The sequence below is a fragment of the Carlito syrichta genome, unplaced genomic scaffold (assembly GCF_000164805.1).
Source record: "Carlito syrichta isolate Samal-C Ts95f unplaced genomic scaffold, Tarsius_syrichta-2.0.1 Scaffold309019, whole genome shotgun sequence".
NCBI classification, from domain to species: domain Eukaryota; kingdom Metazoa; phylum Chordata; class Mammalia; order Primates; family Tarsiidae; genus Carlito; species Carlito syrichta.
In genome coordinates this window covers 237216-308350 of record NW_007253115.1, presented here as the reverse complement: position 1 = coordinate 308350, position 71135 = coordinate 237216, and the positions used below count along the sequence as shown (strand labels likewise).

Here is a 71135-nt window from a genome sequence, read left to right as displayed (position 1 = left end):
ACACAGCCAGGCAGAGGGGAGACTTCAGGATGTCCCGGGAACCGGGATGCTGAGGCTGAGACCCCAGCTCAGGAGGAGCTGGGCGGGCAAAGGAGAGAGGGTGACAGAGTCCCAAACTAGAGGTCTCGGAAGTACCTCTGGGGGTCCCAGCCGCAGGCTGAGGAGGGGAGGCTGCAGCGTGATGGCAAGTGAGGCCAAGTCAGCACAGGGCGAAGAGGCAGAGGGTGTCTGGCCTGCATGTGGGACTCAGACGTCCTCCTGTGGTACGGGATCACTGGAGCGTTTGCAAGGGCAGGTCCCTCGTAGGACATGCTTCCCCCAGCAGGTGAGTGTTCTAGGAACCCCTCGGCGTCCATGCACCTGCGAGTGTTGTTGTGAGGGGCTGTGCTCGGCTTCGGTGAATTTTTGCTGGGGATTCTTTCAAGGCGTTTGCCCATTTCAGGCCCCACCCTCCCTACTTGGCTTTTGTTTCCTCAGACGAAAAAAGTTCTCAAAGAAAAACACTTGGCTAATGTGGAGAAGGTGAAACAAAAACTGGCAAAAGCACTAAAACACATCAACATTGGTAAGTTCAAAAACTGTTTTGAGCAATGAGAAAAGCGTCTAGAGAGTGGTATTGCATCAAACAGAGAGGGCTTTGAAGATGACTGGAGTTCACACATGCAAGAACAAAGACACAACCGTTTATAAATGAATCCCAGGTCTCTGGGATCCCCCCCTTGTAAACCAAGAACGGGATAATCCCTCGTTCCTGCTTTGTTCGACAACAGGCAAGAGAGTGTTCACAACGCTTCCTCTTCCTGCTCCCCACCACTCCGATGCATGATCCAGAGGGACAGGGCTCCTGATGCCTGCGCTCTCCACTAGAGCCCGAGGCGGGAGGGGGTCTTGTCCAGCATGCAGCAGACACTTAATAGGTGTTTGCTGCAGGAAGAAGAGGCTGAGTACATGGGTGAGCCTCTGCAGACCCTCAGCACCCAACACTCCTGGCACTGTCACTCCTCACCAAGAGAGGCTGATGTGCTCAATTCACCTCGCAGCCCAGCTTACAGAGACGATGCGAGAATATAAAGCACCCTGCGCTCAAAAGCCCACAGACCTCACGCCACAGGAAAGTGCGGGGGCTCACGGACTCTCAATGGAGAGAGCAAAACGCATTCTTGTGCCAGGAATCACAAAGCACCGGAGAGCAAGCCAGGTTCCCAAGCCAGCAGCTTGGGTCCGGGTCAGTAGCTTCACGGCAGAACCGACACCCACCCAGGGAGGCAGCTCCAGCTGGTGTTCCCACGTGGCCCGCACCAGTTTCACACGTGGTTTAACCTAAAACACCGCATGCTTCCTTCAGCAGAAGGCCAAGTCCGTGGTGAGCGGCTGCCGTGAACATGCCCTGTCTTCACCCGAGCCCTGACGCCAGCCTCACCCGATTGTTCACAATGAATTGATGGTTAAAACCAAGGAGGTGCCATATGCATTGGGGACTTTGGCTTCTGGAAGCAGAAAACATGGAGGAAGACATTCTGCAGGAGAGAAGACATTCGCTATCCCTGAGTGCCTTCCTTGTTTCTTCCTGCTTCTTCCCAACCCCCTCCATCTCCCTCTCTCTCCATCTGCCCCGTTTGTCACTCTTTCCATCTCTGTGACTCTCTCTGTCTCTCCCTCTCTCTCTGTCACCCCATGTTTGTCTCTTCTTCTCCCTCTCTCCCTCTTCCTCTGTCTCCCTCGCCCAAAATAATATACCTATTTATGATCTTTCAAGGCGACCTGCTATAATCAAGTTACTTCTAGAGATAAATGAAGCTGTGCTGGATGCCTCGACTTCACAGGTCAAGGGTGCAGACAGCAGGCGTCTCAGGAGAGCTCACCTGCTCTGTGACTGATGGAATGTTTCGGTTACAACCCTGCGCTCCCACCACGGTCACAGACAGCCCCGAGGGTGCCCGGAACTGCAAAGGACAGGATGTGAATCTCATACAAGGAAATGTGTAAAACTGCCCACTAGAGTTGTGGTTATAAACATCATATCAAATATTCTCCCAGATATGGATTTGAAACAGGATTTGTTAGTCCTAAAATATCATGACGCTTCCATGGGTCTGATATCCCTATGTTTCAAGACAAAATAATAAGAGTGGATTGTGTCCTTTAAATAAATTGCACTGTGGTTGAAGATGGAAAATAGCCAACGAGCACACAGACACATAGTAAAAAAACTTTAAACAGCTTTTCATTGGGAAAAATCTTGAAAAGCTAAGACTCCAAGAGGCATTTTGAAAGTGCTTACAGAGGGAGGCACAGAACGGAAGCGCCAGGCCCGACATCCACCCAGCATGGGGGCAGGTCGCCCATACGCCGCAGCCACAGCGGGCAGGCCACGTCAGCAGCCACGAGTGACGGGGAGAGGGCTGGGAGGAGAGGAGGAAGCTGCCACCTGAGGTCACCCCATCGCCACGCGGGGAGCGGGACCCTCACGTGCCCACGCCTCCCAGTCAGACGGCCTGGCGAGCTCAGACAGCACTCGGGGCTGAGCAGTACAGGGGACACGGGAGCTGTCCAGCTCAAGCCTCAACTTGCCGCCACCCTCTAGTGTGCCCGTGTCCTTGTTGCTTGGCATGCATGAGCCTCCCTCTCCAGCACGAAGTCTTGAACGCAGGTTCTCCACGCAGCTCTTGGGACATTTCATCCCTCGGTGTCTCCCCTCCCTCCCTCTCCAAGGGACTCTCCCTAGTCTCCCCTCCCTCCCTCTCCCGGCACTTCTACCTTAGACTGATGTGAAGCCACTGTCATCACGAGGGAACCAGCTCCTCCCTCTCCTGACGTCATGGCCCTGTCTTTCTGTCACACCAAGGCTCTGGGACATCACCCCGACACTTGTCTCTGTATTGCCATGCCACCTGCTCGCCCTCAGTGCCTCCACTGCTCTGGGTTTCTCTGGCCTCTAACTGCTCTGGGTGAGATACTCTCCCTCCTCAGGGTCCCGTCTTGCTTCCAGTCTGCACCTGTATGCCTGCAACACCCTACTCCCATCCCCGGGTCATGCTGAAATCAAGTATGCGTGTGGCCCCTTGAGGGGTGCTTCCAGGACACACACCTGCGCACACGTGGCAGACCTCATGGCTCCCCACAGATACCCGCGTCCCCCTTGTCCTCCTCTGGAGCCACGGCGCCCAACACTGAGAAGGGGCTTCAAGATGTGACGCCTCAGCGGTCTAAGACAGGCGAGACCCTGCGGGGTCTGGGTGGACCTGGCACCATCTCTCCGGGCCTCAGGCGGGGGACCCAGGTGCCCAGCGGGAGGCTAGAGAGCAGAAGCCAGAGGTCGGGGTGGCCGGGGCAGGGCAGTCAGGGCAGGAGCCCGCGCTGTTGGCTGTCGCCTGGAAAGGGGAGACAGGAGGTGCCGGCAGGAGTGAGAGTCCGCGCAGGCAGGAAGGCTGGGACAGAGCTGCACTCTGTGTCCACTTCTGCTCTGGGGCGTGAGAAGAAGCGGGCTTCCGCTGTTCTCAGAGCCTGCTCTCGGCGGTGGAGAGGAGCAGGCCCCGGCCACGTGATGACAAGGGGGACGGAACTCGCCGACTCTGGTTTCTGTGATGGGAACGGACACTGTAGGGCAGCAGGTCACCCTCTCCTCAGAAGAAGGAGCAGACCAGGGAGGAAGGCCCTTCTAAGTCCTGCCCCAGAAGGCCCGCTCGGGGGTCGGGAGAAGAGCTTTTTTTGAGTTGGAGTCTCACTCCATTGCCCAGGCTGGAGTGCAGTGGCAGTCTCGGCCACCCCAGCGTCCACCCTCTGGGCTCCAGCGATCCTTCCACCTCAGCCTTCCGAGGAGCCGGAACTACAAACACACACCACCACGCCCGGCTAATTTTTGATTTATTGTAGAGACGAAGTTTCGCCAAGTTGCCCAGGTGGTCTCAAACCTGTGGGCTCAGGCAATCCGCTCGCCTCGGCCTCCCAAAGTGCTGGAATGACAGGCCGAGTCACTGAACCCGGCCAGAAAAGGCCTTTTTAAGTCCTGTCCAGAGAGACAAGCTCAGGGGTCAGGAGAGAAAGGCCTCCCCTAGGTCCTGCCCCAGGAAGTCCAGCTCAGAGGTTAGGGGAGAAAGTCCACCACAAAGTCCTGCCCCAGAGAGGCCAGTTCAGAGGTCAGGGGGGAGAGGCCACCCCTAAGTCCTGCACCACAGAGGCCAGCTGTGGGTCGGGGGTAAGACCCTTCTAAGTCCTGCTCCGGAGAAGCCAGCTCAGGGATCAGGGAAAAAGGTCCTTTTAAGTCCTGCCCCAGAGAGACAAGCTGAGGGGTCAAGGGGGAAAGGCCTTTCTAAGTTCTGTCATGGAGGGGCTGGCTCAGGGGTCAGGGGGAAGGCCTCTGTAAGTCCAGCTCCTGGAGCCCAGGACCCTGCGTGCAGGGGAGTATTGGGAGCCCCTCCATGTCCATTCCTCACTGCCGTACATTCAGTGGCAGGGATGGTACCAGCGTGTTGTCACACCCCCACGTGGCCCCTGCCGTAGGCAAAAGTCTGGTCTGGAGTCTGCAGGCATCCCAGGTCATGCAGGCATTCTGCACATTCTTCAGCAGGTCACACAACCTTCCATGCTGGGACGCGGGGCGTGGGCCAGCGTGCTTTTGTGACATGTTTTCGGTGGCCTTAATGTGTGGCTCAGCTGATGAACCGACTCACGTGGACGAGAGAACAGGTGAGCAGGCACACCTCAGCACCCGCTTGCTCATGACCACCCGGAACCTACGCACCACCCCACCCCACCCCCCACTGCGCTGGCACAGTGACCCGTGTCGGGTGGGAGTGCAGCCTTCGCAATATCTCCTGTCTCCTCGCTGGCAAGTGAGAGTCAGACACGAATTCAGTCCTTGGGCTCCAGAGGCCACAGGATGCATGACATTAGCAGGATTCTGGACCCAGATGCTTGGATTGTGACCCCAGTTCTGCCCCACGCTGGCTGTGTCACCCGGCAAGTCACCACGCCTCAGTCTCCTCACTGTAAAATGGAGATCATGACAGCGTCTACTTCGTGGCACTGGCATTTTATTTGTTGTTATTGCGAGGATTGAATTAGTTCACGTCAACACACTGCCTGGCTTACGCACGGTATCAGCATTGCCAAGCAGTCTTAGCACTGATTCCAGATGCATTGATGTCTTTATTTCAGCCTTCCTCCCTCCTGCGAGCATGTGTGTGTGCGCGCGTTGGCGTCTGAGTTGGAGGGGAAGGCGGGCCTGAGAGGAAGCCAGGACTGGAGAGGGCAGCAGAGAGCTTCCAACCAGCGCAGAGGCTCTGGCACGAGCTCTGGGCTCCAGGAAGTCAGGTGGCTCCGGAGGCAGGAGGGCCAGGAGGCTGAGCTCTGCCGTCCAGCTGTGGGGCTCAATCAGGGCAAGGTCCTCTCCCCACCAGGAAGGGATGAGACCCACCCAGGTGCTGAGGCAGCCGCTGCGGCCACTCAGGAGAGCCCACGTGAGCTCCCCGGAAGCTGGAAACCGCCTTGCCATCAGTCTCAGAGCCCAGTTGCCGACCCATGAGCTCCAGGTCCATGCCCTGGCTTGACCCCGACCCCTCCCCCGCCATATGTCATGTCAGTGATCATTTGGGATATATCCCTAACACAGAATTAAGTGAAAGACCTGCCATTCGGGCCTCGGCTGACACGTGCTGCCCAGAAAAGCGTGTCACTCCACACCGGGTCAGCTGCACTACCACTAAGAACCACGACTGAAAAAGAGACAGCATGGCCAGTGTCAGGGGCAAATGGCATCTGGTGACTGACCTTGTGTCTCTTTATTGCTACAGAGGTTCATTTCCTCATACCTGGAAGCCGTCTGTGGTACTTCTTTTCAACATATTTCTTATGTCTTTGGTCTTTTCCTTCTGTTCGGAGAGTCTGCGGTATTTAACAATTCGTGCAAGCTCTTTATATGGTAACTGCGTCACTCCTTGGGGAGCTTGGTGGCAAGCGCTTCCCAGTGCGCTGTTTTCTAGTCATGCATTTACGTTTAAAATACTTTTTAACAGGCACATTTGAGGCCTCCCCTTAAAAATTCAAATGTATTAATACCCTATATCACACTGAGGTATTCGTAGTTGGAAACACATCACTCTCACTTGTTCTCTTTTGGCCAAAAATACATATTTCTTAAGAGAATACCCAAGACGGTGAGTCCTGTCAGGAATCCAGCTCTCTGAGGAAAGAAATTGGCCTTGATCACTCTCCGAGTCCCTGTGTCTTCAACCGAGGGTCCCAGGCACCCAGCAGTGTTCTGTGGTTAGAAGGGTGAGTTCGCCATTCTTCTGCAATTTGTATGACAGCGGCATATCAGACTCCCACTGTTTTGGACGCTGTGTCAGCACTAACAAGCATTCTTAATACTGACCCCAGATGCACTGATGTCTTTATTTCTCTTTTCTTATTAGAAAATATAGTTTATTTAGAAAGGAAATTAGAGAGAGAAAGAGGTGATTCACCTCCCCAAGGTAGGGGAGGGGGCCAAAGTGATGTCTTCATTTCAAACTTCCTCCCTGCCACACACGCACACACACACGTGTGTGTGTGTGTGTGTGTGTGTGTGTGTGAACTCTGGAGTCTGGGATGGAGGCGGAAGGCAGGCCCGAGAGGGACAGCGGGCTGGAGAGTTAATGTACATAAAGATTCCATCACCCAGGCCAGAGTGCAGGCCATAGGTCACTGCAGCCTCCAAATGCGGAGCTCAAGCGATCCTCCTGCCTCAGACTCCCAAGGAGCTGGGACTAGAGGCTTGATGACTCTTGCCAGCCCTCTGCCCCGCCTCCATTCCTTTGCACACACATGGGCACATGTGCTTGCAGTCTTGCTCCTTACCAAACTGAACATGGCCATGAACGTGGGAATCTCCCTGTCAGATAATTACCCACGCCTGGCAAGAAGTGTCGCCCTATAGAAACTAGCTACACGATGGGATTTCGGCTCCGGTGAGCCAAGAGACACAGTGCACATCAAAATGACCATACAGGATGCCAGCTGGTTTCTGCAGTAGACTCAGCCAGCCCAGGAGGACCCTGACCAGGAAGGAAGGTGATGTCCATTCACAGGGGGTTCCCAGGCAGAGAGACAGCAGGGAAGAAGGTTGTTGGCTGAACAGAAAAGAGAGAGGAGCAAAGAGGACAGGAAAGCTGAGTTGGATGGAGAAACAGTGTGAGGAGTGTAAGGCCCTGAATCCCTCAGTGGCATGGGACACCTGGGCTGGGTCCGATGGACAGACAGGGTGGGAAGGGCAGGCCCCTAATCCCGTCCGTGGCTTGGGTCTCCCAGGAGTAAGTCCTGCCGGGCTCTGTCCCCCACAAGCGTGGCTCTGAGTGAAATGCAACCTCCCTGCTCTGCTTTCTCGGGCTCGTGTATCATGCAAGGCATGCCATGCTAGAGGAGAATCATAAGAAACACCCCAAAATAAAATAAAATAGTTAAAAGAGGAAAAGAACTCGGATGGTGACATGGGGAAGACATGTACAGCTGTCCACAGGGAGGCACCACACGGCAGCCGGTGTCAGTCCTTTGCCACGTCTCACCACGGGCCTGCCCAAACTTCCCAAAAGGAAAGCGGACTGGGGTACCTCCACCTTGATAACCACCCCAAAATCTAAACTTTAGATTGGTGGAGGCGTGGAAATCAAGTCGTGGGTGGGTGTCAAGGCCTGTTACAATCCTGCGGTCGGGCCTTGGGCAGCCAGAGCGGGTGGGGGCTTGGTGATTGTCTGACTCTGCCTGGGAGTCCCAGGCGGCTTTCCCGCTGCTCTTGGCCTGGCGTGAAGTCAGAGCTGTGCTTCTAGGTGACCATGCAGCTGCTGGGAGCCAATGGCCGTGCCCCTGGATCAGGCTTCCTTCCAACACCGCCTCCTCACATGACCCAAGTCCACCTTTAACTGGAACGAGTCCCATGATTGTCATGCTCTTCCTTGATAAACTAAAACTCCGGGTGGTAAAAATCTCACACCTAAACTGGGAAAAGGTGTGTGTTGTTAATTCCTGGATTGATGTTTTCATTAGCCATCAAGATTTAGAGAAGAAAAAGAAGTATGGATAAATCAAACCTCACAGCTCTAGAAATGCCAGGCGCGGGAGAGACGGAGGGACGGTGTGTGAGGGCAGGTGTCTGTGGCCCGTCCGCATCCTTTTCTTCGAACACTCAAGTCATTCAGGAGTTAAAAGCCGCAGCACACACTGACTAGTTTAACTATTCCTCCCCCACATCACTGTGAACAGCAACACTCATTTATGCGACACTCAGTTCGAAGCTTGCACTGTTGCCTGGGGCCTGATCCGAGCAGCCCTTGCAATTAGACACACAGTCTTCCCATCGCTCCTGCGACATCTTCTCTCCTCCTGCTCCTCCCACCAGGGAAGGAAACTTGCTGGGCAAGAGAAGGAGAAAGAAATGCCAGAGATCAAAGCCTAAATGTCTTCTTCACAGACGAGTTTAAAGGGCTAAGAGATTTTGCCTGCCCACGGGTGTCACGACCTCATCGTGTCTCGACAAAGTGGAAAGCGGAGTAGTGAGAACACTAGCTGGCACGCTGTCGTTTGTCAATCAGATTCTCTGGAGCAGAACCTTGTCCTTCCACTCAGGAGGTTCCTGTCACTGCTACGCGTTCTTGAACGAAAGCAGGATCTGCGTATCCACAACACACTGTGGCTTCGACACGGTGTACATGCACACGAGTGAGAAAAATACACACAGTTCCAGGGCCATCTGAGCGTCCATCTCACCATCAGTGGTTGCAAGATTCTTTCTGCTTAACACCTGGTCCTGAACCCAGATTTTAAGTTTCAGAGTTCGTGCTTTAAACCAGTAGGCTATTCTGCCCCCTGGTCGCAGGATTCTGTGACGCACTGCACTCGTCTGCTTGGCTGCCATCACAAAACACCATGCGGTGGGTGGCTTCAACCACAGCAATGCATTTCCCTGAGGTCTGCAGGCTGGGAAGTCCAAAGGCAAGACACCACAGGGTGGGTTGCATCCTAGCCCTCTGGCCTGGGCCTGCAGGTGGCTGCCAGCTTGCTGTGCTCTGTGTGTGTGGGGATTGATGTCAAGCTCTCTGGTCCCCTCAGTCCAGGACCCCACCCTTGAGGTCGCATCTGACCCTGATCGCCTCCCTAAAGCACCATCTCCAGGTCAGCCATGCTGGAGGGCTCCCACATTTGTGTCTGGGGGACACATTTAGTCCCTAACGTGTAGGCACATGTGTCTCTGGGCCCCTCCCGTCACCACACAATACACAGTCTAAGAAGGCAGACCGCAAGCCCAAATAATGTAGACAGTCAGCATCAGGAGACTACAGGAGTGTCTACTCCAGCTCCTTTGCACGATAATACACACTGAGCAGGGATGACACTATGTATTCATTTTGCAGGGGTCATACCCACGAGCCACAGAAACACTGTCTTGCTCCAGGCCTAGCTGGCTGGTAACAAGGCACCACCCACCAATTACAGCCCAGGGCTCTCTCCTGCAAGCCACAGCAGACCCAGCTGTCACAACTGCGTTTCTACGGTCAGCCGATAGGCCTGGGTCGAGTCAGAGCCTGAGGGCTGAGTCCCAGGCGCCACCCCCCAGAGCTCTGGGGACCCGGGCCCTGTCCAGGACCCTGCACACCTGGCCTGCCGCCCTAGCAGTCATCCCTGTGCAGCTGAGGGCAGCCTTCAGCAAGCTCCTTGAAGCTACGTGTGAACTCACAGCTGCAGCTGGAAGGGCCAGGAACGGACTCCCTTGGAGCAGAACACGAAACATGGTTGTCCAAGCTCTGAAGACCCAGCAGACGCCAGAGAGCCCATGGAGGCTGGTGCCAGGGGAGGCTTCTCGCCACCTCGGCACTGATGACGGGGCACAGGGGCACATGAGACAGGGCACCTTGGAGACTGACTCACCTCGAGGCTGCTGCCCAAGGTACGGCCGGGCCCAAGGAGGGATGGCCACAGCACCAGGTGGGCTGGTCACAGGGCGCACGTCCCGGCTCTTTCCTTCAGAGCACACATCTCCCTCGTGAGAGCCGACGGTGTCTGTCTTCCTGGCCGGAGCAACATCCCTGGGGACCGGAGCGTCATCCCTGGGACCCAGAAAGCTTTAACTCGTGGCAGAAGGGGAAGGGGTGCAGGTGTGTCACATGGCGAGAGGGAGCAAGAGAGAGCAGGCGCCAGGTTCTTCTAAACTCCCGCATGACTCACAGAGCGAGAACTCGCTCGTGGCCGTGAACGGCACCCAGGCATTCATGAGGACCCGCCCCCGTGGCCCAAGCACCTCCCGCCAGGCCCCACCTCGGACACTGGGGACCACATTTCAACACGGGATCTGGAGGAGGCGACGTCCAAACCAGACCACCCCCCAACACCTGGAACAGAGCAGCCCGTGAAGCTGCTCGGTGAGCTGAGGTTCCGCAGAGGAGAATGTCAGCCACACACACACGGAGGTTAGAGAGAGGAACAGGGAGTGCAAGCCATCCAGTTCATTCTTTCCTCAGCAATTTGTCTCAAAGGATGATGAGACTGGAAGCTCTGAAGTGAGGGGAAACTTGCGTGATAATAACAACACAAAACTCTAATTTTCATCTCTATAGCACTTTATTCTTAGACAATATCATATACTCATTTTCAAGTAATAATCATGATATGAGGCCCAACAATTCGGTTCACAAACCATCCTAGAAAAAGTGCTCCACGCCGCATGGCTGAATCTCACTACAGCCACTGTCGAAGTCCTCCCCTTGGGAAACTGTGCAATGACACCAGCGGCTGTCTACCCATCAGAGCAGTTTTGGAACTGTTTTTCTGGAATGACCATCAGAGCCAACGTCGTATTACACTTGATGTCCTGAATGCCATCAAAATGTCTTCCTTTCAATGTTTCCTCTTTCTTCGAGTAGACGAGGCCAGACCAGACGAGGAAGGAGAGTGTCCTGATGCAGTTATCTGTGCAGTGCTGCCAGCGCAAGTGCACAGTGGCGAGTTCACCGACTTAATGGTCAGACCACAACAGATAACGATGGGGGCTCCTGACGCCTCCACCAGGAACAGATTCCATCTCAAGAACCACCTTTCTTTGTTCATTCACAGGAACAGCTCCTCGTCAGGTCCAGGGTGGTCATGTGGCATGGCAATTCCACCCCATCTTCAAACCCTGCTTCTAGTTCTCTTGCGATTCCCACCCCTTCTGCAGTGACCCTCTCTGTGGAAGCTGAGCCCATCAAAGTCACTCATGAGGGCTGGAATCAACTTCTTCCAAGCTCCTGTTAATGTTGCTATTATAACCTTCTCCCATGGATCGCAAGTGTTCCTTTTTTAAAATTCCAATAGCTTCGGGGGAAACAAATGGTTTTTGGTCTGGGCATTAAGGGCACTCCCCACCACCTCCACTTGCACACACTGTCCCCAACGGGGGATTTCGGTCCCTCCACCCTTCCCTACTCCCCCTTCCAAGTCTCCATGTTCTTAATGGCATCTAGAATGGTGAATCCTTTCCAGGATTTCAACTGACTTTGTCCAGATCTATCCATGGAATCACTGTCTATGGCAGCTGTGGCCTTATGAAATGTGTTTCTTGAATCACAAGACTTGAAAGTTGAAAGGACACTTTGAGCCCTAGGCTGCAGAATGGATGGCGTGTCACCAGGCATGAAAACAACACTACACGCATCTCCGCCAGAGCTCTTGGGTAACCGGGTACACTGTCAACGAACAACAATATCTTTTTTTTGAAAGCAGGATTTATTGAGAGGACAGAAAAGCTCCCACAGTGGGAGGGGACCCGAAAGGGTTGCCCAAGCAGGAACATTTTGAAAGAAACGTTTTTCCTGAGCAGAAGGTCTCAACAGCGGGCTTAGACTATTCAGCGAATCATGCTGTCAGCCGATGGTATAGGCTTTGCTTTTCCATTGGCAGGCGCAGGCAGGGCATTTAGCATAGCCCTCAAGGGTCTGGGATCTTCAGAATGCTCGGTGAGCACTGGCTTCAACTTGGAGTCACCAGTTGCACTAGCCCTGACAAGAGAGTGAGGCTGTCCTATGGGGATTCAAAGCCAGGCGTGACCGCTCCTCTTAAAGCCCGGGGTGCATCTTCTTCCAATAGAAGGCTGCTTTGTCTACACTGGAAATCTATTGGCTGATGTCGCCACCTCCATCAGTGATCCCGGCTGGATCTTCTGGAGAGCTGGCTGCAGCCTCTCCATCGGCACTCGCGGCCTCACCTGCACTCGCAAGGATGTCGTGGAGACGGCGTCTTCCCTTTAATCTCATGAACCGACCACTGCTGGTTTCAAGCTTGTCTACCCTAACGTACTTGCCTCTCGCAGCTGTCACAGGACTGAGAAGAGTTGGGGTCTTGCTCTCGCTAAAGGGAGTGTCGCGGTTGGTTCGATCTTCCATCCAGACCAGGCCAACCTTCTCCACATCAGCAGTACGGCTGTTTCATCACTTTCCCATCCTTTGGGGGGTTTGCAGAAGTAACACTTCTTACTTCCTCCAAAAACCTTCCCTTGGCATCCACACATCGGCTGTCTGGGGTGGGAGGCCTAGCAGCCTGCCTTGCTTCTGGACACACTTCCCCACGAAGCTTCTGACTGGAAGCAAGGAAAGCAGACTGCAACTCTTCCTTTCGCTGGAACGCTCGGAGGCCACTGCAGGGTGATTGATGGTCCTGATTTCAACATTGTGGTGTCTCAGGGGATAGAGAGGCCTGAGAAGAGGGAAGGAGACAGGGAACAGCATGTCAGTGAAGCCCTCGGAGCACACCAGAATCAAGGGATTCAGGTTGCCGTCTCATACGGGTGCGGTTCGTGGCGCCCCCAAACAACGGCAATCCAAGATCACGGATCTCAGGCCACCATAAAGCATCTGACAATGATGACGTTTCACGTATTGCAAGAACTATCAAAATGGGGCGGGAGACACAACGTGAGCAGATGCTGTCAGCAAAGCAGAACCCACAGGCCTGGAAGACACAGGGTTGCCAAAAAAACAAAATCTTCTTCCAAGTGCAGTCAAGAGAAGCTTAGTAAAACAAGGCACGCCGGGATTTGCACGTGGGTCTCGGTGCCTGATGAGAAGGGGGCAGGGCCTGCCCGTAGTCCAGACAGGCAAGTGCAGGAAGACAGAGGCCCAGGCCTGAGGTCGGGGGTGTGAGCGTGGTCTCTGAGAGACAGCCAGTGTGGTCAGAGCTGCTGAGCCCTGAGGGTTGTGGCGGCACGGAGGACGACAGAGAGACCTGAGGCTGGGGGTGACTGAGATCAGACCCCGAGAGCTCTCAGAGTACTCAGAGAACAGTTGAGGCAAGGTTGCTGATTGCTGCACTTGGACCAAAAGGTGGGGAGGCAGTGCCCAGTGTCATCATTTCAACAGTTACCAAGCAAATAAATAAATGGATAAATATATACATCGACAGAGCAATAGATGTCTCTGTTTTGAGGTGACACGGAGGAGGCTTGAGGCCAGGGGCAAAGCCCCCTGTCCCTAATGGCCCTGCCCCTTGGACAGCACCCATGGAAAAGAGATTCCAAGAACCCAGGGACAGGGTCTAGGAAAGACTTCACAGAGGATCACATGTGGGTCTGAGATACAGAGTGATGTACTGGGGATTCACTTGCCTGTGCCCCTCTCTTCTTTCTGGCCACGGGGAGTTCCCGTGGGCCCAGGGCTTTCCATGAGGCTTTGCCTCAGGAATCCCCAGCATCTCCAGAAGCCGACCTGGACACCTGCGGGTCCCTCGCAGAGCCGCCCCTCCTGCCAGGGGAAAAAGCATCTGATGGGTCCTTGAGCCGAGACCCACCGCCAGAAAGAATTAGGAAGACATGTATTCATCACATGTTAAAAGATTATTTTTACTCTTATTATATCAAAATTCAGTGCTGACTTCCAGATTAAATGGACAAATTTTTATCTTCCATCACATATATATGCATGTACATACACAATCCAGGAAAGGATGTGGAAACTTTACTGAACTCAAAGCACAGCTGGATTATGTCATTTACTTGGCACCAAAACCCCAGGGGCATTTAATGGACTGACAACATAGACTTGAGTCCAGCCTGGCTTTCTACATACTGGACCACGGACACCCAGATCTTCAAGCAGGTCACCACCCCAAGCCTCAGCTGCCCCAGGGCTAGATGGTCACACTCACAGGTAAAGCAGCAGTCTCAGAGAGCCCGTGAGAACTGAATCATTAAACGCATGGAAACTCCTAGAAACACGCCTGGCATGTGGTGAGTGGGCCCACTCACATTTCAACATTTCTAAAATATTGCTGGATCCAGGCGCTCACTGTTGTGGAAAAAACAGAGAGACCGTGACACCAGGGTTATCTTACGAATTAGTGGTTTATTAGCAGTGGCATGACTCAGTGGACTAATGCTCCAAGGCTGAGCAACCTGGAAAAAGAGGAGAGGGGTTTTATACCTTAGTTTAGGTAAGGGAGGGGGTCGGGTTGTGTGACTATACGTTTTTCTTTGGTATTTGCAATGTTGTATTTAGCAAAACCAGATTTTCAAAGAACAAATTGTTTCCAGGGTACACAGGACAAGCAGGGGTTGTAAACCAATAACTTCACAAAGAGAGGATGTGGGGGTAAAGTTGTGAATGGATTACTCTCTTGCATTTTCAGGAAAACGACCATTGGCTATTTGATTTTCTCACATCTCATTGTCTAGCAAGTCTGGAGCTTGCAGGTAGACTTTTTAAAAAAATACTTTTAATTGTTACCAGCCAGTCGGGCTCGGTGGCTCAGCCTGTGGCTCAGCCTGTAATCCCGCGCCTTGGAAGGCTGAAGTGAGTGGATTGCCTGAGCCCGCGGGTTCAAGACCTGCCCGGGCAACTTGGCAAGACCTCATCTCTACCATAAAAATCAAAAAATTAACCCGGCGTGGTAGCGCATGCCTGTAGTTCCAGTGACTTGGAAGGCTGAGGCAGAAGGATCGCCGGAGCCCAGCAGGTCGAGGCTGTGGTGGCCGGGAGCAGCCACTGCACTCTAGTCTGGGTGACAAAGTGAGACTCCAACTCAAAAAAAAAAAAATTGTTATCAGCCCCTCTCTGCCACTCTCACAAGGGGGGCATCCCGAGAGCCAGGTTTGAGGCGGAGTTTGCTGGAGTCTGAGCTGGGCAGCCACCGTGTTTTGACTCCGCCAGCCACCACTTCCACGTGTGGCCGTGTGGGCAGCATACTGGAACGCCACCCACAGCACCCGCCCACGCCCGCAGTGCTTCCCACCAGCTGCTCTTAAATGAGTCAGCACCCCAGCCTCCCAGTCGCCGTCAGGGTGCAAGGCTGCAGGCCCCCAGAAGGCCTGGGCTGCCCTCCCAGTGAGCACGTTCTGCAGCTGTGGAGGGAGGCGGGTCCGCAGACATGCCTCTTCTGAGGTCTGGGCTCAGATTCTAGCTTGAACAGAGAGGGGGCAGGGGGTTTGGCCCCTGTGTCTGTGAGAACGCCAGCCACACAGCCAGGGTGTTGCACCAGCGGCTTGCCAAGCTGCCTAGAGGAAGCGTCTTCTTCCCACACCACGCCTTGCTGTGAGCGGGGAGAGTCCACAGCCTCAAGGCTGCCACCTCACAGCCAGCTGAGCTCCATTAACACTGCTTCCGTCTGCCCTATCTTGATTTTTAGCCTCCAGACATAACCCTCTTGTTTGCAAATCGTGGATGAAGACACAGCGCTGGGAAGGTCATGGCCAAAGTCGGGGGTGAGAAATCAGGTCTGAATACATTATTTGGGCCCCTTGCAACGGGGCTTCTCACAACACAATGCACATAGACCGTCTCTGCCACAGGGGTCAGGACTTCATGGTTCTTCGCAAAAAAAAAAATTTTTTTAAGTGCAAATCTCCATTGATGAAATACTCAGGCAAGAAAATGTCCCGGTTTTCAAATTTAAGCTTTTCTAGCTTGTTGTCAAAAAACTTCCTCCAAGTACACCCGCCCATTCAGTCAGTTCATTCTCATGACAGCTTTAGTTCTGCAAATTTGGAAACTTGAAACCAACCATGGATATTACGTTTCACATGCCTTCTGGCCTGTGATCACTGACCATTTCCAAATGTAATTCTTGAACAATCACTGGTCAGTTGAGCTCCATTCGGAGATGATATTTTAGCTACAGAAGTTGTTGTTGTTTCCTGGGAATGAAACTGAGCTCCATTCCTGTTTTCCACAGGGAGAGATTCTCGTAACAGGAACATGTCCATCCCCAGGTCCTGAGGGAGAGGACCAGGTGTGTAGTCCTAGGTAGGACCAGAAAGTGGACGGCAATGAGATCAGGCTTCAGAACAAGTTGGGAAAACTTGACTTAACCTCGTAAGGTGTTGTTTGGAAAGGATAGATGTCAAAGACCTGCATTAAGTTTTTTAAAAAATGCACATTCAGAATAGAAAGACCCCAGCCTGCCTAGAATTAGAAAAAGTCAGACAGAAGGTCTTAGCTGACCACAAGCTCAGGATAAGCCCCAGCATGGTAACACGCTGGCGGAAGCAGCACTTCTCGGCAGCTGCACTGCACGGCCACCACGGCCACGTCTCGAAGGACAAGACGGAGGAGCGGCACCTCCTCCTCCTCACTTCTCCACCCAGCCCACTGCTGTCAAGCCCTGCCTCCGCCACCCACTCCGTAACACCTCTGAAGCTGTGGTTGTCAAAGGGCACCAGCGACCACAGAAGGGCACACTGGTGGGCCAGTTTCTCATCTTGGCCCTCGCCGTCTTACGGCGCCTGACGTCACTGCCCACGCCCTCTTCCTCTGGCTTCTGTGATGCCACTTGCATTCTCCTGACACCTGGCCAGTGTGTCTCTGGCCTCTCTTATCTCCCCATCCCTCCACGTTGCTGCAACTGAAGAGTCAGTCCTTGCCCCGGTGGTCTCAGCGACCTCATGACGTCCGCGGCTCCCCGGGAGCACACCCAGGCTGCTCCGTTTGGCCCAGACCGTCCCCTCCAGCTGAGTGTGGACATTCCCCTCTGTTCCCCCTCTCCTCATCCCCTGCCCTTCTGCAATCCTTTGATCTTCCCAGACTGCTGTCCCTCCAGAATCTTCAGGGCTTCTTCAGACCCTCCTGCTGTGTGGACTCCAAACAAATGCTGCCGGCTCCTCTTCTTGCCACCTCTTCCTCCCAACACCTCCGCTTGTGCTGTGCATCTCTGATTCGTGTCCCTGTGGTCGAGAAAGTTCTTCTCTTGAGCTGCCTGCCTCAAACCACATCATCCGACGAATCTTTTCCTGGGAAAGTTCAACTTGCCATATGCTGCCCTAGAAAAACACTTCTTGATCAAAAACTCTTTTCAAAGAATGCGGAACTAACGTGAATAGGAAAATAAAACGATTCCCTTCCCTTGGTTTTAAGGTGTCTTGTAGGAAGCAACCAATATCGAGAACTTTTTCTCACGAGGCATCGTCTCACCCAGTCACAGAATAGCTATTATTAAAAAGACAACTACTTGAAAGGCTGAGGCGGAAGGATCGCCAGAGCCCAGCAGGCAAGGCTGCGGTGGCCGGGAGCGGCCACTGCACTCCAGTCTGGGCGACAGAGTGAGATTCCAACCCCAAAAAAAAAAAAAAAGAAAAGACAAAACAAAACAACAAAACAGATGTGGGCGAGGATGCAGAGAAAAGGGAACACTTAAATACTGCTGGTGGGAGTGTCGATTAGGACAACCTCTATGGAAAACAGTATGGTGGTTTCTCAAAGAACTAAAAACAGAACGACCCTATGACTTAGCAATCTCACCCTGGCCATATACCGGAAGGAAAAGAAATCATAGATAAAAAAGATGCCTGCACACGAATGTTTGTCGCAGTACTATTCACAAGGGCAAAGCCATGGAATCCCCCTAAAGGTCCATCGGCGAGTGAGTGGGTGAAAAACATGCGGTGCGTACACACAGTCGAATATGATCCAGCCATTAAAAAGGAGGAAATAATGTATTTTCCAGTAGTGAATAGAACTGGAGGCATTGCCTTAAGCTAAACAAGTCAGACACAGAAAGACGGATGTCACATGTCCTTACCCATGAGGGCTAAAACGTGAGGACACACCGGCGTAGCAAGCAGAAGGACAGAAAATGGAGACTCAAAGGCGTGAGGGGTGGGAGGCGGGTGGATGGTGAGAAAGTACTTACTGGATACAGTGTATCCATTCAGGCTACGAATACCCTAAAAGCCCTGACTTGACCACTACCCCATCGATGCAAGTGCACCCCAAAGATTTTCACAAATAAAAATAAATAATAAACCACAGAATAAAATGACAACAGATTCATTCAAACAAAAAAATTAATTAAAAAAATAAGAATGCCTATCATTGATTCTTTTTTCCCACAGAGATTCATGGACTCTCTGTTTTGGGCAAGGCGTCCCTCCACGTGCAGGCTGGCTAAGGTGAGGGAGGCAGGTGCTGGATGAGAAGCCACCAACAAGACGTGACCAGACGGTCATGAACATGCCGAGGAACTCGGAGGCCGCAGTGGACTGGGTAGGCACGCAAGGTCTTGCTACAAGAATGCCATGTCAACCAAGACCTGAACGGGAAACGTGAGGCGACCGGGGCGGACAGGAGGCAGAGCATCCCATGCCAGGAGCGCGGTATGTGGAGAGGCCCTGGGGTCCAGGATTTGCGACCTGCTGGAAGTTTCCTTTGTCATCACAGCCTCACACTGCCTCACTCAACGTCAGTTCTTCACTATAACCGTAACTCGTTTTGTAGTGGCCGAATGTTCAATCCCAGAGACCACCAAGAGCCAATTCCGATAAAAGTTCAAGAGGGTCTTTATTTACAAGCTCGAGCCTGGACCTCTGTCGACAACCGACATAGCGGAGTCCATTCAGAGGCTCTGATTTCCTTAAGCAGATGCCTTTTATGCTTTTACACAAAGGGAGGAGGAGTTTGGGGGGCTTTCCAGTTTTGTTACCATTTAATTGGGTTGTAACCTCTGGTGGTCAGCTTAATCGTGGAGGATTGGCTAGCCTGACTCGGGCTGACCTTGGTCCACTAGCTAGGGAAGTTGCAGAGACATCTGGAAACTTGGGTGATTACCCCCGGCACCTGAGGGTTGGTTGTTGCTAAGGGGAAAGTGAGATAAGGGAAGAATAACTGGAGCTTTGCAGTTTTTCCCATAACTGGAAATTTAAACAGTTACAGGTTATGTTTTAAGACAGAAAACTAAAAACTAAAAATGGCTGTGCTATTGTCCACAAGCCGATTACATATTTATTGGGTTATAGCATGCTCTCAGTTTCTCCCAGTCTCTTTACCCAAAAGGGGTTTTTATGAGCCCTCTCATGTTAAACGGTCCCCAAAACACGCGGAACTCAGGAAGCTCAATGGTTCTCCAGTTAGCCTGAGGTTGTACTTTTAAGAAAACATCTGTGCTTCCTGAGTGTAAAAATAATATATGGATATTTAAATTAAGACAGTAGACATATATACTGAAGAAAAACATTCTGTGGGTCTGTTTTTGAACTTGGCTTCTTCTTAAGGTTTGCAGTTTGGTTTTATTTTGTTTATTTGATGTGATGTGATTTTTGTGAAAAACATTAGATGATTTATTTTCACAAAATGGAAAGAAGTCTGCTAACGTGACCAAGAGCATGTACTAGGAAGCAGATGTGGCCAAAGTCTCATTAGAACAAAGGGAGGCGTGACGACAGTCACGTTGCCTTCGGAAAATGAGACTTTTTACTTAAAAATAAGGAAGCTGAGACCCTCCAATCAAACAGGTACGAATACTTATTTTAACCTTATTGGGACCAAAAACTGCTTAGGTAACGTCCGAGAGAGATCGTGGCCCCATAATCCTCGATCAATGAGAAACCAGGGGAGAGAGCTGCACAGTAGGGAATCGATTGCTTGCTGTAACTGCTCTGGGGGTGCCTGCCCACCAGACACCCGATCTCGCAAGACCGTCTTGAAAGTCTTGCTTCTGCTGCACTCCATGTCTCAGTGCCCTTCCTCTGATTTTGGGCGGGTGAGTTCATGTCTCACAATTTTGACAGACAGCCAAGGGTATGAAGGAGAATACCGTGTCTACGCCATCACCCGATCAGAAAATAGAACCCCGCCAAAACAGTGAAGCACTTTCCTAGTATGCCTCTGCTCACCATTCCTTCCACGCATTCAACATGGTGCTGGTTGCTCTACACACTCATTCCCGTTTTCCTGCGTTCCTACACACTCCTGAGCAACAGTAACACGTATTTTTCGTGTTTTTAAACTTTGTGTTCTTTCATACCGAATGGATTATTTCAAAAACGTTTATTTCTCAAACAGAAGAATTGAGGTGGAATATGTGGCACATTGGCCAAGGTGAATGTCGGCGCCAGCTTTCTATCGCCCCAAACTAGAAATGGCCCAGAGGTTCTTCACGGACGAGCAGACACACAGACGGCAGCACGTGCACTCAATGGAACAACATCTCGCAATAAAAAGAAGGGAACTGTTGTCTCACAAAACACAGACACATCTTAAACGCATGCTGACAAGCAAAAGAAGCTAGGATGAAAAAGCCATGTATATGTGATTCCATTCTTGCCGTGCTCTGGCATCACAGGGTTGGGCAATAGATGAGAGGTCTCCAGGCATTGTGGGGTGAAGAAAGGGGTTCACTTAGAGGGACACCCCAGGGAATTTGAGGGCTGATGACCTAGAGTGGAAATGTGGGTGAGATACACAACTTAATGCGTTTGGCAAAACCGTAGAACCGAGCGTCACTGAGTAAAATTTTCCCTCCGTTAATTAAAAGAAAAATCAACCAGGATGTGGAGAAAGAAGGCATGCAGACTGTGTGCATTACAATGAGTCACATGACCACACGCGGGGAAGGCTGGGGAGCCCACTAAGTAACTCTGGAAAACTGTTCTGAGGAGACCTGGCAAGACCCCAGACAAAAAGAGCTTGCACCTTCTCCTCCAGGCGGTAAATACGCTTTCATGGGGGTCTGGGTGTGCAATTCTAAAACCACTGTCGTTGTATACTGCGTTTGAACACACATATAAGCGCTTGGCCGATAATGAAAGGAAGATTTCTCATTACTCAAGAAAGAACTTAGAAATAAGGAAAGTGTCAAGGCTACAATGTGACTCGTGGTTTTATTTTTAATATGTATTCTGATAGACAGATTCAGACACAAACGTGTGCGTGTGCGTGAGCGCACGGATGTGTGTTTCCCAGTTCTGCTCGTGGAGAGTCACTAGAGCCATGACACCCCAGTGGCATAGGCACAGCCAGCAACCGAGTGTGGATGCCAAACACCGTTCTCCAAGAGGAAGCACGGGGCCTTGGCTGATTCCAGTGCTGGCACAGAGAAAAATGCCGATGATTACTGGAGCATTTTGCTGTGCCAGAAAGGAAAGAAAAAAACTTAAAAAAGAAGATACATGCCAGGCTCGGTGGTTCAACCTGTAATCCCAGCAATTTGGAAGGCTGAGGTGAGTGGATTGCCTGAGCCCGTGGGTTCAAGACCCGTCTGGACAACTTGGCGAGACCTCATCTTCACAATAAAATCAAAAATTAGCCGGGTGTGGTAGTGCATACCTGTAGTTCCAGCTACTTGGAAGGCTGAGGAGGAAGGATCGCCGGAGCCCAGCAGGTTGAGGCTGCGGTGACCGGGAGCGTGCCACTGCACTCCAGTCTGGGAGACGGAGTGAGACTCCAACTCAAAAAAAAAAGAAGATATGGGAAGAGCACAGCAGTTTCTTTCACCCGTGCCAGCTCTGACTTATCTCCCTTTTTTTCTGCCTTCTTTCTCTAATAAACCTTGTTTGACAACTTAAAAAAAGAGAGAACACAGCAGAAAATAATTTGAGAGAATCTCCAAGAGCCAAAGCCAAAACAATTATGACCAGCAACAAAACAAACGATGCTGCAATGAGGTTGAAACCCCAAATACACAAGAGGTATGGACTTATTATACAGTAATGACAAAAAAATGCAAACAGAAAAGAAAAAACAAAACATCCTGTATTCTCAGAGTTAATAGTTATTAACATTTTAAATTTACACTATTCCCAAAGCTTTTATGCATATGTGCATGCAAATTAATATAGTGTACTTAACTGATAGAAAAATACACGTATAAAATATTTTAATGACTATGTGTGATATTCAATATATGGTTATATCATACTTTGCATAAAAGATACCCATTATTAAACACTTTAAATTATTTTTTAAAACCCAAATAAGTATCCACAAGTCTATGGCTATGATGTGGACATATAGCTACGGTAAAAAACGAATGGGGAAGAAGAGACGCACTCCCATACACAGTCGCTTCAATCAATAAACATGGGAGGAATGAGGAAAACAAAAAAGCACTCTTAGAACACCACAGAGTGACCATCACAGGTCGTGTCCACTGACAGAAGCTAAAGGAGCAGGTCATGAAAGTCCGGCACAATCAGCAGCTTTCGCATGCAGAGAAACCAAGGCTGACCACTTGGAAAGTAAGAGAGAATGCCCCTCACGGCAGTATTCCTTAGACGCTTAGACGATTCTTCATAATGTGAAACTTTCCTCAAGCCGCACCAGTCACTCTGCTAAGCTCTTTACATGGATCAACCCATTGACTCTTCCTAGAAACCCCACAGGTTATGTCCCATTGTTATCCCATTAGACAAATGATAGAACTTCAGCACAATGAGGTTAACTAACTTTCCGAAACTCACACGATTCGTAAATGATACATCTGGAATTTAAACCCAGAACTTTGCTCATAGATAGATAGACAGAAAGGTAGACAGATGATACATAGAGAGATGATAGATGGAGGGTAGCTAGAGATAGATCATAGATAGATAGATAGATAGATAGATAGATAGATAGATAGATACATAGATACATAGATACATAGATACATAGAGAGATGATAGCTACATAATTATACATATATTTGAGAGGGGTGATGTATAGATAGGTAGATGTACTATATTTGCTTCCACTGAACTGCAGTTCAAGCAAAATAAAACCAGACACACAGAGAAAACGTCAGGGTGTTGAACAGGTGAGGAGGAGAAGAGGACATGCTGGCACACCGCGTCTGGCTAGTGCTTTCCCTTGGTTTTCTTCGGCTAGAAAAAATGCTAAGACAAATAAATGATGCAAAGAAAAATGTTTATGTGGAAGCTCTACCTAAGTTCCTGACAAAGGCGAAAACAGCAAGCAGGATGCTCCACTGTGTTCTCAGAGGCGGCCATCCTTTTGGAAGGCTGCGAGTGTCCCAGCAGTCTCGAGTGGCAAAGCTGCTGAGAAGCCAACTGGAAGCCGCTGGTCAGGAGCTTGTGGAGAGATGTCCATGCTCCCCTGAGTCTTCTGGGAAGCCTGGCAGTTACCACCACAGCCACCTTGGCCGTAGCAGCCTCCGAGCTACCACACTGTATCACCCACTGCTCTCCACCTCTGTGTGCCTGGCTTCTTGCACTTAACGTAATGTCCTCCAGCCTCATCCATGTTGTCACAGGTGGCAGAATTGCCTTCTTTCTTTAAAGGCTGGAGAGTATTCACGTATATAAACATTTTCTTGGCCCACTCATCTACTGGTGGACACATAAGCTGGTTCCACCTCTTGGCCGTGGCGAACAGTGCTGCCGTGGACAAGGGAATGCAGATACCTCTGTGGCATTCCGGCTTCATATTCTCTGGATGTGTGCCCCATGGTGATATTACTGGGTCATGGGTACCTCTATTTTGAATTTTTTGAGGAAACTCCACTCTTTTCCATAATGGCTGTACTATGTTGCACTCCCACAAACAGTGCCCAAGGGCTTGTTTTTCCATTCTGCCACAAACATGTGTTATCTGTTGTCTTTTTAATAATAGCCATTCTAACTGGAATGAGATGACATCTTATAGTGGTTTTAATTTGCATTTCCTTGACGATTAGTGTCGTTGAACGTTTCTTCATGTACCTGTTGGCCATTTGTAAGTCTTCTTTTGAGAAATGTCTATTCAGATCCTTTGCCCATTTTTAAAAAATTAGTTGCTTTCTTACTATTTAGTTGCTTGAGTTCCTTATAAACGTTTGATTGTAACCCCTTATCACGCGTGTGCTTCCAGCTCATAGGTTATCTCTCACTCTGTTGATGGCTCCCTTTTCTGGGGGGGATGGGTGAGTTTGGTGCAATTGTATTTGTTTATGTTTTCCTTTGTTGCCTGCCTGTGCTTTGGGCATCATATCCAAAAAATCGTTGCCCAGAATCTTTCTCCTATGTTTTCTTCTAGTACTGCAGTCTTATAGTTTCACATCTTACTTGAAAGTCCTTAATCCATTTTGAGTGGATGTTTGTATATGCTAAGAGGTGAGTTGATATCCAGTTTTTCAGCTCCATTTATTGAAGAGACTGTCTTTTCCCCTATTGTGTGTCTTGGCATCTTTGTTGGAAATCAATTGTCCACAAATAGGTGGATTTATTTCCGGGCTCTCTGTTCTGCTCCATTGGTCTATGTATCTGTGTTTATGCCAGTTCTATACTGTTTCAATTACGATAGGTTTGTAGCAGGTTTTCAAGTCAAGTAGTCCAATCCCGTTAGCTTTGTTCTTTTAACTCAAGATTGCTTTGGATATTCTGGATCTTTAGTGATTCCATACAAATTTTTGAAAAAAATTTTTCTATTTCTGTGAAAGATGTCATTGAAGTTTTGACATCATTGATCGAGATAGGATGGATAGTGTAACAACATTATTTCTTCCAATTCATGAATGCAGGATATCATTCTTTTTATTTGTGTCTTCAGTTTTATGGTTATCAGCACAGAGGTTTTTCACCTCCTAGGTTAAATTTATTCCTAAGTATTTTTTTGTGGCTATTGTAGATGGAATTGTTTTTTTGTTTGTTTGTTTGTTTGTTTTTGTTTTTTGAGTCGGAGTTTCACTCCGTCACCCAGACTGGAGTGCAGTGGCCTCCCGGTCACCGCAGCCTCGCCTGCTGGGCTCCAGCGATCCTTCTGCCTCAGCCTTCCGAGTAGCCGGAATTACAGGCGTGCACTACCACGCCCGGCTGATTTTTTGATTTATTGTAGAGATGAGGTCTTGCTGCCCAGGCGGGTCTCGAACCGTGGACTCAGGCAACCCACTCACCTCAGCCTCCCAAAGGCGCGGGATTACAGGCTGAGCCACCGAGCCCGGCGGAATTGTTTTCTTGATTTCTTTTCCAGATAGTTCATTGTTAGTGTATAGAAATCCTACAGATTTTTGTATGTTGATTTTGTACCTGCTGATTTCTGGTACTAGTTAGAATGGTTTTTTGGTGGCGTCTTTAAAGTTCTCTATATGTAAGATCATGTCATCTGCAAACAGAGACAATTTAACTTTTTCCCTTCTCGTTGGTAGGCATTTTATTTCTTTCTCTTGTCTAATTTATCTGCTTGGAACATCTGGTACTGTGTTGAACAGAACTAGTGGGAGTGGATATTCTTGCCTTGCTTCTGATTTTAGAGGAAAAGCTTTCAACTTACTTTTGAGTATAACGTTAGCTATGAGTTTGTGGAATATGGCCTTTATGGTGCTGATGAACATTCTTATACTCCTAATTTGTTAAGTCTTTTATCATGAAAAAATGCTGAATTTTGTCAAACTTTTTTCTGCATCTAGTAGGTAAACATATGGCTTTTGTCCTTCAGTCTTTTAATGCAGTGTATCATATTTTTCTATGCGTGTATGTTGGACCACTTTTGCATCCCAGGGAATCCTACTTGATGGTGGTGACTGATTCTTTTAACCTGCTGTTGAACATGTTTTAGTAGTATTTTGCTGAGGATTTTTGCAACTATGTTCATAAGGGATATCGGCCTGTAATTTTCTTGTGGTATCTTTATCTGACTTTAGTATCAAGGTAATACAGGCCTCATAAAATGAGTTTGGGTGCATCCCCTTCTCTATGATTTTTTGGAAGAACTGGAGAAGGATTGGAATTGATTAGTTCTTTTTAAAATGTGTGGTAGAATTCAGCGGTGAAGCCATCAGGTCCTGGGCTTTTCTTTGATGGGAGACTTTTCATTACTAATTCAACCTGCTTGCTCATTATTTATCTGTTCATATTTTCAATTTCCTCATGATTTAGTTTGGCAGGCTATATATGTCTAGGAATTTGTCTGTTTCTTCTAGGTTATCCCACTTATTGGCGTGTGATTATGTATAGTCTTTGACGGTGACCCTTTGCACTTTTGTGGTATCAACTGCAATGTCTGCTCTTCTATTTCCGAATTTGTTTACCCGGGTCTTCTCCCTCTTTCCTCAGTCCAACTGAAGGCTTGCTGGCTTTGTTTAGCTTTTTAAAAAAAGGTTGTTTGTCGATCGTTTCTGTCATTTTTAGAGTCTCTATTGGGCTTATTTCTTCTCTGTTGCCATTTTCTTTCTTCTACTAACTGCGGTCTTAATTTATTCTTTTATTTCTGGTTCTTCAAGGTGTAATAGTACGTTGTGTATTTAGGGTCTCTCTTCTTTTTCGATGCAGATGGCTACTACTATAAGTTCCCCTTTGGAACCACTTTTGTTACATCCCATAAGTTTTGGTATGTTGCATTTCCATTTCTGTGTGTCCCAATATATTTTTTAAATTTCTCTTTTTTTTTTTTTTTTTTTTTGAGTTGGAGTCTCACTCTGTCGCCCAGACTGGAGTGCAGTGGCCACTTCCGGCCACCGCAGCCTCAACCTGCTGGGCTCCAGCGATCCTTCTGCCTCAGCCTTCCAAGTAGCCGGAATTACAGGCATGCGCTACCACACCCGGCTGATTTTTTTATTTATTGTAGAGATGAAGTCTTGCTGCCCAGGCGGGTCTTGAACCCGCGGGCTCAGGCAATCCACTCACCTCAGCCTCCCAAAGGCGTGGGATTACAGGCTGAGCCACCGAGCCCGGCTTAAATTTCTCTTTTAATTAATTTTTCAACCCATTGGTTACTTGGAAGCATGTTGCTTTGATTTTCACATATTTGCAAATATTCCAAAAGCCCCCATTATTGATTTCTAGTTTCATGCCGTTGTTTTCAAAAAGATACTTAATATGACCAGTCTTTTTAAATTTGTTAAGACTTGTTTCGTGGTCTAACATATTATCTGTTTTGGAGAATGTTCCATGTGCGCTTGAGAAGAATGTATACTCTGCTGTTGTTGTTCTGTATACTCTTATGTCTGTTAGGTCCCTGTGATCTAAAACACAGATCATGTCCAATGTTTCCTTACTGATTTTCTGTCTGGATGATCAGTGTCTCTATGAAAGTGAACTACTGAAATCCCCTTCTCTCATTGTATTGCAGTCCATCTCTCGTTTCAGCTCTATTAATATTTGCTTTACGTATCTAGGTGCTCTGATATTAAGTGGATATAGAATTATAATTGCCAAATCTTCTTGATGAATTAATGCCCTTATCATTATATAATGGCATTCTTTGTCCCATTTTATACTTTTTTGCTTAAAATCTATTTTATGTGACATAAATAAGAGGGTAGTACTCTAAAAAAACCAGAATTAATTTTTTGGAGGCTGGGCCCCTTGTAAAACAGGCTTCCTCGGATAGGCAAATGTTCTAGGAACCCATTGGCATCTGGGTACCAGCTAGCATTGTTGTGAGAGGCTGCATTTGACTTCAGTGAATTTTGGTGGAGATGCTTTCAGTGCACTTATCCCATTTCATGACGGGCGATTTATGAGCGCGCCTGCCCACACTGCACTGAGTGTTCAGCAGTTTTTCACCAAAAGCGGCATGACCCCCATGCCCTACCCTACCTACTCACCTGATCTCACCGCAAACGACCTTTATCCTTTGTTTTCCCCATGAAAAAAGTCCTCAAAGGGAAATGTTTTGAAAAGTGAAAGAGGTAAGAAAAAAAAAACAGCAGAAACACTAAAAGTATCAAAACTGACGAGTTCAAAACTGTTTTGAGCAGTGGAAAAAGTGTCTCCATGCGTGCATTGCATCCAGCAGAGAGGACTTTGAAGGCGACTTAAGTTTAAGTATATAAGAATAAATACATAATCTTTTATAAATCAGTTTTGGGTTTTTTGGGTCCCCTTTTATATAACTCCCTGCTCTCTTTTGGTTTCCATTCTCATGGAATACTTTTGTTCATTCTTTCACTTTCAACCTATGTGTGTCTTTCAAGGTGAAGTGAGTCTCTTGTAGGCAGCATGTAGTTGACCTCATCTTGATTGGAAATTTTAATCCATTTACATTCAAGGTAATTAGTGGTGGTTAAGGACTCACTCCTGTTATTGTGTTCATTGTTTTCTGCTGGCTCTGTAAATCTTTTGCTCCTTTCTTGATCACTTGCTGTCTTCCTTTGTGATTAGATACTTTCCTCTAGTGGTGTGCTTTGATTCCTTACTTTTATCTTTTGTTTATCTACTGTAAGCTTTTGCTTTGAGGTTATCCCGAGGCTTACAAAAAACATCTTATAGTTATGATGGGTTATTTCAAACTGATAACAACCGAACTTTAATCGCATAAGAAAAAACGTAACACTTTTACTGCATCACCCCTTACATTTTCTATTTTTTATGTCTCCATGTATGTCTTTTTTATTGTTTGTCCCTTAACAAATTATTATAGCTATTATTTTTAATAGTTTTATCTTCGTAGCATAGATACACTCCACCTTACAGTATTATTCTGAATTTCACTGCATACTAATTTACCAGTGATTTTTATACATTGATAAGTTTGCCTGCTAACAATTAGTGTTCTTTTCTTTCAGTTTGAAGAACTTTCTGTGGCATTTCTTATAAGACTGGTCTGATGGTGATTAACTCCCTCAGTTACTGTTTGTCTGGGAGAGTCTTTATCCTTTCTTCACTTTTGAAGGACAGTCTTGCCAGGCGATATACTCTTGGTTGCCGGTTTTTTTCCTTCAGCAAGTTAAATATATCTTCCCACTCTCTTCTGGCGTGTGAGGTTTCTGCTGAGAAATCTGCAGCTAGCCTTATTGAAATCTCCTGATGTGTTGCTTGCTTCTTTTTTTTTCTCTTGCTGCATGTGTCTTTGTCTTTCCTTTTTGACAGTGTGGTGTGTCTTGCTTGAACTGGATTTGATTGAAGACCCTTGACTTTCCTGTACTTGGGCATGTACATCTTTCCCCAGATTGGGAAACTTTTCTGTCGTGATTTCTTTAAACAAGCTTTCAGCTTGTGTGTTGCTCTGGTCTCCGTCGCAAATGCCTCCCATTTGGACACTTGCTGCTTTAATGCTTCTTTCCCCCCGAGTCTTTTCGGCTTCTTCATTCCTCTTCATGCTTTCTTCTTCCTCCTCCTCTGGCAACTTACTCGTGGGCCGCCTGTCTCAAGTCCACAGACTCTTCTTCTGCTTGGTCAATTCTGCTGTTGACACACTGTTTTCATTTTATTGCATGCATTATATTTTTCAACTCCATTCTTTCGATTTGATTTCTTTTTCTTGTAATTTCAGTCTGTGTTACATTTATTATTTTGCTCATTTATTGTTTTTCTGACCTAATTGAACTGTTTTTCTGTATTTTTTTTTTTTTGGTATTGACTAGGCTTCTTTGAAACAACGACTTTGAATTCTCTGTCAGGCAGTTTGTATATAGATCTCCATTTCTTTGCAGTCGGCTACTGGAAGAATATTGTGTCCTCTGCAGAAGAGCGGTGTTATGTCTCCTTGGTTTCATACTTATCTTGTCATCTTATGACGATGTCTACACGTTTGGTTGCGCAGTCACCTCTTTCAGACTTTACAGCCTAGTTGTGCTGTGGCTAGACCATCTCCTGTGGTGGGGGGTGGGGAGGACAGAGGGCACTTGCAGATGGGACATAGTAGTTCTGGCACAGGCGAAGGTGAGGCTGTGTAGTCTCTGTGCAGCTCCGTCAGCTGGGGTCGACATTGACAAAAATTTCAGTGATCCTCCATAGCCACTACCGTGGACATCGGCCGTGGCAACTGGGGTGGCTGGGGTCCTCGGGGGCAATGGCTGCAAAGGTCCTCCTGATCTCTCCACCTCCCACTGAGGTAGCTGTGGCTGAGGGGACTTCTCTTGGCTCTGGGTCTGGCTTGTGACCCTCTCACAGTGGCAGTGCCACCGATGGCCAATGAGGGGCACCTGTGGGTCACTCATGAAGCTGAGGCCTGAAGCACCCATGGAAGGGCGACAGCCCCGGGACCCGAGATGGCAAAGGCGCTTGGCCTGAGCCACGGGCACCCACTGCCGCAATGGGGACAGTGTGCCTATCGCAGCTGCTTGTGAAGTAGCTGAGGGGCTGAGGACGGGAGCACAGCTGCGCCCAGAGCAAGAGGGACTCTGGTGCAGGACTCGGCTCTCAGTGGCAGGGGAGGGGAGCCCGGAGCATGTGCACGGGCAGCAGGGGCCAGGCTTCAGGGCTCCGGGGCAAGTTAGCTCACCGTGGTAACGCCTCCCGTGTGTGGTATGAGGGTGGGCCTGACACAGCCACGGAGCCCCGGGGCTGGAGCAAGGGTGTCACGGGGTCAGGGCCACATGGAACGGGGAGAGCTGGCTGCTCCCGAACCAGTGCAGTCCCATAGCCACTACTTCTTGGTGGGGAAGGGGCCTGAGGCCACATCTCCCCCTCTGGGGTCCCCAGTAGGAATGGCCATGGGTCCCTGCCCGTGTCCTCTGCAGAAGAGCCTGCTGGGATCGGGATTGCTTCTGCACCATGGCTGACACGGATGGCCTCCACCCTTTTCTTTGCTTCTGGCTGTCGCCTGGAGCCCCATGTATGTCCGTCCCACCAGCAACACTCACGGCGTGATGTTGCCCGCATTTTTTACTCCACTGTGCTGCTGCAGATTTTTTAACGGGGCCTTGAACCCTCCATTTTGGCCTATGGACAGCTGTCTAGATTTGTGTTTTTGGAGGGGATTAAGGCTGGTGTCTCCTGCTCCCCATCTCGGCGGTGTCGCCAGGTGGCTTTCTCCCAAGCCCAACTCCAGTTGTGGAGTGGTGGTGACAGTCATTGGAATGGATTACATGGAATTTGTGGGCGCACCCTAACGGCTGCATCTTTGCCATAAGACTGCCTGGGCTATCATGGCCCTTTAGTGGCTCTGACCCTGAAATGAATCCTGTCATTTAAGGGTTTTTTTTTTTATACTGAAGTAAACTCTCCTAGGGTGTTAACAGTGCTCCCACTTCAATACTCAAATAGACATTGACTGTGCATCATCTTTCTTACGTATCATGTGTTACAAGAAATGCACACAAAATGTTCCTGTCCCAAACACTGACTGTCTGTTGGACAGGCAAAATATACACTTAAAATAATTGGAAAATAGCCTCAGAGAGACGAAGCAAAATGCATCACCAGCCAGGCCCCCCACTTAAAGTGCTGCCCATGGAGACCTCGCAGCTCCACACAAGAGTGGACTGCTCAGTCAGGGATGCCCTGCAGCGGACGGGATGCCCCCAGATCCTCCCCCCCTGCCACTCAGCCTGAGTCTCCGCTTAGAATGTGAGTGTTTGAGAATCCTGTCACTGCCCCTTTATGAGCATCCCTTGAAACCATCAACATCCCTAGCATAAGTCACCTAAGGGTCTGCATTCTGCCCAGCTCCTCAGGGAAAATTCACTTGCCCCATTTCTCCCAGCTGGGGCAGCCGGCAGGGCAGTTACAGGACACTTGGGAAGTGGGCTGGGGAAAGAGTGGGCACACCGGGTCTGTGGCCTCTGGGCAGAGGAGGGCAGGCCGGGCAAACCAGCACATCAGGAGTCTCAGGCAGACAAAGAGCTCTGAGCTCCAGGACAGGGAAGTCTACCCAAGAGGAAGGGCGACCATGGGACACAGACTTCCAGTTTGGCAAACCTGCCCCAGCTCTTGCTTTCCCAGTCAGCTCTGTCCTCGGGCCCTCTGTGGCCAGCCCGCGAAGCCAGCCTGGGCCTCAGGACTGTGTCTCTCTTAGAATCACACGGGTCACAGACCTGCCACCCTGCTGCCGCAGCCTCTGGCCCACTGCTTCCTCTCGTCGCTGCAGGGACATGGCCAAGAAGCCATGGCCTCGGGAGGGAGGGCCAGCGGGAGGCCCACGTGGAGGCCACAGCCCACCAGAATAGGTGGGATGGCTCTGTCCCTGCCCTCCAAGCCCTCACAGCCACAGCTCCTGTCTGGGCTCCTCCGCCGTGCAGGAGACACCTTCTCCAAGGCTGGCACCCAGATCGGCCTCTGAGGGCCAGGACCCTCCACTTCTCAGCCTCCCTTTCTTTCAGGGAGGCGTCCTGGCACAGAGCAGGGATCTGCCTGGGGGTGAGCCCTGCTGCACCGCCGACCCACTGCATGCCCTCGTGCCTCCGGTCCTCCTCTGTAAAAGGAGCATCGTGATGCCATCTCCCCACAGAGCACACAGGGCGAGGGCAGTGCCGTGTCTGACCTTGCCATCCTAAGTGCACGCTCACGTAAAGCCAGACTGAAGGCCTGCTGCTGTTGTTAGCACTGTGACCACCCCAACTAGTGATCCCATCAGCCGGTATAGACACAAAGCTGCTTCGTGCTCACTAGTGAGTTGGAGCACAACACTCCACCAACATGAAAACCGGCGATGAGAACACAATGGCCCTCACCCACGGCGCAACACTGTGCCAGCGCAGTGGACGGGTTTCGGTGATTTGCATGTCTTCTCTCCCGTGGGGCGGCAGGAGCCAGGAGGGCGGGGTGCACTGAGCACCTCCACCCACAGCCCCTGCAGAAGGCCAGCGGGCTCCCCTGAACCGCAGTCTTGGAGCTGGAAGGAAGGAAGGACCTGACGGCCCCCCCACCCGCCCGGGACACCTGTAACACTGGCGCTTGCTTGACTCATCCCCGGCCTTCCTGCCCGCCCTGCCACTCCCGTCAAGCAGTGTAGACATGCCTCTCACTCGCTTCCGAGAAGCCACTTCCTGTCTCATTCGGTCTAGCTCTTTCCCACTACTGCCTGTGTCTAATCGGGAGCAGAAAGCCCAGGCCAGTGGGCTCAGGAAATGCCTCTCCCCGGACACACCCGAGACCCCCGCCCCACCAGGAGCGAGACCCCCGCGTTTTGCCATCTGTGTGTCCCTGTTTTGGGGAACGGCATGTGAACCTGTTTTTAACACCCGCATTCTGGTCTAGGCTTTGAGATAGGAAAAAAGATGAAGACAAACATGTTTCCACGTTTTCGGGCAGGAAACCCAGTCTGTGGTTTGCCTGGCCCGGCCTGCTGTCCCAGCCGGAGACAGAGCCTCGGCCCCGCCGGCAACAGCGTGCCACCTCTGCTGGCCCACTGTGCAAAATAAAGCGCCGGTTTCCTTGGCAGCATTTGATTTTGATTTCACTGAAACTTGTGCGGTTAAAAACATTCTTGCACAAAGAGGTATGTGACCTTTAAGGTATTTGTCAGGAAAAAAAATTGCATGCAATGGAGGCCGGTCTCCCAACTCAGGCTCCTCCCACTTGAGGCACAGAGTCCCTTGAAGCCATCCTTTCCCGATCATGTCTGGAGTCTCCCTCCAAGCCCTCTCTCTACCTCCTCTCCCACTTCAGGGGGGACTCTGGGTCACTGTCCCACTGCTGCCCAGGGTGGGTTCCACCCGCCATGGTCTTCCAGACTTCAGACCTCGCCAGCTCGCTTGGTGGAATCCAGCCTGTGCTTGTGGGCCATGGACACAAAACAGTGTCATGGCAGCCACGAGACTTGCCTTTAAAAGCTGGAAAATGACCCTCAAACGTAGGCCAGGTCAGGGTTAAGTGGGGTGACTCACTTCTGTCTGACACACACGTAAGTTGAGCTTCTGATTGTTCGGTGTCCTTGGAAAGACACGAAGTCCAGGGGTTGAGATCGTGGCAGGACATTGGGGGGGCCCTGGCCTGGTTGCTGCCCCCTCGGAGTGTGCTTTCTGCCTTCCTGGTTCCCTCGGGTGCCCTGGGCCAGGAACTGCAGTCAGCTGCGAAAGGCCTTTAGGGGAACAGCCCTGATTCGCCTCACTCCTTCAGGACATCCTCCCCACACTGGCCCGTGCCAGATGTCCTGGTGGCCTCTAGACATATCCACATTGCAGGATGGCAGACTCTGAGGCCTGAGCCTCGAGTTTGCCTGAGGAAACGGGGGTTTCCTGGCCCTGAGCCAGAGTTTCCAGAATGTCATTTTCCAATTACGCAGCATTTTCTGCTCCGGTCATCGCCCCTAGACTCACTGATGTAAACAAAAGTGGTGAGGATGGGTGCCACCGGCCTGCCCAGGGCCGGTTAGTTACTCATCATTGTGATTCCTGTGCCCCGTGTTCCAGGGCTTCTCAGTGCCCTCAATGAACGAAAACCCTCACTGGAAACTGTTTGAAATAGTCTCATCAACTCCTTGGAAGATGAATCACTTACCATTCATTGGAAACCAGAGACAGGCAAGGCTGCCAGGTTTGGGTTTCACACGTGCACCCCGTGGAAGGCTCCCTGCCATCCCAGGGCACCTGCCGCCCCTCACCCCCAAGTCACGTTGGAACTGGGCAGTTTGGTGGTCATCATGGTCTTGGAAGCCCTACTGGAACTCCGTGGGCAGAGGCACCAAGGAGGTCAGGAGGCCTGCAGCGCACAGGACAGTGCAGTGAAGACTCGCCGTGCCTCACCGACATGGACCCACCACCCACCCAAGCCACACAAGGACGCTGGAGGCACTGTGTCCATCCCCATCTGAAGAGTCACTCTGATGTCCGTGGGGGTTTGGCATCCCCACCTGCCGGAAAATCTCCATCTCTGGAATAAGCCACCTTGCTTTCGTGTATCCAGACAATACCCTCCCTCCGACTCCTTCTGTGTGTCTGGTCCCCATGGGGAACACACAGACGCCTCTGGAGACATCACGACGGCGTCAGTGATGAAGCCCCACCTCAGGCCGTGAGAAACCACGCTGAACCCTAGGACACACTCAGAAAGACTCAAAAAGCAAAACCCGATGTTGTTTTCAAACGGAAAGCGATGTTTTTGGTAACATTTGGAAAGGTTCCGTGAGACTTCACATAACGCCCACAGCTGTGGGGTGGTGACTGCAAGCCTGCTGGGATACACAGAGTGCAACTTCTGAGGTCCTAGGACATTCTCCTCACTCCCTACTTTTTAAATTTTAAAGGGAATAAAATCTCCCAAGACAAAAAGATTTGTTTTTTCTCTCCACCAATGTAACAAGTTCCCACTTTTTTACTACAAGTAGGAACTCCCCCCAAAAAAGACAAATTATCTTTTGGAGGGCAGGCCCCTTGTAGTCACTTGGAATTTGTTCCTCCAGCTCACACAGTCAACCAAAGTTTTGGAAGTTTTCTTCACCATTTGGGGAAGAAATGTCCCGAATTGTGGCAAACAGGTGGCTGTGTCTTCCACCATGACAATGCACCTGCCCACGCCACACTGAGTGTTCAGGAGTTTTGGGCCAAAAACGGCATGGCCCCCATCTCCCACCCTCCTTACTCACCTGATCTTTCCCTGAGTGACTATTTTTTTGTTTACCTGGGTTTAAAAAGTCGTCAAAGGGAAACATTTTGCCGGAGGGGAAGAATCAAAACAAAAAAACAGCAGAAGCACCGAAAGGCATCAAAATGGATGCGCTTTAAAAGTTTGAGCCAAGGGAAAAGCGTCTTATAGATGTACCACAACAAACAGAGAGTACTTTGAAGGCAACTGAGTTTAAACATGGAAGATAAATGCACAACTTTTATGAATAAACTCCAGGTGTTTGGGGAACCCTTCATACATGGTATGAGTGAGCTGGGCCTCTTTTGGCTCTTCTCTTTATATGGCAGGATTTAAGCACTGAGGAAGGAACAGGCCTAAGGTGGGCTTTCTCATGAGCCCATAGGTGTTCGGACAAAACTTGGTTTAACCAGGAAACAATGCACATCCCCGTGGTCTCTGGACGGCCTAGAGGAAGCCATCTCCTGGGCCATCAGCAGAGCATGGCGTCAAGGCAGGCTGGCAGCTGCTGTCCTTGGTCAAGTCCCAGCGCCACAGAGCCACATGAAGCGGAAAAGGAGGATCACGGTGGAAACAGCTCCCCTGCAGACGTCCCAGGGACAGACATCAGCACGCAACCGCGCCTGGCAGTCGCTGCCCCTGCGGCAGGTGAAAGACCCCACTAAACCAGCAGGCCCCTCCCTCACCCCCATGAGGGACGGACGCGCCTGCCTGAACCTCAGCCCAGACACGCGTGCTGGCGTCCCTCAACCAGTTCGCCGCTCCCCTTGCGTCTGAAGCCTGCCCTAAGGACACGTCTTGGTTTACTTGATGTCACTGCTCTTCAGAGATGAAGCCGACTCTCACTCACCACCTGACAGTGGGCAGAACCGCCCACACCTCGGTGAAACCCCATCTCACGTGCACCGAGCCTGTTGAAAGTCTCCCATGACACACAGTATTAACTCACTGTCTCTGCACCTGGAGGCCCGAACTGTAGACCATGACTGTGCCAGTTCTCTGTTCACTCACCAACGGGATGCCTGAGTTTCTAGAGGGATCTCTTGTGGCCTAGACCAAGACCTTGAGAAACCTGAGCATGAGCGGACCCGCCCATGTCTGAAGACGCGAAAGGGAGGCATCAGGATGCTGAGGCGACTCAGCCCAGGACACGCTCATGGCGAGCGCTTTCTAGAGAGCGGCACGCTGGCCTTCTCAAGTGTGCACGGTGTGCAGATAATCCATGATCTGAGCGTCTGCTGGGGTCTCCCCAAGCAGCACACAGTGACAGGGACAGGCACAGACACTGGGTTCATCTGTCAAAGCGTTCTCACGCGTAGCCATTGTCTATCCGTGATGCTGCTGTTATTTGCCATCCTGTATCCTCTGTCTATGCTGGTCATGTGCCCAAGGCAGAAGGCATAGATGACAAGGACGTAGAAATTTCGGTGTTTGTGAGTCGTGAATCATGAATGCCGTTTTTCGCACGGAGAAGGGGCAAGTGCGCTGTTCTTGAGCCGTGACTAGAACTACGACAGCACATCAGTCGTATTTGTTAGACTACACGGCAAAACAAAACAGATTCATGTTCTGGGTTTGGAGAGACAGTAACAGAGTTTTTAAGCCTGAAACAGGGTTGGTTTCCCTGAGTCTGCTGGTGGAAGTCAAAGAAAACAGCGCTTGGAACCATGCAGCGTGTGGGCCTGGGAGGGTGGTGGCTCAGCCTGGTGCGCTGGCGGCTGTCCCGAGAGCGGCATGCGGGCTGACATCCTCACAGCGCCTGCTCTGCGGCCTGGAGCTCCCCACAGTCTTGTCTCCAGTTCTGCTGCTCCTTGGCTGGGGCGTTCTCGGCGGATCTGAGGTTGGGTCAGAGTGTGCACGCGGTGCCGTCTCTCCCACTGTCTGCCCTCATCTCACATCTCTTTCGTATTTTCACGTCCTGGGCCTTGAACCTCAAGTGGAGACTTGGTTTTCTCCGTTTTCCATTGTGGCATCACTGACAAGAAGTTACCAAGATCAGAGGAAAGCAGTGGGTGAAACGCTCAAGGCCATTCCACGGCACACGTTCTCTACGGACCAGGGGATCCTTCCTAAGTCAACCTTGAGGGCGAGAGCTACCAAGTCTCAGGGAAATCCTTGGGGTTAAGTTGTAATTGCTTGTTTAAGGCCCAAACAGGCTCCAGAAGTCACAAGCGCTGCTCGAGTTCATCCTCTCTAGCAGTCCATGGGCCTTCACCCAGAATGTTCCAGAGCCCCTCCTGGAGCTGCAGGCGGCCTGGCTCACGTCTACACAGAGTGTCACCGACCAAAGTCATAACATTGTGTCACGTGATCCTGAGTCAGGTCCCATCGCTGGTGAGTGACGGAGCCAGAGCCCCACCAGCGCTCAGTGTTTCTGAGAAGGGCTTTCTCCGAAAGAGTCATAGCCTCAGAGTCTGCACCCGGCGTGACCGCGGGTCACCGGGACACTTCTCACAGGGCGCTGCACAATCCAGTGCCTTTTCAGCATGTTGCCGGCCCCAGCCCTGCTTTCCTAGCTCTCCATGGTCTCCATCTCAGGGGCTCAACCCCGCACCGGGTCTTGAGCGGGTATGGCACGGGCGGGGCTCCCAAGAATCACTTCACCCACAGCAGTTCAGCAGGATCTGACGCACAGGGAAAAGTTCTGACACCCCTGCCCTTCCGAGCTGTGACACCTGCTCCTTCGTCTTCCACGCTGTTCTGTTCCCTTGACCAGATGTCCCAGTCAGTGCCTGGACCCCCTGTCCTCGCGCCCACCCCTGCTGGGACCAGATGCTGCCTGGGGACCCAGCTGGCTGGCGTGGCCCAGCTGTCTGTGGACGGATCCCTCACGATCACACCAGCCACCCCTGCCTCAAGATGTCGTAGTCTCGCTGCCCCCGCCCTCCCGCCTCGTGCTTCCCGGGCTCTCGCAGACTACCAGGGTACTCCGCCCCTTCCTGACCAAACCCCTGGAGCAGGTCACAGGTGCAGGCCCTAGGCGCCCCGGTGTCTGACTTCCCCTGAGGGCCCCAAGATGAGGCCTCACAAACTCACACAGCAGCCTCCGTCGTGGTGCACTATGCCAAAGAAAACACTTAAAAGTAAACGCAGTCGGGGCTTCCGACCTGCTGACCTCCCCCGTCACCTGTTCTCTCTCCTGCTCTTCTAGAAAAGGAAAGCGTCAGATCAAGAAAAGCGAAAAGGACTTGCCATTGCAAGGGAGCCAGTGACGGGACCCACTGGTTCACGCAACACAAGTAGCACCAACAATAATAATCTTAGATTTCGTTGGCAGATCACCGCATCGACCTGAATTCTCTTACTATCGTCATGACAACCTATCGCCCCAGTCTGCAGACAGGAGAAATGAGGCTTAAAGACAGTGCCAGCTTCCCAGAGGGCCCAGCTGGTGCAAGGCTCCCCCCACAGCCCACACGCGTTCCACACCACCCGCCTGAGGTGGCCATGCCCAGGGTGTCGGTGTTCTCTGATGTGGCTTCACATCCGCAGCCCAGGAGGCAGGGGCGCCTTCACCTTTGATCCGTGACCAGAATGGGCCAGAAGAGGCCCCAGGGGCGGCACCTCACACCAGGTACACGGGTCAGGGAGAGACTTTCCCGGAGCACTCAGCAGAGCCCCGTGAGGACAAGCCAAGCGTCCCAACCCCCCGGTCTTCCAGTCAGCTCTCCACTGTTTGATGACGTCCAACATGTACCATGCCCATGAGGAACTGAACGCGGTAGTACACTAGAAAAGAAAGAGATCGTCTTTTTAACGGCAAGGGTGTGTTGTAGGGAAGCCTGGCTTCGTGGGAAATGTCTGATCACCTTAGACAGAAACTGAACCCGGGGAGTAGAGTCCTTTCTAGTTCTGGCTTCGGAGGAAGAGGGGAACTCCTCTACAACAGGGGGGCCGAGGTTGGGGGTTCCTGGAAGGAAATTCGGGTAGGAAAAAGGAACAGGTGCTGTGTGGAGAAAAGAGAAAGCTCCCAGCCCCCATGATGACCCGGCTGAGGCAGAGCTGTGGGAACAGAACCTGTTTGAATATGGGACAGCCACTCTTGCCTGCAAAACCCTGAGAAACCTTCGGAGAATTTTCTGAATGAATGAGTACTACTGCTTGCCTGTGTTATTTTGAGGGGCTAAGCACTCTGTCTGAGTTACAGCATATCAAGAAAGATTTCACACAGGGGTCAGAGGTCACAGGGCAGACTGACGACGCGTCAAAGTGGCCCTGAGACCATCTGCGTCCATGGAGCATTGCTAGCAAGGACTGATGCCGAGTGCCACCCGGGCCAAGGTGACTTCACGATCTGTCCCAGAAAACCCTGTCCCAGGGAAATAAGGTTATAGACCGACACATAACTTCCCCCTGTGCTTCGGAAAGCTATTGAAAGTCAGTTTATCTGAATAAATGGTTTGCTCGATTGCACAAACAGCCTCCTTCTCAGGACGGCAGGTTGCTCACCTGAGTAAACGGATGATCAGATGACTGCTTGCATGTCAAGACCGCCCAAGAACCTCGCCTCCCGCCTCCACAAGACCTGAACTGTTGTACCACGGAATCCCCCAGTCCCAACCTCCCTTCGCTGAGAGACTCTCCTCCCTGGAGCCCACAGCCCCGAGCCCTAGCCATGCCTGCTCCCAGCCTCCCTTTCCAAGGTGCAAGCAAGATGTTGCCAAGGTTTCTCTTCCACCCTGCAGTGGGTTTAATGAGCTGCTCTGGCTGATCGCAGGTGCTTTCTCTAGGCGCGCCAAGAGGCTGAGTGCAGAGCCTGGCATAGACCCCATACAGTAAGAAGACAAACAACAACAATAACAATAAAGGTCCCAGTGCAGAGCCTGGCCTATTCCGCACACTATAATAATACTGACAATAATATAATAAATAAAGGGCCCGGGGCAGAGCTGGCCCTATTCCACATACTCAGTAAATGCTTCGTTGTTGAAAGAAAGACCGTGATATCAACAAAACACTGGGTGACACATAATAGGGCACAAAATATCCTGAGCTCAACCTGAATTCTTCCCTCCCAGATATGGTGTCGATGCCTTTTCAAGGAGAACTAGCTTCTTTCGTGAAGCCCTAATCCAGGTGTAAGAGATCTGTCACTGTGACCCATTTGACAGTAATATTCAGGACAAAACAGTGGCCTCAAAGAAGTGACCCTCGGGCCTGTCTTTTTTCAGGAAGCCAATTCCCTATTGATATTTCCAACTTCACCAAGTTGCTTTTCTTCTTTCTCACAAAGAAGAATTGACAGTCCACGTTTTTCTATCACTAGTGTGGATGTGCTGTAATTACGTAGGCCATTTCGGACCAGAATGGTCATCCCAGAACCTTCCCCCTGAAACTGGCTGTGAGTTTTTCAGAAGAGTCACCTCATGGGCCTCACACGAACCCCATCTCCCTCCCCCAGAGGATGGGCACATGTCCATGTCGTGAAGGTCCCTGGTGTCCCTGAAAGAGCCTCACGCATTATGATGTCTTTGATAGTTGATCGACATTTTTTTCATTTTTCCTTTTTATGAGTCATAATGCCATGATTTCTGTCTAGTTTTTTTGCATATGTACCCACAAACTGTTCCAGCAACATTTATTGAAAAAACTGCATTTTCTCCATTGAATTCCCTTTATTATTTGTCAAAAGCCAGTTGGCAATATTTGCGGGGGTCTGCCTCTGGGCTCCCCAGTCTTTTCCATTGATCTGTGTGTCTTTCTTTCACCAATGTGCGAGCACAGAGCCCTTGGGATCCAACCACTTCTCAACACTGAAGGTCCCACTTCTCCACACTATTGACTGGGGGTGAAGCTTCCAACACACGGACTCTGTGGACATGTTCAAGCCACTGCACACAGTCTGGGACAGCTCTAGAGGAATCCGTTCTGTGGGAGTTCTTTGAGGAGCTAGACTTTTATCGCCTGTCTTGAAATTGTCCTCCTAGCTCGTGGATGCTCTGTTCTGTCTTTGTGTTTTCTTGCGTTGTTTTAATTTTCTCTCTGCAGTTCACTTTGGGAAGCCTCTCTCGACCTTCTCCAAGGTCGCTGACTCTCTCCTGGGCTGTGTCACGTCTCCCGGTGGCCCATCATCGGCACGCCCCGTTTCTGGCACGAATCTTTGATGTGCAGCCTTTCCACCTGACTCTTCCTTAGAATTCCCATCGGTCTGCCGACTCGTCCGCCTGTTCTCGTGTGTCGTCGCCTTTGGCCATGCGAGCCCTCGCACGGTCACCGTGGTCATTCTGAGTTGCTTGCCTCACCCTTCCTGAGCCTGTGTCCTGCCTGCCTCTGTGCTGATGCCCGCTCTGTCTCTGCTGCGGGGCTTCCTACGGCCTCCGGCGTGTCAGAGGCTGCAAAGTCCTCTCCAGTGCCGTGCCTCCCAAGGGCTCCTCCTCGGACGGTGTCTGTCCTGCAGCTCTTTCGCTGAGAACCCCGCCCCCACTCCCGCAGACCCACGGCAGGTGGCAAGGGAGGGGAAGGGGCGTGTTCCACAGCCTTCTCCGCGAGTCTCGGGGTTTGCACGGGCCTGTGTCTCGGGGCTTCCATTGGACATTTCAGCTGGCTGAGGGTTGTTGTCACACAGCCTGGAGACCTCGCTCAAGCCCACCAGTTGTCCTCGACGTGCTCCCTGCTACACGAGGACGCCGTTTAGAAGTGTGTGTCGCGCGAGCTGTCAGGGCTCCACGCCCCATTTCCAAAGCTCTCCGGTGCCTAGTCTTTCCTTCACTTACGTGGCCTCGATGCTTTGAAGCCTGCACGCGAGTGCTCTCCCTACAGATCTGGGTGTTTTCTCATGATCGGAGCAGGCGATGCGCGCTTCACAGAGATATTGCGGGAGGCCTGCTGTCCTCGCTTTCTTGCTTCCCATCAGGCAGGTGCCACTTTCATTCATCTCGTCCCTGAGGGTGCTCACCTGCAGCTCTTGGTCAAATGGTGCCTGCTGAGCCTCCCTGCTGCAGAATCACCCCCTCCCGATTTGCCGTCGACACGCACTTGGAGGGGAGATGCCTGGCGGCGATGCGGACACCACACTCCTCTCCAGACTTTCCCCTTGTTTCTCTACGTCAAAATGAACTCGTGGTTTCCTGTTGGATTTGGTGGGTTATGATACATTCCTCTCACTGTTTATTTAGTTAGTTTTATTTGTAGTTTTTTGAGTTGGAGTCTCACTCTGTCACCCAAGCTGGAGTGCCGTGGCATGCTCATGGCCACCCCAGCATCGACCTGCTGGGCTCTGGCAATCCTTCCGCTGCAGCCTTCCAAACAGCCAGAACTACAGGCGTGCGCTACCACACCCGGCTCATTTCTGATTTATTGTAGAGACGAGGTCTTGCCAAGTTGCCCAAGTTGATCTCAAACCTGTGGGCTCAGGCAATCCACTCACCTCGGCCTCCCAAAATGCTGGAATGACAGGTTGAGCTACTGAACCCAGCCATACTATCACTATTTATTTTGATGCTCAGATTTTCCTGTATCTGATCCATGGGTCCCACCAAGCTGGTCTCTGTGCCTTTCCATGAGTCTCCATCATTCTCTGAGTACTACGTCCTGCTTTCTGGCACAGTGAGGCACACCTCGTCCTTTCCCTGCCCCCACCCTGGTCATTCTGCCCCCAACTCCCTAAGGAGCCCTGCTCCTTCCAGCAGAGAGCTGCTTTCAGAAAGTTCTGGGCACCAGGGTCTTCATGGTCCCTGGGATGTTGCTGCCTCCATGTCCACACAAGGTTGGGGATACACCTGTGGACAAATACATCCATTATTTCTTTCTGTGCCAACCTTTATATGTTGAAGACCATGGGTTCATGCTGGTATGTCCATTTCCAACTTGCTGTCATGGGGTTTATCCTAATCTCCCTTTCTGACATTCACTTGTTTCTGAATAAGCATAGAAATTGACACTCCAGTCTTAAAACTTGAGAAACTTACATTTGTTGAAAGGACATAACATGGAGTCAATATACTCAATGAGCAGCTGTTTTAACATTGCCTAGATTTGTCGTGTCTCTCTAGCAGTTCACTTTAATTTACCCTCTAATCACTAGTCAAGGACAGAACCGGTGTCTCAGAGGTAGCTATGAATAATTGTTCTACAAATTCCCTCTCCCACTTGTTTCTTAAACAAGTTGACCTCTTGAGCCCTTCCTGACCTTCATGACACAGATAGACTCCATCAACACGGTAGCAGACATGTGACTAACCCACCCATCTGCCTGCTGTCCATCATGTGACGTCAGTACCTGTGCTCACCTGCCCTCCATGATGACATGGAGCAGATCACCACCCAATTACCTTAACAACCTGCCTTCATCAAAGGGAAGGGTGAAAAGGCATCCAACTTCAAACAGCAGTGGCCATTGCTTTACTAAACTCTGGTGTGGCCATGTGCTCTCTGAGCTGTGGTCACTGCCATGTTTCCTAAACTTTGGTCCCCTCTCCTATCCTGGAGAGGTGAATCTCCTCTCTCTCTCTCTCCAATTTACTTTCTAGCCATTGCTCTGCTAAGCTCTGGTCTGGCCATGTGCTCCTTGAGCTGTGGCCACCATGTCTTCTTAGCTTTGGCCCCCTCCCCTATGTTGGGGAGGTGAATTTTTTTTCTCTCTCTCTCTCATTTACTTTCTAAATACACTATTTTCCAATCTAACATCTGTGCCATTCTTTGCGTCTTTTGTGCGGCACTGGATTGTAAGCCACATACTCTGTATTGGGCCTGACCAAACATTTGTCCTGTCTGAATTCCTTTCTCGGGAAACCTGCAGTCAGGACTCCTGACCTGAAGGAACTGAAACTCACCAGATCACCGTGTCTGGACAGTAAGATGTCAGACCCCTCATCAATCAGAGCCACTCACTGTCTGTTGACCAATCCCTTCTCCTTACCCCTCCCTAAATCCTGTTTTCCTACATGTGATTGCATTTCTTTCCTGCAAGGGGGACCCACAAAAATGGAATTTATTTATAATACACCTATATAGATGCTTTTTTCCACTGTTCATAACAGTTTCTGAACTCATCAGTTTTGATGTCTTTGTGTTTCTGCTATTTTTTGTTTCACCCCTTCCACATCAGCAAAATGTTTTCCTTTTTGAGGACTTTTTTCATATGCGAAAACAAGAAAACGTCACTTGGGGTGAGATGGGGTGAATACGGAGGGTGGGGAGCAGGGGTCATGCCAGTGTTGGTCAAAAACTGCTGAACTCTCAGCACGGTATCAGCAGGTGTGCTCGTCAGTCACCCATCAGGAAATGGGCAAACATCTTGAAAGAATCTCCAAAAGAATTCACTGAAGCCAAGCGCTGTCTCTCACAGCAACACTGTGGTCCACGGATACCGACGGATTCCTAGAGCACTCACCTAGCAGGGGAGGCCTGCACTATAAGGGACCTGTCCTCCAAAACGAATTTCATTTTAGGGGGTGTACCTCCCTCCTTGTGTTAGTCAGATAGTTTTGAAATTTGTCTCCTGTCTCCTGGCTGACATCACCCGCCCTGAAAAGTCTCCTCCTCGGCAACACTCAATGTCTCCGTGAGTTGGCTTTCCGTGTGGCCAGCAGCGAGACCTTGGCGAAACCCTGGTGTTCAAGCAGCAAAACCAGGAGTGTTCATGAGAGAAGGAACACACCACACAGAGAATGTCTGGCAACCACTGCGCAGGCCAGTCTCCACTCAAGGTCCCCCCGAGGACCTTCTCCCCGCCTCGCCCTGGGGATCTTCCCAGCACCTGACACCATCTCTGTCTCTCGGTGTGGCACAGTCTGGCCCAAACCAACCCCAGCCTCAGAGAGCGGGAGGCTTCCCTAGCCCTGGGTCAAGACCCGTCTCGGAGGCTTCATTTCCGTGGTTCCCAAGGCGACTGGCGGAGGTCGTTCCAGTCCTTCCCCAAAGGGTGGTTCAGGTAAGTCAGTCTCCCCATCATCCTCCGTCCGTTCACACCTTGAGGTCTGCATCCGTCAGTCTCAACACCAACAAGCGAGGAGACGCTGGAAGCAGCCCACACCAGCTGTGGTTGTGCCAAGACCAGCCCCATTTCTTTTCCATCTTGCGTCGTCCAGGATGCAAACACTTTGGAGTCAGGCCTCTCCACTGTCACTTGTTACTCAATAATCAACATAGCGACCGCCAGTCGCTGTCAGTGGCTAATGTGATCCTTTGCATGAACAATTTCGCCTGCCCGCTGCTGCTGGGGAGGGTCAGTGGTCTCGCGGGAAGGACCTCCGGACCCTCGCGCTCCCTCGACACTCGCTCTTGCCGCTGCTGCATGACCCAAAGCTGCAGAGCAAACCTCTCTCTACCCTCCTCCTGGCCTGAGCTGGCGATCGGCAGTCCCTCAGACCCACAGCACGTCCCCCAGCCCCATCACTTCTGTGGCCTCCGCTCTTACCTGACTCCCTGGAACGAGCCAGGTGCATCCTGTCCTCAATGTCCTCCTGCTCCAGTGACGAGCTGGCTCTCCCCCACGGACACGGCCTCCCCCGCATCCCTCCCCCACGGTGGCTGCTCTTTGCTCCTGTCTTTCGGGCCCCCCACGCTGCTCTGCTGGCTCCCCGCGCCTCCGGGCAAATCTCCACTTCGGAGTCTTTGCAGGGATGGTGCCCCTGCCTGGAGTCTGCCTCCCGCAGGAGCCTCCTCAGGTGTCCTCTCTTCCAGGAGGCCAAGTGTCATTTCTCCACACAAACTTCCGGCCCATCCACTCCCCCCCACCGCCCCGGGTGCACTCAACTCCCCCAACTGTTCTACTCTGACTTTTATCCATGGTTCCCATGACCTTCGAATATGCAATTTGCTTTGTATCTTGTTTATTGACCAGCCCCCCCCATTTCAAACTCCCCAAGGGCAGGGATTCTGTCTGTTTTGCTGACTAGGGTATCCCAAGTACCTGGAACAGCACCAGGCACCTGGTAGGCAAGCATCTGAGTGTAAGAATGGCCTCTCACCACAATATGACCAGGAACGCACAATGATTTCTCTGTGTTAGTCAGGGAGACTGAAGCTTAGAGAATACTGATAATTCACTGACCGTCATACTGCTTGTATAACCCGGATTCCAATCCAGGCCTCCTCCCAGGCTTACGCCCACAGTCCCACAGTCAGCAAGCAGGGTGGGCCTACAGTGGCCGGTGGACGGGGGGAGAGGCAGAGACTGGGATGGAGTAGAGGAGATGGAGGAGGGGTAGAAATAAGTCTCTCTGTGCCTCTCTCGGCCATTTAAACCATGTTCCACCGCAGAAGCTCTGAGCCCAATGGGGACATAATCCATGTCTTGGAAAGGTAACTCGAAGAGCTACCAGCCCGAGACAGGAAGTTCAACGACTGCTGGGGGGAGGAGCACACCGAAGCAGCCTGCGCGGCTCTGAGGCGGCTCTGAGACGTCACCGAGACGTCACCGCTGAAAACTCCCGCCCCCCCAGGGCCGCTGAGAGAAAGTTTGACGCTGCACAAAAGGTTGTGAAGTGACACTTTATTCATGCATGCTAGGTGTTGGGAAACTAAACCAGTGAATTACATCCATGTGGGTACAGTCACAGTTGTCAACGGTATTTGGAAAGACCAGACTGAGGGCCCATGAGGCACTGTTTTGGCCAGGGCCACGAGAGCAGAGGCGCGGAACACAGACACGCACCCAGCCAGGCGCACGTGGGTGGTGTCATCTCACTGAAGCAGCATCCAAGCCGCAGGGTGTCCTCAGGGCCACCGCCTCGCTGGCCCCTCGAGACAGCCTTGCAACCACCCAGTCTGGCCAGATGAGTCAGAAAACAGAGGGTCAAGTTGTGGGAGGGCAGGGATTATAAATAATACATATATTAATAGATATTCATTTCATGACATAAAAGTGGCTCTTATAAATACTTGTTTGATGAATGAGTCTAAAAACACATCCCCATATAAATAATGTTAAATATCAATAAATAGACTTAGGCTTAGAAATTCAAGTGCAGCCGGCAGGACCACGCTCATTTCGGCGCTCTCCGGCCTCGAAACAGCATCTGGCTCCTCTTCCTCTTCAGGTTGGATCTTGGCGCCAGATTCAGCACCACCTGCAAGAGCTCATGGATCGCCTTGCGCTGGATCTGCGTGTCGTTCACCTGTTGAGAAAGGAAACAGAAGCTCACGTCAGGCCTACACGCCGGCAGGACGTTCTGTTCTGTCACGATCAGGGAGCAGGGGCGGGTTCCCGAACAAAAGCGGGTTCTGACAAGCACCCTGTCCCTTTGATGCACAACAGCGCCTTCTCCGGCACTTGAGGCTGAACATGTCACGCAAATGCCAGCTGTGCAGGAACACGGTGGGCATGCCGCATGGCCTGAAGTCGGCCACCACAGAATTTCAAAACCAGACGGTGGAAGGACCCCTGATGTGGGGCCAACTTTTAAGGTGGGTTTGAATCCGGTGCGTGCCGCAATTCTGACTTGGAGCCACTTGGCCTCTCCAACCTTTGTTTTCTCATCCACATCACCAGTCTACCAACAAGATCCCCTGGTACTTTAGTGAGTCTCTGCTTCAGGCATCAAATGAGTCCCCGTAGGCCAAGGGTTTCACCTCAGGTGGATGGTAGATCAACCTGGAGGCCCAGGGAAGGACTCAGAGGCCTCGGGGAAGGACTCAGAGGCCGCTAAGCTCCTCAGGGGACCGAGTCTGAGGACCTCGGATATGGGTTAAGTACTTAGTCAAACACCAAATCTAAGACCAGTGAAAACTGTGGTTTTCAATTTCCCCAAACGTTGGTCAGTCTCGTCATTTCCACAATGGCCTTAAAAGTAAACACTGATTATACTTATGGCTCACTGATGCAGCAATTTAAAGTTAGGAATCGCAACTACTTTTTCTGCACCATGCCAGCAAACGGAACTATTTGCTCTTCTTTGCTCTGACCAATCAGCCATTTAGATGACCTCATGTTTAATAAAATGCGAGCTGTCAACTTTCCTCCTGGCTCAGCCCTGACATTTCTTTCTAATGCTAGGAACACTGTGGCCACTTTGCCAATTTCTGCGGGCGACGAGGGGTCCTAGGCTACAGGACAAAACACGAAAGGGAAAAACATGTCTAAAACATGTCAGCGATTGACACTAGCCGAGAGCTCCCTCAGGACCTCCCACAAGGCAGGAGTTGACAGCAGCCAGCGGTCCCTGAACTTTCTGTTCATGGCATTCTAGAGTTGTGGAACAAAGGAGACCATTGAGCTTCAGCAGTGAACCCAACAGATCTCTTTTCCGATGAGGAAACTGAGCCCCAGGCAGGTAAGGCACTCATCTGAGGTCACAGCTCCTCAGTGGCCGGTGGCCGGGCCGGGAGGAGAAGAAATCTTCTCAGCCCCTCCCACAGCTCTTTCCGTGAAGACACAGGGCCTCCCGCCCAGCGCAAGAGACTTTCCACCGCACAAGCGGGGGCCAGTGAGAGAGCGGCTTCTCAGCCCTGCCCCCACTCCTCCTGCTTCCTCCTACTGGACTTGTCCATTCACCTGTCCTCACACAACTGTCATAACGGCAGCATTTCTCAAGGTACACATTCGGGTGGTTCCCAGACTGACTCTGCAAAGTCTCTCAAAGCACTGACAGAACTAGCAGGGGAGGGCTTTGGCCGTGGGTTGATCTCACAGCTGCAGCCGCAGTTAAATGGCTCATTTCTACTTTCTGGGAGCCACATGCTTTGCAAGAACCTCTGCCATGAAATCAAAGGATTCACCCAGCCTTACCGAAAGGAAAGTCAGGTTTTTGAATGCCTCGACTTTGTCTTTGTCACTGTTGAAAAACTTGACGATCATGTCTTCTTTGATGGTGTTCACGCTATTCTTGATGTGCTGGTTGTCTTTAAGGTTTTCAAAGAGCTTGAAGTAGAAGGAGACTATCTGGCTCTGGATGATTTTTCGGTCGCCCTCCTTGGGAGAAAAGGGCACAGAGAGAGGATGATTGTGCATGTGCCCACGAGAACGCAAGCGACAGGGAAACTCACCAGGTGGGAATGTTCTGCTTACCTCTTTCCAGCTTCTCATGACGTCTAAGAAAAGAGTCCCGTTATCCGACACATCGGACTCATCAGCGTCCTGGAAAAAGAAGAGAAAAAGATGGGTCAGAAATTGCATACACATGAACTTCAAATTTCACCGCACTCAGAGGCTGACAGTATCCACCTTTCCACCTTTTGGGTTTGCTCTAGCAGTCAAATGTTTCCAAAAGCTCTTATTGTCAGGGACAGCCAGACCGTGCTGCCCCTCCAGCTTTATGGCCGTCTCATGCAGCCCTATGGTGCAGCGTCCCAAAAGAACTCAACAAAACTGGCAATTCCCCAAAACTATAGCAAGCTCAAGAAAGTATTTGCAAGCATGATGGGGGAAGAAAAGAAAAAGGAATGCCCTCCCACTATAAGATACTGCCCTCCGATGGTACAGGTTGCTATCACATCTACCTGTGCCCTCACGTAGAGTACAATTATGGGCGCTTTAGAAGACAGCTCCCAGTGTGTGTGTGTGTGTGTGTGTGTGTGTGTGTGTGTGTGTGTGTGTGTGTGTGTGTGTGTGTTTGAGATTTGATTTCATGTGGAAAGAATGAAATCGATAGTGGAGGTTTGAACATTATTATTAGAATGGCTTTCATCATAATAGCTAACATGTAAGCAAAGAATAAAACATTTAAAACGTAAAAACTATTTTCACTAACCATAAATACAATTTAAAAAGAAACCCATAGAACAAAGTTTTTTAAATTCCGAAGCCAGAATCATAAGTCCTGCAAAATCCCATGAGCAATGTGTTCAGGAGTAATTCACAGGTAATAGAGATGAAGCATCTATCACTTTTTGGAGAAAAACCCTTGTGCTTTGTTGAAGCCAAAGCTTTAAGGACCTCGCCTTCCTCTGCCTTAATTCACAAATTGTTTCCTATCACCATCTTTAATGCTAATCTTGACCCTCTACCATCGCCTTCACAGTAGTCTGGGAAATCAGAAACTAATAGCCAGTCGTGTTTTCAGTATGCTTATCCTTGGCTTATTACCACTGAGTGGACTCTCCCACAAAATCATCAACATCATTATGCTTCATGTCCATATTATGCCCATCTTTTGGAAGATTCATGAGCCCCTCTAAGTCTCTATACAAATTGAGCAGAGAGTTAAAGCGGTATTTAGATTATTTAGTCAAGAAAGCCATCCAGTCAACAATTAGCAAAATAACACCACGTCTTCTCAAAATGACTGTGGACCAGCCATGACCGCCTATCAGAGACACTCCCGCAAGTCAACGCTCAGTCGTTCTCAACCACAAACAATTATTATTGAAAGGTGATACTTACAAAATAGCTCTTCAGTTTTTCTGTCTCATTTATGAGTCTGGTCTGGCAGTAATAGCCAGAAGAACCCAAAATGACACAGAGCTGAAAAGCCAAGACGTAACTTGAGTAATTCATGGCTTCGGAGAGAGTTGGGCCGAGGAAGTTGAAGTCAGTAGCTCCTGTACCAGACCAACCAGGTCAAAGGACAGCTGATCTTTCAGAGACGATCAGATCAATGTACTGTATCTCCTTTGGCTGCTGGTATTTATACCCCGTTGAAGTCTCGTCGGGATTACGTATTTTCACAAGTTTTAAAAAATGAGATGGTGACAGATAGGCAGGGATGCAAGTTAGTTTGTATTAATAGCTATGGTTTGTGGCCTGTTGGGGTTGTAGTTAGAGTTTCCTTTCGACTCCTTGGGTTCTTTGACGATGAGGCAGACCCATCATGCCCACCTGTGCCATTCTAGTGGGATCCTCTGAAAGCACTTTTACTTCACAATGTTCAAAGGCTGGAAATTTTCTTGCCCTTATGCCCTTGTCAAATGTTGACTCCCCATCCACAGAGCACATCATCATTTGTTTGTGGTTGGCAACAAGTGACAAAGGAAATTGTAGGGCCTCTCAAACTTTTACAAAGGGGGAGCCTTTGACCATTTTTCTTGCAAATAGCCAGAAAGCAAGGAAGGAATGTGGTTAAAAGACCAGTTTGGTGAGGAAGTACTCCATCAGAGTGGGTAAGCTAAATATCCAACTCAGGTTGCAAATACTGTAGACCAACATGGCCCAATAGGAATTTGATACGAGTCCTGCAGGTACACTTAAATGTCTGATAGCCCTATTAGCAAAAGTTTAAAAAAGTAAATCTAGTTGTGAGAAATATTGTGTTAAACCAATATATCTGTAATATCAATTCAATATGCATCTATATGTGATATTCTCAGTAAGATATTTTGCATTCTTTCGGTGACATGAAATCCTTGAAGCCTCAACTTAGGCAAGTCATATTTCAAACACTCCTAGCCTCACGTGGCTGGATGCTACAGATGGCACCGCAGAGTTCCAAATAATTGCCAAATGATAGAAAGTCTTTTTGATTTTTTATATCTTTTCCTTTCAAGGACAAAAACGGGATTCTTTCTTCTCCTCGGTAATTTGTTTATGAAGTGCCATGCCTCTGGATGCCACAGAAGCCCTCCACCCTTGGGTTTCCATCCACCTTGCATCTCTACTTGCAGTGTAGACACTAGCACCTTGGGCTGTGGGGGTGGCCTGAATCCTGACCCACTCCCACCCAGCTATGTGATTGTGGGTGGGCTTCTTTTTTTTTTTTGTGAGTTGAAGTCTTGCTCCGTCACCCAGGCTGGAGTACAGTGGCATGCTCACGGCCACCCCAGTGTCAGCCTGCTGGACTCCAGCTATCCTTCCACCTCAGTCTGTCAAGTACCCAAAATGACAGGCAAGCACTACCACACTCACCTAATTTTTTGATTTATTGTAGAGATGAGGTCTCACCAAGTTGCCCAGGCTGTTCTCAAACACATGGGCTTAGGCAATCCTCTCACCTCAGCTTCCCAAAGTGCTGGGATGACAGGCTTGAGCCACTGCCCCTGCTGTGAATGGATTTCTTAACTTGTCTATGACTCAGTTTCCTTATCTGTCTCATGGGCTTGACAACCGTATCTTCTTGCAGGCTTCAGTTGAAAATTAAATCAGCCCCTCCACGTTGGGTGCTAAGAATTTTGCCTGACATATAATAATCACTCAGTAAGGATTATCTAGTGTTTTGCAGGAACATTTCTAAAACAATGCCCTGGTTTTCTCTGCTGTTTATTTGGTCTGGAATTCCTATTCTTCTCATCAGTGCCCCCAGAGTGGGACCCACCCACCCACGCTTGAGACTGCACAAGGGAACACCATCTCTCCTTGAGTTCTCCCAACATGATCCTCCTGAAAGTTAGTCTCACATCCTCGGTGCCAGTCTTGGTTTATACTTTTCAAAGAGTCTCCTGTGAGAGGTAGCTGCTCACGTGTCTTCTTGCACACTAGACTGAGTTTCTTAAAGTCAAAAAGCTCCTCCAACGCCCATCTCTTCCCTAGAACATCATGGCGTGGGGATTTGTTCATGACAGCTCTGAATATGCTTGGCTTCAAATGCTCACTTAAGGGCCTTTGCTGAGCTATTTGTCCTCAAGTTCTAATCCCAATGCTACCAGGCCTCTCCCGCAGGAAACTAACTTTTAATTCATTAAGAGTATTAATATCATGCATGTTAGAAACCCGATGCTACGTCTCCTTAGCCAATGCCTGCTGACTCGGACAGTTTCATGTATTATTTCATGTGAAAAAAAAAACCAGAAGCTCTTTGAAGGGTTATCTTCCAAAAGAATAACCAAGATCAGGACGTTTCTGTGGAAGCAAAGCCTCCCGTCAAGCAAGCGGAAGGTGTGGAAAGTGCATGCTGCACACAGAGCACTCCAGGGGCATGCCTGGAGAAAAGGAGCGTCCTGAGAACATGCCCACAGGTGGCCCCTGATGACGTCGAGGCCTGACACCCCGGCAGACTCCACCCCTTCTGATGGCCGAACCCTGAGTCATGAGAAGGAACATGCCCACCTTTCAAGAAAGAGGTAAATGTCCACCCTTGATTTCTCCCCTGGAGTGCAGCGTCAGAGTGAGAAGCTAAGGGCAGTGGCATCCGCCATGGGGACTTGGTACTGCCTGGGCATTTGTGAATTGAGAATCCTGTTCAAAGTAACAGAATCTGCAAAGAATATGTTCACAGCCTAGCCAGAGGTTTAGGACTGAAACCACATTGCTAAAATCCAAGCTTGGATAGCTCTTGACAGCTTGACCAAACAGGATTACCGAATTACAGTGGTCACCCATGGTCTGTCCCCTCACTTTTCAGGCTTATAGATTAAGGCCCGGAAAAGTAATATGCTTAATTAAATGCATTCTGCTGATGAATGCAGAGCTGAGTCAAGAGGCTTTTCATCAATTAACCCATCTCCATTGATCGGTATCTATTCAGACTATTGTATGTGCCTCTAACAGTATTAAATACATGACACCCCGTCAGACTTGGGTCTCGGGGGGATTTTCTATAGAATTTATGAGACAGTCTCCGCACTTTAATTCCTGAAAATGCAGCAAGACTGCAAACCCAGGGTGAGAAAGACTTGGCTGCACACCCCAGTAGACCCACATCCGTGGGCGCACAGCCTTGCAGCCTGTCCGACCCTGCTCTTAGAGCAGCCGCACCTGGTTCAAGACTCTGCTGACCCTTTCATGAGCCCCCTAATCACTTTTTGGCAAGCGGCCCTTGTATCCATTGTGTACTTGTTCCTGAAAATGGCGTTGCTGGTCCTGCCTTCCAGGCTGGACACACATCTTCTGCTACCAGGGTTTTATCTTTCAACCGATGATTCTTTGGCTCAGAATGTTGTCACTGCAATAGTGTGTCCATTTGTGAGCTTTTCCTGTCTCACCAACTTTGCAGACAAGAAATTTCTTTCTCGTTTCTGCCTGTAAAACACCTTATGTTGCTCATGCAAACTAGAGGTTTCACACCTTGCTGGTTCGGCCAGTTCTGAGAGTGCAGAATAATTCACCACCAAGATATCCTTCAAAAGGTTTGCAAAGCCACCGGGAGCCAAGGTGCGATCATTACTAAGACTGGGGGCTGAAGACTTTCTTTTTTCTTTTCAGCGAGACTTTCTTTCTGAAAACTGGCTATGGTTGTGCACTGAGCATCAGCAAGATTTCAGCCATGCCTCCAGCCATCCCCAGTCCTGAGAAGGTAGTCAGGAAGACAGACTTACACCTCGGTCACCCTTTTCCTCTGTGATCAGCAGTCACATTCCTACCGCTCACAACCAAATTATCTCATAGACTCTTCCACTCGGTATGAGTCAGCACTGGATCCGTGCCCCACGCGATCTTGACCCCGGAACTCCTGACATCATGCGAGTGAACCCGCGGAAGAAGTGCGGCATACACAATGGAAGTCCAGCGGAGTCAGACTCTCCCCGCAGCCTGACTCACAAAATCCCTTGTGCCGGAGGAAGGCTTTCTGAATTCCCCTTTTTCTTTTGTGCCATCTGGCCGCGTTGAGGGGCGGTTTAAGGAATTGCAGATGGCGTTCCACCTAGGCAGGACAGCCATCAGGGTACAATAGTCTCGGTTTTATGTGCATTGGGATTGTGCATTGACCATCTAAACACTCATGTTCCTCTTTGAGGTCACATTTTTATTCCACAAGGAATTATTTTAAGGCACCCACTAAGTGCCACGTACTGATTGGCATAGCCTTACCAAAGAAAGATGAAAGGTTTTGTTGCGGAAATATCTGTTGATATTCTGACTTTCAATCAATTACATATCCTTCTTGGACACCTACGATGTGCCCGTCTCTCCAGGGTTTAAAAAAAAGAGACAGTCAGGTAGGCACCTCATCCCCACGTCGGCAGCTGGGATGATTCTCCTGCACTTGTTCCTGGACAGATGTCCACAATGTCCTTCCCATCTCCGTGCCTCTTTCCCAGGAGTTCATGCCCTATGGTTAAGAGGACTGGTTATCAGTCAGAGGAAAAAGTACATATTTCACATATGTATTGCTTTCCCCTCTCTTATACCCAAGGCAGATGTCACCAAAGGCAGATGTCAGCCATGGCATTCTTTCCTGTTAAGTCCAGATGTCGCCTCTGAATCCTTCTTAACACTGAAACCTGGAGAGATACTACCTCATCAATATTTCATCGCTATTTTCCATGTTGGGGCAAAGGCTTACTCACTGCTACGCCTCTTAGATAAATCCTCTAAATGAATTCTTTCAATCTACAAAAAAGTAAAAGACGTGGTCTCTTCTTCAAAAAAAAAGTATTAGAGGAAAACACGACAATTCATGAAGTAACACAAGGGAAAGAGTGCTGGCCTAAGAGAAAGGAGTCTCAAATTCTGGTTCTGGATCTGGATTTCTGAGATGAACATTCACCCAAGCCTCCCATCTCAGCGCATCATCTTTAAATTAGGAGTTTGTGCCAATGAACTCTAAGGGTACCCTTGTGTCTAACATCCTATGTTTCTATGACTGTACTTATGAAGACTTAAGATATTACTAAGGACCAAGGCTACATGGGGTAGAGACTACAACAGACTTAAGAATTCAGAGAAGTAAGCTGGGCGCAGTGGCTCACACCTGCAATCCCAGCAGTTTGGGAGGTGGAAGAGAGAGGATTGCCTGAGTCCAGGGGATCGAGACCACCCTGGGCAAATTGGCAAGACCTCATCTCTACAGTAAATCAAAAAATTAGCCGGGCACAGTGGCACGCACCTGTGGTACCAGCTACTTGGGAGGCTGAGGCAGAAGGATCGCTTAAGGCCAGCAGGCCGAGGCTATAGTGGCCGTGAGCATGCCACTGCACTCTAGCCTGGACAACAGAGCAAGACTCTGACTAAAAAAAAAAAAATTCAGAGAAGTAATTGTCTGAATGATGGAAAAGTTGAAAAATTTCACCAACTTCAGTTTTGAATTTAAGTTGAGCTTGAGCTTTGAATCTGAATTGAGCTTTTAGATATACCTGCATATGTGCACCTATCATTTGTAAAGAAACAAGGAGCAACACTGCACAGCTTGTATTTAACTCCCCAAGCCTTGTGTTTCCCTTCCCAGGAGCCCAAGAAGTGAGTTGTCCCCAAGGCATCCCCCAAGATAACCGAAGCCCGGAAAACATGAGCGTTTTCCCAAAGGAGCCACCCTCCTGGGTCTCCCATCTATACACGGCAGATTTGCAGTGTTTATGAGGCCACCCAGCAGGGGAGTTCTGACTCCACCATGGCCCAGTGGATGAGGTTTCTCCACCACCAGCATTTGGCGTGTCATTGTTACAGTGCCCTTGGCCCCTGAACCAACGTGTGAAGTGCCAGAACCCGTTCCTACCCATCAGCTTTTCAAGTGGAAATCATTTTCAGGGGTCATAAAATTGCGTGGGATCTTTTTAATTAAAAGAAAAAAATTAGGCAATGCAGAAGAGCTTAAGAAAGGAAAAATAAATCACCTATTATTTTGCTACTGTTAGCCTTTTGACACAGATTATTTCTTTTTTTTTTTCTTTCTATGTACCTAATACAGTGTCTGGGATAAAATTGTTCCCCAATAAACTTCTGTGGATTCACTAAATATGAGGCACAAAGACTCAGGGATTAAGTCCAAAGGCTGTGTGGGTCCAATGGTGACTCTGTTCCTCGCTATCTGTTGGCTTTGAATGAGCTACTTCAGCTACAAGTCCCTTTCCTCCTCTGTAAAAAGCAGAGGCCAAGCGCAGTGACTCACATGGATCACCCCAATGCTTTGAGAAGCCAAGGTAGGAGGATCACTAGGCGCTCAAGACCAGCCTAAGCAATGTAGCAAGACCCAGTGTCTAACAAATGTTTTTAAAAATCCATAAATTAGCCTTCAGTCCTGGCTACTCAGGAGGCTGAGGCAGGAGGATCACTTGAGCCCAGGAGTTAGAGACTGTAGTGAGCTGTGATCATGCCACTGCCTTCCAACTTCGGTGACAGAGTGAGACTCTGGTTCTAAAAAATAAAAATGCAAAAAGGCGGTGTGAATAATGACAGTCTCAAATGATGTCACAAGCGTAAATTATGTCAATGTGTATAAAGAAGTGATGCCTGGCATGCAGTAAGAGCTTGATACCCATGCAGTTAGCATTGCTGGTGCCTTCTGGCCTTCAGACCCAGTCTCCCACCCGGCGCATGAAGTAGGGCATCTCACGGCCTCTTCCAGCTAAACGGCATCTTGTGACCTTTGGGAGCCCATCCACTCCAAGCCTACGAAACGTGTGTCCCTTCTGGGCCAAGGCCAAGTCAAGCCCCTGGAATCCCTCCAACCCGCTCTTCTCTTGCCACACAACGGTGAGAGTCACATGTTCTGAGGAATGAGACATGACAGAGAGAGTACGTGTCACCTCTGTTTTCCTTCCAAGCCCCTAAAATAAACATAAAGGCATAAAAAGGCTAAAAAACCTCAAAGAACAAAAAACAAGACAGCAGCCCGTGAGAAATGCTGGCAAAGTCATGGGAGGTGGGAAAAAGACTAGCAAGTGGGGATGACCTCCAGGTTTGGGTCTCTCCAGGGTGGCAAGCACCCAGGTGGGCGAATCCCTCAGGATGAAGTCAGGTCACACTCAGAGCTGGCGGAAACCCAGGACTGGGTGAAGGACCCCCTCAGCAGGAGCAAGTCTAGGTGGGGCTAGAACACCCACAAGACGCGATGAGCCCCCTTCCAGCCCGCCTAGCCGGTCTACTACCCTGTTTGGAGACTGGTCGTTTGCCTTCCAGCAGTCCTGGAGATCAAGCATGACTGGGAAGGAAGCAAGTCTCAAGACAAGGTTAGGGTTTAACTGAAAGTCATCATTCTGAGCAGAGGAATGCGGACCCCCGGGTTGTATCCCTCAAGCAACCTGCTTGGTTCCTGCAGGATGACTTCCCAGGAAACCGTGCAAGCCCAAAGACAAGACATGCTGCCATAGGGGGCTTCTGCTAGTGAACCTACCAGTTTCAGTATTACCCTACCAGAGGGCGCGTAGGTCATGAAACCCAAACCACGTCCCTTAACCTGGGACTTTGTTATAGGACATAAAATAAGACCAGTGAGCATAAAACACTGTGGGATAAAATACAAAGTTTGAAAAAACAAACAGGAAAAAACCAAATGGAAGAAGTGAAGCCAACACAGAGGGAGATACACAGAGAGAAAATATCAAAAAGCAACAGGAGGTCCAGGAAACCAGAACATTGGAGGGGACAAAGCTCTGGGAGTTCGACAGGGAAGTAGCAGAAATGCAAAAGGCATCAAACGCCGGAGAGGAAACTCGGGGAAAGAACAAACTGACTGAGAACTGGAAAAACACAAAGAAAACGGGGAAATCTGAAGAGTCGACACAGTAAGTTCCACCCGGACGTTACAGAAGCTCCGGAAAGCGAAAAGAAGTAATTAAAGGCAAAAGGTTATCAAGATTATTTTTTTTAATTTCATCTCGCTGAAGAACTTGAGTTTCCAAAACAAAAATCCCATGAATGCCCAGTAAAATGGTGGGAAAGCAAAAGACAGACCCCCAGCCCGTCATTAAATTGCAGAGAAGATTTTCAAAGTTCCAGAGAGAACACACAGGCTGAGGGCCAAGGGCAAGAGACTAAGTGTCATCAGCCCTCTCAGCAGCTTCTCTGGAAGGTGGAGGGTGACGGAGATGCATTTAAATATCTGAACACAGCGGCTTCCAAACGAGAATTTCACACTATGCCAGACCAGTCATCAAGGATTAGGATAGAAACAACGTGTGTTCATGTAAGTTTTCATAACTTGACCCCCCATGTGCTCTTTCTCAAGAAGCATCTTGAGAAAGTTAGGAGAGCCTTTAGACAAAATGAAAAAGCAAATCAAGGAAAAAGCCCTGGGACCCAGGACACAGGAGCAAAGCCGGGAAAGACTCTCTAGCAGCTTGTGGGGGAGTTCCCAGAAGATGTTTGTGCACAGACCTGCAAAAGCAGCCAGCATCGGGTGGACCTGAAGGACTGAGAAGTCCAGGAGACGTCTCCAAGAAAAAACAGTGCAATTCATCTTGACGTTGCTAGGAAATATCACCTTGTCAGAGACTGGGGGTGGGGTGGTAACTTAGCGATGGGTATGTGGAAAACGAAGAAAACCAACCAAGCACCAATTACTAACTCCAGGAAAAACCAACATGGGCATGAAAAATAAGTAATCATGTAGGACAGATATTGTGAACAAAATTTCCCTCATCTTAACAGTGTAAATTTACCCCCCAAGTGTAACATGACTCTAATGGGAAGGTCTAAGAGGCCAGGGGAGCAGGGGCAGGTGCATGGGGTAAAGTGGGCAAACCATGAGCTCTATGGTAGGAAGTGGGTAGAGACTGCCTGAAGTGGGAAAAGCCCAGTGTAAGAAAAGTGTCGTTCTTGCCCTGTGATGCTGAGCTAAGAACCGAAGCCAACAAGTTGGAAGTGGTTTTTTGTTTCAGGCCCTATGGTGTTTGCAGTTTGGGAGTCCTCACAACCACATTCACTTCTGATAGCAACTGCAAGTGTGGGGCCCCCAAGACAGCTACTGAAGCATCAGGGGTCATGCCAGCGTCCTGTCACTCGCCATCCGAAGGCCGGTCCCGGAGCCGACGGGTGTTGCCAGGGAAGAAGGCTTTTGTTGAGGTGACACCAGCCAGGGAGAACTGAAGATTGTCTCAAACCCATCTCTCCGTTCCGAAGTCAGGGGTTTACATAGTGGAAACGGGAACCAGGGAGAGGTGAGGAAAAACAGAATTAGAGAGGGTCTGGCATCTCGGTGCCTGGACGCAGTGATCTGGTGAGTTTTACTTTCTGGGCACTCTAGGCCTGAGGGTCAGGTCCCTGAGAAAGGAACTCAGATGAGATGAATGTGAGTCTCAAGCCTTAAGACCACCAAGAAGGTCAACTTCTTTGGTTAAAAACAAGCAAACCAGCCAAAAACCGCAACTGTTAGTTCTATAGGGAAGTTGGGCAGGCGTCAAGACCAGGTTCAATAGTCCACGAGAAGCACACAAGAACTTGGAAAAGCCCTCACCCTTGTGGCTGTGGTTTATCACAGAAAAGTACAGATAAAATCAGCAGAGGGAAGGGGCCCGGAGGGCAGGCCCAGGAGCACTGTACTCTTGGGGCCTCCGGTCGTCCTCTACCAGCACAGCAGTGGGCAGTGCTGACTTTCCCGGTGATGGGGTATGATGGTATTCATGGAGTGTTGTCTTGGTGTCCAGAGTATTCACTGCGCTTGGCCACCAGAACCAGCTGGCTGCCTGCACAACTTTCTTGAGTCTCTAGCCCTTCCAGAGGTCAACAGATACTGTGGCCCAAGGCCCCCATCTTAAGTCACGTTGTTAGTACAGACTGTGTCACAAGGCTCAAGGCCCCCAGTTAGACAGGCTTATCCGGAGGGACATTTCCAGGGCTTAGAGGTCACCTTCCCAGCTCTGAAGACAAAGGTCAAACCTCTCCTTGGACAAGGTTCTTCCTTTACTGCACAGTATCATCTTATCTCTTTCTTTCTGTAGGGTTTGTGCTGCTGCTATAATGGGGGATGGAGTTTTTTGCTGTTGTTTTCTTTTGTTTTGAGTCAGAGTCTCACTCTGTCACCCAGGCTGGAGTGCACTGGCATGCTGACGGCCACCACAGCCTCGACCTGCTGGGCTTCGGCCATCCTTCTGCCTCAGCCTTCTAGGTAGTAGCCAGAACTACAGGCGCACACCACTATGCCCAGCTAGTTTTTGTGATTTATCGTAGAGACGAAGTCTCACCAAGTTGCCCGAGCTGTTCTCGAACCCCCGGGCTCAGGCAATCCTCTCGCCTCGGCCTCCCAAAGTGCTGGGATGACAGGCTGAGCCACCGCGCCTGGCCCCGGAGATGTTTTTAATGACACTTAATTGGCAAGGAAGAAAATGATGTTGAGAAAACGTGGGATTCATTAGGGGTCCTACTGGACTTTGCCCAGCATGTCACTGTTTTACAGCTACCAAGTCCAAGTTTTCTCACGGTTAGAAGAAAGCCTTAGCAGTAGTTAAAGGCCTTAGGGAAAACGTCCGAAAGCTACAGAAGTGCTTCACCTGGTTACGTGGACTCAAGAACTGCTCTACCTTCACCCCTGGGAAGTGTCAAGAGCAGATGAGGAAGCTGTAGAGACTCTTCCTCCTGGGTATAAACAAAGGATTTGCAGAACAACTGCACCTCTGGGGACTTTCGAACTGGGACCCGCCCATTCCCTACCAGCAGCAGGCGTCTCAAGAGAGGCAGCACAACCCAAATAACTGGCTGAGGGCCAGTCCACTGTGTCGGCCGTGGACATGCCCCTGCGAGATTCCCAAGGGCTTGCTTGTGATTGGGATTCGTGCTGTTTGAGGGATGCCCTGATGACAAAGTTCAAGAAGCAGTGGATGGAATGTCCCAAACCCAGCTGTCCCCACAGGCTTCTTCATTATTTCTGGTGTGCAATGTTGCAGAGCCTGCATGGCATAATTTTCCAGATTAGCAGAGGCCATGATTAGTCAGACAACACGTCAACTGAAGGCTAGAACCTTCGTGTAAACATTGCAAAGTCCAAGAAAATCTGTCAGTCAGTATTTGGCTCCAGCAAAACGGAGCGTAAAAACAGGCGTTTGTGCCACTGAATTTTTCTCTCTTTTTTCTTCTTTTTTAATATTTCTACCAGTAAAAATCATGGGAAACAGCAGCTGCCCACAGTGGGTGCTTTCTGGACATCATCTCGTTTAATTATGATGGCCGTCTAGGGAAGAGACCTTGATTCTCATGTTCCAGAGGAGAGGAATGAGGTTCAGAGACAACAAGCAACGTATCCAAGTCACTGGATTGTTACGTGACTCAGCTGCGTGTGGCGGGCTCCACCATTTGCTCCAGCCAGCAGCTACTGCTCTTTGATTTTGTTCTAAAAGCTTGGTGCAATTAGGGCTGTATCAGGTGGGCTTCTTCGTGCACGACTTCTTCGTACACGACTATGAAAAGAACAGAGCTAGCTAATTTTAGCTAAAAGATGACACTTAATGAAGGCACACTTCATGATGTGGGTGGAAGCCATAGTTGGAGATCCGTGTTCAAAACAGGCAGCCTGCCAGGAAATTCCCGGAGGACCAGCCCACAAACCACTCAACCCTTCTGCAGGTCAACCTGGCGGGGTGAACTGGTGAACTCTAGGGGCCTTGTTCCCATCTTGCCCCGCCCAGTTCCAAGATAAAAGCCCGGAAGGAAGTGAGTCGAGCAGGCTGGACAGGGGCCAGCTGGCTGCCCCCTGGCGTCAGTCCTGCAGTGCTGAGAGGAGAACACCTGCTAGAAGACCCTTCTGGGTCCACCTTTGTGCCTCATGACGGGGCTGCAGGCAGCCCAGACTGGCTCCCCAGCCTGAACGCGCCCATTGAAGCCGACAAGATTCTAAATAACAAGCAAAGCTAGAGTGTCTCAGGAAGATGTCGACAAAGAGGACCTCAGCGGAGACTTTCGGAGGAATCCGGTATAACTTGTAAAACGTCTTTCGTGTTGGTAGTCCCCTTCTGGGTCAGCATCTGATGCTGTGAACACCCCAGTGAGCTTCGAGGGTCATCGCCACCGGGCCTGCCCAGGCCCAAGTCAGCTGTGGACACTCACCAGGAGGCTCTGGGGCTGAGACGGGCCTGCGGGTCACCAGGCTGCTCTCTCGTTCCCGGCACACAATCCTCGGGCTCCCTCGGAGTGACAGTGGACGCAGGCTGAGTCCGGCCCGGGGGACGTTCGTGGAAGCAGTGGGTGCCAGCCTCCAGGGGTTGTCTCTTACAGCCTTCCCTGGCGACCTGTTGGTGCACACGTGCGCGGCGACCTCACTGTCCACGGGGCCAAGACGGTGCAGCCACGGAACGAGCGGGTCCCAGTCCTGCTTGGATGATCAGCACTTGCGGCTCTGACACGTCCACCCAGACTTCACACAAGCAAGAAACAAGCTTCTGTGAGGTTTGAGCCGTGATATATTTTGGAGTGTTTGCACCACCTTAACTCGGGTAGATACCGAACCCCCACATCCTGACTTTCACCTGCATAAGAAACACCTGCGGTGGCACGATCACGGCCATCACAGCCTTGACCCCCCAGGCTCCAACGACCCTTCCTCCTCAGCCTTCAGAGAAACTGGGACTACAGATGTGCAAACTATGCCTGGCTAACCATTCATTCATTCATTCATCCACTGTAGAGATGAGGTCTTACTATATTGTCAAACTCTTGGGCTTAAGCAGTCCTCCCGCCTTGGCCTCTCAAAGTGCTGGGATTATAGGCATGAGCCACAGCATCCAGCTGTATGTTTTTATTTTAAGACGAATTTTTAAATTGACTCTAAAGGCTTTGAAGCCGACACTGCTGCTGCCTACTCAGACATATGGCCCTAGAGCCTATTGCTCTGTACCATGGAGTGTGTTTGTTCATGTGTTTTAGGGCACCCTGCTCCCAACTTGTTGCATTTGAGGCACCTCTGAGGCCACTCTGTTCATTTGCTGGTCCTAAACTTTTTTTTAACAATCTGATGTTTTCCTTTTTCTTAGTTTTTTGTTTGTTTTTGGCTTGCTAATTGAACCGTAACATTTCTAATCCCAATAAGGATGTGTGGTAACTAGCATTTAAAGGTTTTGTCTAGTCTTTTAACTTGGAAAGGCAGTGGGTAACCCCCCCAAAAAAAGCTAAGGTCCTCATCTTTTCTTCTTCTGGATGATAGCACAGATCTTTCTACTCCAGGAAACTCTGTTTCTTTCGTTAAGATTTGGCGTCTCCAAACTTAGTGGTATATGACTTGTCTTATTTATTTACTTATTTATTTATTTGAGTCGGAGTCAAACTCTGTCACCCAGGCTGGAGGGCATTGGCACACTCACGGCCACCCCAGCGTCAACCTGCTGGGCTCTGGCGAACCTGCCACCTCAAACTTCCTCACCCGGCTAGTTTTTGATTTATTGTAGAGACAAGGTCTCGCCAAGTTGCCCGGGGTTCATCTCAAGCCCACAGGCTCAGGCAATGCTCACACCTCGGCCTCCCAAAGCACTGGGATGACAAACTTGAGCCCCCACACCAGGCTGACGTGTCCTATTTAAAAATTAGAAGCATCATTTGCTAGTTAGAATCATGGACCATGACTGTCATGCTGGTCATATTTGCAATGTCATTAGGAAACAACAAAAGCATGCCCTGCCTTCCAAAAGATTATCTTCTTCCTTGAAAGAATAAAAACGGTGAGTCACCAGTGGGAAAATCTGAGTGCCATATTACACAGGGTTCAGCCCATGCCTTCACGAGGAAAGTGAAAACACCCAAGACTGAGAGGACTTCTTGCCGCCCCAGGTGAATTTGCAGTGTTTTTCTGGTTGGCTTTTTCGGCAAGGCAAGCCGCGTTCTGGGCTTCTGGCCTGTGGTCAGGGGTTTCCCCCAAGGTACCTTCCATCTCTGGGCCGTGAACAGCAACCTGGTGGGTTTTCTTCTTAGTCACCTGCTAGGACTTCCCAGGACAGAGGTGTCAAGCTGGTTCTGACCCGACTTCCCTTCCCCTTCCGGCGGGTCGCCCTGAGAAAGGAGGAAGTCGCCCTTATGCCCCGCCCTGTACAAAGACAGGCTTCCCACGGCAGCGACAGCTGCAGGGCTGCGTCCTGACTTCCTCTTCCTGAAGAACTGAAGGACCCCCCCCCAACTCTGCAGAGCTCCCACTTGCCCTCGTGGTCTCTCATAACACCTACCTTTCTGGACCGTAGAGTCCAGCAATCGGGACACTCCTTAGTGTTTCCCCAAAGGAGCTGAAATCTCGTGTCTACACAAAACCTGCACACAGGCCTCTACGGCATGTATCGTAACCACCAAGATGTCCTTCAGTGGGTAAGGGGACGTCTCAGACTCGAGCATGACTCAGCACTGAAAGCAAAGGTGCTGTCAGGCCCTGGAGACAAGGAGGAGGCACCGAGGCCTGACCAGGTAGAAGAGGCCAGTCTGGAAAAGCCACACACCGTGTGATTCCCACTGCGCGACATCAGAGGCTGGGAGGAAGGGAAGGCGGGCACAGAGGCTTCAGGACAGCGAGAGCCGTCTATGCAGGACTCTTGCAAAAGACACGTATCTTGGCTTTGCCCAGACCCACGAATGTGCAGCACGTAAACTGGCATCCACATGGGAGCCTCAGATGTCGCAGATGCGCCTCTCTGGGGTGTGTTGGTCACAGGAAGGCTGCGTGTGGGGACAGGGGCACGTGGGGACCTCTGACTCCAGGGGCTGACGATGCGTTCCCATGGGTCCATCAGTGGAGCAGACGTGCCTCTCGGGGGGGGATGTCGGTCACGGGGAGGCTGTGTATAAGGACGGGGACACATGGGGACCGCCACACCATCTTCTTAATGTTGCTGTGAACCTAAAACTGCTCAATCAATCAATCAATCAACTTGATGGGCTCGACATCCTTAGGCACCAGGGAACGGCCACAGTCCCTGTGGCCCTCACGTTCTGGTGAAGGGGACTGATGTAAGAGCATAATTAATGACGCATGTCAGGTAGTGATGATGTTTGAAAAGCTGTAGTAGCAGAGAGGACGCATGCTGTCTTAGCTGGGGGATCAAAGGTGGCTTTTCTAGGGAAAGGACAGATGCACAGAGACCTGCCCAGAAGGAGGAGGGGCTGCGACCTCGACTGGGTGGAGTGCACCAGAAATAGAGAAGAACACCCAGAAAGGCTGAAAAGCTAGGGCAGCAGGCCCAGCTGGAGGGACAGCAGGAAGGCCGGTGTGCCTGGGCCCGAGGGCAGGCCAGTGGGTCAGAGACAGCCAGGCCCTGGCCACGCCCCAGAAAGAGCTGGCATTTATGCCAGGAAATGGGCTGGTCTCTGCTGGGCTTTGAGCAAGAGGGCGGCCCAAGGTGTGCCTTAATGGGATCATCAGGGCTGGTAAACGGCGGTAAGGCTCTTCCGGTCAGGAGGCAGCAGCCGCCCAGAAACGTCCGAGGGGCCCCCATAGGGCAAATAAACACCCACCTGAAGCACCTGCACCGAGTCCTGCAAAAGCATGGTGACCTCCCTCCCCCAGATCATGTGTCTGACATAAGCCAGGGGTCAGTCACGGAGAGGGGCTGGACAGACAAGAAGCAGGCCACTGCGTGGGTCTGATGCACGGGTCACCTCACAAAGTGGCTGTCTCGAACTCAGACATACACACTCCAGCTCAGGGGCACACTCCACATCAGTAGGACTGGAACGTGTTACTACAGCTTGGACATTTCTATTTTCGGAAGACAGGAATGTGTCTTACTGCTAAAGGAACAGTTCTCTGAAAATCCTCTCTGGCAAAAGCTTCATTCTCCTTTAGTGCACAGGCTAAAGTTGCTGGCAACCTTCAAACTGTACAACCCAGTATATAAAAATGCAAAGTGTTCCCAGAACCAAGCAAACGAAAACTAAGCCCAAGATCATTCTTCCCTCTCTCTCCCCGCTTCCCCCGCCTTCCTCCCAGCTCTCTCTCTCTTTCTCTCTCTCCAAGCTACATGATTTCTCTTCTCTCCTATTTATGTACATCTGTCTTTTTCTTTCTCTTCTGTGTCTTTCTCTGCTTCTCCTCCCACGAGACAAAGGACGACTGGCCTCCAGCCCTGGAGTTTGTGCGTGTCCTGTGGTTCCAACCAGAGGCGGAGACTTGCCTGTCTGCATCCTAAGTCAGAGACCCCAGTGGGAGCTGACGGATCCCTCAGTCCCACAGAGCCCCAAGCCACTCTGAGGCCACCAAGTGAGGCGTGAAGCCAGGAACAGCATTTCCCTCTTCTCTGTGCATTCCTGGCTAGGGCTGGCCAGGAGAGGCACTTGTGAGCGATTTGGAGGGCAGAAGGGATGAGAGTCCATTGCGCTCACGAGCAGGTGTCCCCAGCTCCTGGGCCACGAACAGGGACTGGTCCATGGCCTGTCAGGAACAGAGCCGCACCGCAGGAAGCGGGCGGCGGGTGGTGACTAAAGCTTCCTCTGTGTTGACAGTCGCCCCCCCCTTACACAATGCCCGAGTGCCACCTCCGGTCAGATCGGCAAAGGCATCAGATTCTCCGAGGAGCATGAACCCTCCTGTGACCTGCGCGTGCAGGGGATCTAGGTTGTGGCTCCTTGTGAGAATCCGGGGCCTGATGGTCTGAGGTGGGGCTGAGGCGTTGATGCTGCCGTTGGGAGTGGCTGCAGATACTGAGGAACAGCAGCAGGGAGGTCGCACCGCACAGAGACCATCATAAACCCATTACTTGAGACTTACCAAAGCCCTGCCAGCGAGGGCCGGTGAGTTGATGAACTTCAGTTGTCCAGTTGCATCTGGGATCAGGTTTTAAGTGGGAAGCCACACGAGGCCTGCCCATTATTTTATTTGCCACTTCCATCCACACTTCTCTTTTCACAGTGAGTTTTTGTTTTGTTTTGTTTTTTGAGTCGGAGTCTCACTCTGTCGCCCAGGCTGGAGCGCAGTGTCACGCTCACGGCCACCCCAGCATCGACCTGCTAGACTCAGGCAATCCTACTTCCACCTCAGCCTTCCAAGTAGCCAGAACTACAGGTGCGTACCACACCCGGCTAATTTTTTGATTTACTGTAGAGATAAGGTCTTACCAATTGCCCGGGCTGGTCTGAAACCTGTGGGCTCAGGCAATCCTCTCACCTCGGCCTCCCAAAGTGCTGGGATGATAGGCTGAGCCACCACGTCCGGCCCACAGTGAGCTTTTTAATGATGCGTGTGCAGAGTCACTCTCAGCAACAACACCTTGCCACAGAGGACCCAGCTGCAGAGGACAGCTTCAAGGTACAACCACCTTGTGGACTCATCAGCCCTGGCGGCTCTTGAAAGGGGCTGTCTGAGGAAGCTGCAAAGAGGACAGGGTTGACTTCTTGCTGAAACGTGAGTGAATTTTGGAGCTCAGTGGTCATCACCAGAGAATAACATCCCTTTTCCCTGCCGGGTTCTGTGTCAGCGGTGGGACAAGACAAAAGAGGAGACGAATGGAAAACCAAACGGTCCGCACTTGCTCATCAAGCTGGCCACCGTGAATGCAGCTCACAGTGGGGCAGAGGGGAGCCCCAGGAGTGAACCTCGGGACCAGGGCCTTGCCCAGCAGCAGTGCTAGCCAGGGGGACATCCCTCCCAGCCCCAGGGAGAGAACGGCCCCCCCAGGGGGACAGAGAGGGAAGAGGAGGGGCTGGAAGATGCACACCTGTTGTTCCCCAGACACCCAGGAGATGAGGCCCTCCACCAGGGCAGAGACCCCGTGAAAGCGGAGAGCCTGGGTGGGAGTGGGGAGGAGAGACCAGGGGTGGGAGAGACACTGGGACCCGCACAGCAAGTGTGCGGCATGTTCTGCGCTGGCTGCATGGAAAGACACCCCAAGAGCCACCTCAGGAGGCTGCTGCAAGTCCCCAGGTCACAGGTCCAGCCACCTTCTCATCTTCTCTGCTCCGTCTGTTTGCTTCCTGTTCTTTATGGAGTGGATCCCAAGTTGGGGGCGGATGGGGCCACAGTTGAAAGCCCAGGCAAAGAGCCCGGTTCAGGTCCCCGACCCACCCTCCATGACTATGAGCCGTGGGAAAGCCGCTTGGCCTTGAAAGCCCCACTTTCCTCCATAAACAGTAAGAAGATCACAGCGCCTGTCTCATCGTCACCATGAAGACTAAACATATCAACGCTTAAAAGCAGCCGGAACTCAGCCCGGCATAGGGTAGACTGGGATGTTGTTGTTGACAAGGACAAGGGCAATGATGATGGTGAAGACGATTATTATTCTCATCGGCACTCACTGGGGCTTGAACAGCTCCAGCCTGAAGTGTGAATCACACACACACACACAAATGTTTGCCATAACTTGAGAAACGGTCGCCAGGTGCAGAGTCCAAAGCGTGACAGCAGAGGGTGGATTCGACCCCGCTCAGGGCTTTGCCAGAACACGCTGAAGGAAGGGGAAGGCAAGTGGCAGACCACGGGATGAGGCTGGATGACAAGAGAGTCTGAGAAATAAAGCAGGGAGGGACAGGGAGAGGATGCTAGAATTCCAGACTTTTCCGTTTCACGGGCATTGAATGACGGCTGAAGCTGGAAAGCCATGGGGAAGGATTCATAGCATCAAGTGAATGCAGGAAGTGGAGGTTACTACCATTAAGATGCCCGTTCTAGGATGTGCTCCCGGGAAGAACTGGCTAAAGTAAGACAGAGAGCAGGACCTGAGTGAAGGAAGGTTGTGGGATGGAGAGACCAGCATGCTTGAAACATCGTCTGCACAAATGCTGTCTTTGATGACGAGGTGGTGCTGGAGACAGTGACAGTGAACCAGCAGGTAACATCTCTCTAGAATAAGGAGGGGCTGAGGGATCCGGTGACCATGGCCGCCAGGGAATAGAGGGTCATGGAGCTGATGATGTGGTGTTTAAAGCAAGAAGAAGCTGGGAAGCTTTAGGAAGAGGAGAGGAAGGATGGAGTGTGGTGTGGACACGGATGAAATGCAAGACAGGCACTCACACCCCTTCCGCTCCTGCGTCCAGGATGCAAGGAAGAAAGGAAAGCCTTGGCGTCCGGAGGGAGAGGCAGGGACCCAGGCCAAAGGGCAGGCAGGTCAGCTACGCAGGCAGACACGAGGAGGGTTGGTGTTAGACACAAGGTGTTTGCTGGTGACGGGCACTAAGAGCGGAGGACACAAGGAAGGGGTCAGATGCAGGGGACAGGAACAGAGAGGGTCAGGGACAGGAGTTACAGAGCCTTAGTGGAAATGGAAGCCTGGAATGAGGATCCCCTGGGCGTCTTAGGCTTCTCCCATCTCGAACAGGAGGAAGGAGCAACATGGGATACACCCCGTGGTCTTAAAACGGAGAGTGCCGGGAAGGCTGGGAAGGGTAAAAATCCTGCAGGAGCAGAGTTGGGGTCCCTCCACACCCCTGCCAAGGGCTCCCAGAGGTCATAGAAGCCATGGCCCTGTTTCTTAGAGGAACAGGAGCTTTGGGCTTTGGGAGGGCGTCCACTCTCAATGACACCAGTGTATCGGAAAGCCAGTAGAGGTTCTCAAGAGAAGTCACACATTGGAAGAGAAGGAAGTGGACCAAGGCTCACTCATGCAGAACAAGCAGAAGACGCAGGTCCAGGAGGGAAGAAGCCACCCACAGGAAGAGAAGGAAGTGGACCCATCTCAGACCTGGAGCCAGCAGGAGACACAGGGCCAGGGGGAGAGAAGCCATTGACAGGAGGGGAAGGGAGTGGTCCTGGGCTGTGGCCTGAGCCTACCAAGAGACACAGGGCAAAGGGGAGAGAAGCCGCCCCCAGGAAGAGAAGAGGGTAGGCCTGAGTTCAGGCCTGGAGCCAGCAGGAGGTACAGGACTGGGGGAAAAGCCACCCCCAGGAGGAGAAGGGAGTGGACCTGGGCTCAGGCCTGGAGCCAGCAGGAGACACAGGCCCAGGGGAGAGAAGCCACGCCCAGGAGAATAAGGAAGTGACCCTGGGTTCAAGTCTGGAGTCAGAAGGAGAAACGGGGTCAGGGGGAGAATCCACCCACAGGAAGAGAAGGGGCGGGCCTGAGTTCAGGCCTGGGGCCAGCAGGAGACAGAGGGCCAGGTGGGAGAAGCCACTCACAGGAGAAGAAGAGAGTGGACTTGGACTGAGGCCTGGAGCCAGCAGGTGACACAGGGCCAGGGGGAGAGAAGCTATCCACAGGAGGAGAAGGGAGTGGACCTGGGCTCAGACCTGGGGCCAGAGGGGCTGGGGCAGAGAAGCCGCCCACAGGAAGAGAAGGAAGTGGACCCAGTTCAGGCCTGGAGCCAGCAGGAGACCCAGGGCCGGGAGAGAGAAGCCACCCACAGAAGGATAAGAGAATGGCCTGGGTTCAGGCCTGGAGCCAGCAGGAGACCCAGGACCAGGGGGAGAGAAGCCGCCCACAGGAAAAAAAGAGGGCAAGCCTCAGTTCAGGCTGGAGCCAGCGAGACGCGGAATCATGG

The 71135-nt window shown here is 50.6% G+C and overlaps 1 protein-coding gene across 1 annotated transcript; it reads right to left on the bottom strand.

Annotated features, from left to right (window-relative positions):
* Positions 1-47286: 47286 nt before the first annotated feature.
* IFNG (interferon gamma) lies at positions 47287-50735 on the bottom strand. Its single transcript, XM_008066602.1, has 4 exons — positions 50622-50735; positions 49308-49376; positions 49029-49211; positions 47287-47418 (listed from the first exon to the last, which is right to left on the bottom strand). Exons 1-4 carry the CDS (start codon positions 50733-50735, stop codon positions 47287-47289), a joined length of 498 nt encoding a protein of 165 aa, XP_008064793.1.
* Positions 50736-71135: the final 20400 nt, after the last annotated feature.

Coding starts and splice junctions, on each gene's coding strand:
- IFNG (XM_008066602.1), bottom strand. CDS start 50,735: ATGAATTACTCAAGTTACGTCTTGGCTTTTCAGCTCTGTGTCATTTTG. Junction 49,377..50,621: donor AAAAACTGAAGAGCTATTTT/GTAAGTATCACC, acceptor TTCTTTTTCCAG/GACGCTGATGAGTCCGATGT. Junction 49,212..49,307: donor TCATGAGAAGCTGGAAAGAG/GTAAGCAGAACA, acceptor TTTTCTCCCAAG/GAGGGCGACCGAAAAATCAT.